Source organism: Ipomoea nil, unplaced genomic scaffold (assembly GCF_001879475.1).
Source record: "Ipomoea nil cultivar Tokyo-kokei standard unplaced genomic scaffold, Asagao_1.1 scaffold1361, whole genome shotgun sequence".
Lineage (NCBI taxonomy): Eukaryota > Viridiplantae > Streptophyta > Magnoliopsida > Solanales > Convolvulaceae > Ipomoea > Ipomoea nil.
Genome location: NW_017617789.1, coordinates 225,217 through 297,305, shown reverse-complemented (window position 1 = coordinate 297,305; position 72,089 = coordinate 225,217). Strand labels below are relative to the sequence as shown.

Sequence of the window (72,089 nt, the reverse complement as noted above, 5' to 3'; positions counted from 1 at the left end):
ATAGTAAAAGAAGAGGAAGAGAAGAATATAAAAGGAGAGGTGGGTGAACATTGAGGACTTAAAAAGGGTCGGCTGGCTAAATATGCCACATTCGCCCGCTGGGTGAGTGCTGTATGGCTATCAAGACATATGGCCGACATAATTTGTGGAACCTTATAGGATTGGCTCCTTGGCCGATCCTCTTATAATCTTCAAATTTTTCTTACTGGAAAAACGGACTAATTCTGTTTATTTGAACGGACTAATTTTAGCCCGAGTTGGGTGTGATTTTTTTTTTTTATATGTAGAATTTATATATAAGCTCGAGTAATTTTTAATAAATTTATAAATTAAATTAAATAATTGTTATGGAAAATAATACATTTTTTGTTTTGAAGTTATTTTTAATTTAATTTTTTATAATATTAAATTTATTATTTGTATACAAAATTTATATATTTATAAATTATACTAAAAGTATTATTAAACACAAAAAATTAAATTTAAAAATAAATAAAAAATACTAAAGAAAATTAACAAAGAAGAGTTGGTTTGACTACCAGTATTACCACAACACTACAATAATAATAATAATAATATACTACAACATAATAATAATAATAATAATAATAATAATAATAATAATAATAATATTATTATTATTATTATTATAACATGTTCACTTTTAGGAAAATAAACCAAATATAAAAAAAAAAATACAATTTTTTAACTTTGAATCAAACAGGAAAAAAAAAAAAAGAGTTAACACCCAAAATCGTCCTCGACTATAGTGGTTTTTCTCAATTTCGTCCTAAACGACTTTGGTGACCTAATATCGTCCTAGACTTTTGTGTTTCGCTCAATTTACTCCTCCATTTGTTATTCCGTCAAATTGGTGTTAAATAAAGAGACAATTCAGTAATGTCAATATTGACCTCTCTTTACTTTCAACTTGTGAAGTGCGAAATTCCTCTTTCTTGTACGAATTACACCCAGAATTACTCCCGGACCTGCAAATCAAATTTTATATTCGCAGTTTTAGGAGTAATTCTGGGAGTAATTCGTAAAAAAAAAAAAGGATTTCGCAATTCACATGTCTATGAGTAAAGAGATGCCAATATTAAAATTACTGAATTGTCTATTTATTTAACACCAAATGGACAGAATAACAAATGAGGGACTAAATTGAGCAAAAACACTAAAGTCTGAGACTAAATTGAGCGAAACGCAAAAGTCTGGGACGATATTAGGTCACCAAAGTCGTTTAGGACGAAATTGAGAAAAACCACTCTAGTCCAGGAAGATTTTGGGTATTAACTCAAAAAAAAAAAATAGTATTCTCACATTCAGTCAAACACCAAAAAATCTATAAATTATTTTTCGAAAAATATTTTTCCAAATTTCTAAAAGAGCCCTAAAACGCCAAAAAATCTGAAAATTATTTTTCAAAAAATTCAAATTTTTAGACAGACCCTAAAAGAAAGACTCGTGTGAAGGCTGTCAAGATCCAAGGCATTCTGAGTCGCTTTGAACCAAATGATACATTCCGATATCTCAGTATATTTTGTACACCAATGCTCTTCATACTCAAATTTCATCCATTTAGGCCTTGTTTGGTAAAAAAATTGGCCTATAAGTCAATTTTGATTTATTTGACCACTATTAATTGTTTAATTTAGTTAAAATATCAACATAAATGTTTGATTAATTAGTTTTTTGCAACTCTAAAAGGCTAAAATTAAAAAAGCTACTCCTAGCAACTTTTTCAATTAGCTTTTTGAGAAAAGAAATTATACCAAACAGCTATCAGGTAACAGCTAATTTACCAAACACTTTTCTACAATCAGCTAATGTTATCAACTATTTATACCCTCTAATTAATACAATCAGCTAACGGCAATTTTACCAAACAGGACCTTAATATTAAAAAGAACAGTGGTTATATTCCTTGGTTTGTGTAGTATTGCTCTTAGGAAAAGGCAACAATGAAAAACCTCTAAGATGACAGGAATGAATGCAAGTTTTAGATAACAGGAGAAAATCTAAAACACCATTAATTCATAGTTTTAACAAGTCCCAACATTAACCTGGAATAGAATGTGCAGAAGAATAGGATAATCAAGAAGAGGAAGAAAAATATGGGATTGAGATTCCAGAATGCCTAACATAAATTTTACTACCAAAAAAAAAAAATTAATAATTTGTGTAAATCAGTCTCCAAAACACGTCCCCGACCACCGGAAATACACAAAACGCTAATGAGTCTTTCATCGACGCTACACATCTAAGCTGCCTTCGACTTAGGCGCTTTCTTCTTGAGTTTCCTCCTCGAGATCGAGCCCTTCATTCCCAGGAAATAGAGCAGTGCACCAAAAAGCGCCACATTCTGCCAATGAACACAGACACGATAAACATCGGTGCTAAACAAACGCGTTTCAGAAACTAAGAACGGATTAGAGTAATCACGACATACCTGCAGGAAGTCTTGGAGGAGAGTGAAAAACTGCGGCTCTCCAAATTTGTAGTTGTAGAAATCGAAGAGAACGGGAGTGATGTAGAGCAAGTAAAACATCTGCACATAAAAAGGAATGAAATATTCATCCGATCGAGAGATAATTGACCAGTGTTGAATAACTTCAGAACAAAGTTTATTACCAGAAGATAAGCGCCGAAAGGGCTGCCAAATACGAATATGAGACCTCCCGCTCCTTTTAGCACCAACGAGGCCGCAACAACATGCTTAACCTGCAAAACATCATGGAAGGAAATAAAATCAAATCAAATCAATATAACGCGTTAACAACTTAACACTCGTTAGATTTGTCGAATCAAATTGGAAATAAAATCGAGGCAGCGCATACATCAAGATTTGCCGACCCTTCCCCGAGCTTGGAAGCAAGAAATCTGTTGACAACAACCAGCTTGGGATCCAATTCTTTTGCAGCAGGCCCGCCATCCACTCCAAAGTCGTTATACCTTCAATATTAAGTTAGGAGTTGGAGTATAAATCACTGATAGCGTAAAAAGTTCAAATTTTGGATTTTGAGGAGACGAGAATTAGCACATTAATCAATTTTTACTGACAACATAAGTGGCATTACAATATGTCAATATTAATCTATGTATCTAACCCCTCCCATATTGAGCTCAGGACATTAATGCTTGGGACTATGACATCTATCTCATTCATAATATTGGAAACGTAGAACAATCAAAGGATTTTGAAATTGACTAATTCCTGGAAATTAGGAGGTGTTGAAAACAAAGAAGTTGCTAAGGTGATTCTAACACCTGATGAACACAATGCAAAGGAGAGGCAGACATATTACTAGACGAGATTACAAAAATGGAAATGGCATGTCATCAAGATTCAAGAATGCTAAATTATTTTAAAATGGAAAAAGACTCATCTGACAACATAATTAAGATCTGATGCAGATTGTCCATTCCCAGCCAGAGTCGAAAAATATCAGCCTTGGTTTAACCATTGGTTATGCTAAAAACACGACCTCCACAACCATGGTTTAGGAGAATTCAGCCAAAACACCATGTATTCAGGCATTTCGAAAAAGGTGAACTCAAGTGTACCGGGGGGAGGAGGGGGGGGGGTGAAGTGATGGAAAAGGCACTGTATAGGAGACACTAATGAATTGACCATTTGGTGGACAGCATCAAGTGATAAAGCTAAAGCCGGGGCATGTATAGAAGCCCGTGGTTATAAGGTTATTAGGTATGTGGAAAACTGAGAAAGACGAAACACAAATAAGACCTCAATAGAGAAAGCCAAGAAGCAACCTAATTGAGTATCCTGCTATACTTGCTGCCATACCACTCCCAAACAAATGTAAGGTGTGTTTGGTTTGCACATGGGAATCGAAACCAGAATGGGTATCAAATACTTGGTAATGGTAATGGGTTTTAGTGAAAGTATTTTGCATGTTTGGTAGTAGGGTGTAATGGGAATGATTATCAATAATGTTGTTTGGTTATGTATGATCCAATAATGGGAATAAAGATTTTAAAAATACAAGAACACAAAATTAAGACAATTGATTTTAATATAAAGATATCCAAAACACCAATATGAACAAAAAAATAAAAACAAAAATCTAAAAGCACTAATCAAAGGGGATGAGAAGGAATAAGGGAATGAAAGGGGATGATACCCTTATTTTATTTGGGTATGGGTTTTTCAATTAAGGGGGTATTTGAAACCCATAGTAGTGTTCTGAAAACCTATCAACCAAACAATACCAATCACTTTGATACCCATTCCTTAGAGCTAAACCTGTCAACCAAACACACCCTAAGTGTTGTACATTTAGTAGCCTCACCTCTTCTATCAGTTTACACCTTCTTTAACTTTTTTGGGAAAAAAAAAAGGCTCAAAGCATATCATACATAACAATACTTTTCTTTTTCATAGTTGAAGTTCACTTTTACTTTTAGGTTAGAGCTACATCTGTGCCAATTTTCCTGACTAGAAATTTGAACCTCTAACAGCTACAGATACGAAGTAAATAACAACATACAAATTTGTTAAATCTTTATCCACAAAGGTGCAAAGGTATAACAGAAATGCAGAATGTGTGTGTCCGAAATTTCAACACCTCTTTTCCACTTACAAATGAAAAATAAATAAAGGAAGTCGACATGATAGCAAACGTGTATACGACGACTGGAATTCATACAATCGAACATAGGCAAACTCTCCAAGCATATCAATCAATCCACAAAGCAGGACTCTAAAGAAGCAAAACTATCATGTATCTTGTCATACTATACCCCCATATAAACATCAAAGTTATAAATATTTGTTACCTTCACATTTGCTTTAAAAAGTAGAGCTAATAACATACCAAATATAGAAAACAAATTTAAACAGTTAAGGTTCCCTTATTTGCAGAAGCTCAAGATATTTTATAGCTTAGACAAATTTCATTTCCTAAAAAGGCTACAGATAAGTAATACAAACAGATCACCGGAACAGGGCATATAATTCGAAAAGATTTAAACTTTTCTCATCTATCAAAACAAGCCGACAAAACCACCAGTACCCAGTAGCCACAATATACACACATATCTATCTATCCAGTGTATTACAGGATTTACAGCAACGAAATGGCTAAAAGAGCTGGATCTAACAGTACCCGTACGGTTTCACGAAGCATATACCCATAAGGAAAGAACGCCATATTGATGCAAAAACACATACAAAAAAAAAGGGTATAGCGGCCAGATCTAGAAAGAGGGAGAGAGAGCGTACATTTGCCAGGCGGAGAGGATGAAGATGGAGGCGAAGAGAACTCTCCCCAAGAAGGAAAAAAACCCCATTTTTTTTTGGGCTTCTCTAGGGTTTCTGCTTCAGATGCTACGGATCTTGGTTTGTTTAGAATCGGAAGAGTTGAGGGGTGATAGTGAGCTTCTCGCTCCCTGAGCTGTGGAGCTGAAGAGAAAAAGGAAAAATTGAATTGGGATTTCGAAGCTGCGTTGGTGGCTCCGTATTGGTGTTTTATTGAGAGCGGCAATTCATTTAAGGCTCTGTTTGGTATCTCATTGTATTCTTTTCTTTTTAAATTTTAAATGATAAATCAATTATAATTATTCTAATTGATTAATAATCATTCCAAATATATAAATGGACGAAATTTATTGAAATTTTTGTCATAACAAAAAAAAAAAAAACATTTGAAAAAAATTAATTAATAATTTTTTTGTTAACTACTATTTTGGCATGGGTTATTCTCTTGAAATTAAATACCTATTATTGGGTAGAAATTTATGTATCCAAAAAATATGACTACTAGTGAATTAGGAGATTCTATTATAAATTAATAAGAAATTTATATATTCAATCAAATAATGACAGGTCAATTAGTGGTTAATAAAGAGTATTTTATGTAAAGGTATCTAAGTATGGCTTTAAAATTAAATCAAAGTCATATTACCATAAATATTAATGCCACTAGGCAGCTTCTTCAAGGGGTTAATTGATTGTTAAGCAAACTCAAATAATTGAAGAGATTACAGGCATGACAAATTAAATATTTGTACATAATAATGGCTTTGGTGAAGTAGTGTATTGCAAGTTGAGGATATAAATAATAATTAAATATACTAACTATTAATGATTTATCTTGTTTGATTATTTCTTTTTTCAAAAGGTTGAATCTCCGATCCAATAGAACATGTGGGAAGAGATAAATCACGGTAACTCAGTGACTCAACAGACAGGATCAAATATCAGTGCACACAAGAAATCTGCTCAAAAAGTTTCAAACCTTGCTCTTTTCTCTTAAATACTTCCTACTAAATCACTGAGTTAAGTCTATGCAGGCTTGTTTGATTAGTTTTGATTATAGCATTTGAATAACAAACTGAATGAAATTACACCAAAAGGACCTTAAGGAAATTAATGTTGTGTTTGATTGGGTACTTTTTGTATCCTACGATGAGATTTGATTCTTATTATTATATTCGTTTGTCTACTTTTACTATCTTATTATTGGATTCAAATTTTTTACGGAGTAGTAATTATAACTCATTACACTTTTTTTTTTTTTGCCACACTTTTGAATAATAGAATAAAAAATGAAGATTTGAATGCGTTAAATTATGGTTGAAAAAATCGCTAGACGCTCAGGGAGTGCCTAGCGTTTAGGGCGCCTAGGCTGGGGTTAATCGGCGCCTAGGTGCCTGTGTATTTTTTATTTTTAAAAAAATTGTTTAATTTTTTTTTAATTTTTCAAGACTTGATACGTATAAACTATTTAATACTTTAATAGTTAATACTAAAATATTAAATATTAACTTAAAAAACATCTAGAGTTTGAATAATTTAAAATTTTTTCGCTCAAAACGATGTCATTTTGAATTAAATAACTCATTTAAAAAAGAATGGAATAATAGTTAATTGGCCGACTAGGCGACCTAGTCGGTGTCTAGGTGGCCTAGTCGGCCTAGACGGCACTTAGGCGGCCTAGTCGGCCGCCTAGCCGGCCAGGCACCTAGACCACCGATTATGGTGATACGCTAGGCGGTCGGCCAGTGCCTAGGCGGGATTTTTGCAACATTGCGTTAAATATGGTCATTGTCAATGCGTTAAATATGGAACTTTAATTGTGTGTGTGTGTGTGTGTGTGTGTATATATATATATATATATATATATATATATATATATATATATATATATATATATATATAATGCTACTGACTCTATTACATTATAGTATCTGTTCAAACATACTTTCTCAACCTAATGAAGCACGATCTCATGACCTTCCACATGGGAGAAACTACTACATGCCATCTGAGCACAAGGTTCTTGGCTAATTTTTTTTTTTTTTTTAATTCTATTCAAACTCATTATCATTATTAATTACCAAAGATTTAATTCCAATTACCATTCTAATTTCAATGTTTGAACCAACCACCCCTAAACTTTTTTCACTTGGATCACCTATCAACCTTCTTTGTTTATTATTATTATTATTATTATTATTATTATTATTAGTCTTTCATACATGCGACTTGCAAAAGTAATGAACTCAATATTACTACCAATACAAAAATTAAGATTATATTTAAATAATTTAACAAATAATAATTCTAAATGAATAAAGACTACGAATCGTTGAATTCATATTATATTGAAATGATTAAATTATTATTAAATATTTCTATTTATATTAAAAAAAAATGGAAGTTATGTCTGCATGAGCAGTTTAGTTATTACTAAGTGATAGATTATGAGCAAGAATTATGGACGGATAATCGAGATCTAACAATTCTAGTGTGTGAGTTACAATCATTGTGATGGGCTCTTTGTGAGTACCAAATACTAGTGCTCTCACCAATAGGCTGTTGAGTCATCGTGATATACCAATTCACCATCATGTTAGGTTAGGGTGTGATCCCCTTGGGGTGAAGGATTTTTCTTGTTAGAGTTCATTAAATAGTAATAGAGTTATAATGGTGTAAGTGTAATTTTGTCCAAAAAATACAATATGAGTTATCCAATAAAATGGTGTGTACAACTAACATCTAAAATCTTGGCCGGACTATATCCCCCATAAACTCATGAAGAGGTAAATCGAATCAATCTAACTGCGAGACTCAATATCAAGCTATATACTTCTGTACACATGGAGCTCAACCCAAACCCAAATTCTCAATATTCGTGATAAGAATCGAATCCTTGTGAAATTTCTTATCAACTAGACTAATGTCATAGGGCAAATATTTACATTTATATATTAGCACACAAAAGGGACAAATTATTATTATTATTATTATTATTATTATTATTATTATTATTATTATTTGCCTGTTTTGCGATAAAGAATAAATAGATATATTGGTGATGAATGGTAGTGGGAAGGTGGCAAATTGGTGATCCTGTTACAGCCATATTATATGTATTTTTAAAATCAATAAATATATAATATTATTAGGCACGAGGCAGGCAGCTTTAATTTGAATGATGAGATCGAATTAACGTGCATTTGATTTGATTTAGATGTGTTCTCCACGTTATATGATTCCTAAACTTTGGCAAATCAAAAAGTGGAAATTGCATTTTGGATCACCGCAGTGCAGTGTATGACTATAAATTAATTAATAAATTTGTATTATAAATATATAATAATTTAAATTTTTATTTAAATGAATAATATTCCTTAAGCAAAATTCAGTTTTTGCTTTATTGCATTTTTATTATTAAAACATTTTTAGTATTTGATCTAACAAATTTTATTCTGTCTACACACAGAAGTACGTTGAAGGCAAATGTAAAATAATAATTTTTTTTTAAATGTTTAAGTGCTTTACTCTTGATTCAAAGTCATATTACCCATCTATGCCATTTTCTTTGCAAGTGTGTAAGCTTTTTCTCCATATTATGCACTATTACTTTCAGTTATATGGTTATGATGACCTAGTCATCTCTAACAAAGTTGTACCAATATATACTATGATGCACATAAAAAATTTTAAGGGTAAACGTTTCTCATTTCTGTGTTATCTAGATTAATCGGTAATATAATAGTGAAAAAAAAGTCATTTTTAGACGTGGAAAAAAGTTCAACTTGACTCACTAAGTCAACTGAATAGTACAATTGAATCCACTAAGTAAAAAAAGTTTCATTCAAGTCTCCAAAATCGATAAAATTGTTCAGTGAAGTATAAATTAACTTGTTTAACAGATTAAATCTTTACAGTGTTGACACATGTTATTTTATTTTATTTTTTTAAACAATTTATTTATTTATTTATTGAAAATTTAAAAAACATTATTAAAAAAAGCCATCAGCTGTTCGCGTGGTGCTGTGTACAATTTGTGTGGTATAAATACAAATTCTATCAAGAGTTCTATTATATGTACTCTCAATTCTTATCCTTTCATATTTATTCATTGATATGGAGGCACAGGTAAATTATTTTATTCATGTGGATTCTGTCCAATAAAAGTGTTTACATCAAGATTTTAAATGTGAAATCAGAGTAAAGAATGAAATCTAATTGACAACATGTTTTTTTTTTTTTTTTTATCAAAATATTATTTGGATGGCCGGGTCCATGATCACTAGGATGCCCTCTTCAAATTCCGCATACAACTAAAAATGTCAGTCTCAACTCTCAACCACCAAAGTACAATAATTATCTCATCTCAAAAGATATATATGCGGGTATGTGGTCTAATGGTATCCGGGTTGGATTTCCATTTGGAAGGTTGTGAGTTCAAGCCTCAGTGGAGGTGTTATTGGTTCTTTGTGTTTCAGTAGGTTGAGAAAGTATATGAACAGATACTACAATGTAATAGGGCCAGTAACATTCAAAAAAAAAAAAAAGATATATATGCTATAACATCTCAGCCAGCCATCATTCTTATATAGCTTCTTTTTTATTATTATTATTATTTTGAAAATATCATTCTTCTTTCAAGTTCAACAAAAACAGAAGAAAAGAGGTACAGCTAGCAGTAATCTAACACATTATATTCAACATTAATTAGTCCAACGCAATATATATATATATATATATATATATATATATATATATATATATATATATATATAAAATCCAACGCTATAGTCCAGCGTTAATGATTAAACATTTTGACCATCCAGCTTAAAATGTAACAAACCTGAGGTACCATCCAACCCTTTCTTGTAGTAATGTGTAAATAGTATATATATATATATATATATATATATATATATATATATATATAAAATCCAACGCTATAGTCCAGCGTTAATGATTAAACATTTTGATCATCCAGCTTAAAATGTAACAAACTAACCTGAGGTACCATCCAACCCTTTCTTGTAGTAATGTGTAACATACTCCTTCACAGTGACCTCTTTATAGATTGCTGGATTCTTATCTGACAATAACTCTTTCAATGGACCATATACTTTTGATGCATTTGCTTCTCCAAAATGTGTCCTAAAAATACTTGCCAATGAAGTCCTGGGTCCTATCTTCTGTGCCAGCACTCTGTGCTGGGAACTTTTGAACTTGTCATTTGTGATTAGCTGAAACACAATCAAGTAATAAACTTATGCATTATTACTATTTTTGTTTTCGTAAAACATATATATGGCCCTGTTTGATAACATACTTAGCTTATCATCTAATTTTGACTCATTTGACCACTATTAGCTGTTTGACTTGGTTAAACAATCAATATGTGTGTTTGTTTAATTAGCTTTTTCGATCAACTTTTTGAGAGAGTCAATTTACATGTAATCAGCTATTGGCTAAGAGTTACTTTACCAAACACTTTTCTACTATCGGCTAATGCTATCAACTAGTCAACCCTGCTAATCCAATCAGCTAACAACTATTTACCAAACACCCCATAAACTAGCTAGCACATGAATGTAGAAGCTAAGAGACTTGCCTGTAGCAAATCACCAATGTTCACCACCACAGCGCCGGGTAGTGGAGGGATATCAACCCACTGGTTTTCATGGAGGACTTGAAGACCACCGATTTGGTCCTGAATCAGTAGAGTAATGAAGCCACTGTCAGAATGGCTGCTAGTTGCAAATGTGAGTTGAGGTTGAGGGCAAGCAGGATAGTAATGGCCAACTAGGAAAAGCCCCTCTCCACAACCCATTTTTTGTAGGTGGTTTTTGGGGAGCCCCAATGCTTCAGACATTAACTCTAGTAGACTTAGCCCCAGTCTCCTTACATACTTTGAGTATTCCATCAAAACATCCCTGCAAACTTGTGGCAATTCTTCAGGTTTTGGAGGATCAGGAGCCATAGTACAGTACATAGTGTCTCTCCAGTTTGTAGATGGTGCAGTGTAAAAGTCAAAATTCGTGTTGTATACAAACGGTTTGGTCATATCTCGTGAGTAAAACTGTTTCTTGACCTCTGTATCTTGCTCATGAAATCTGCACACCCCATCAATCATCTCATCAATAAGTCCTGTGGGAATTCCATGATTGATTGCCTGAAAAAATCCCCAGGTTTCACAGGCTTCTTTGATTTCCTTGATGATTTCGTCTCGACGAAAACTGTGTTCCTCCATCCCCTCTAAGCTTATGCTTGGAATCATACATGGAGTTGATGATTTCCCATCCATCTGATCTTGAAGATGATGATGAATGAATATTGGTGGGATTTTTGTAATCCCAGAATCCACAAGCCCCTTCACTCCCGCCTTCGCTTCATCAAACGCCTCCAATTCACTTTTTCTGTCAAAAGTTGCAGGAATTTCTTTAGCTTCACTTGTCATCACCATTATCGCTAGCTGTAGCCAAGAGCAAAGAGAAAGGGAACTCAGATCAACTTAAACAATATAATCAAAGAAGAAGATGCTTCATTCTATATATAGAAGTAATTGCTATGCCTTTTTTCTTTTTCTTTCTTTCTTTCTTTCTGTTGAACTTCAAATTATTGATTTGTGGATAATCTTATGAATGGTTGAGAAGTTATAGGACAAAGGTGTGTCTGCTTTCATATGACTTTATTACCATTGTTGTGATAATGTCCTTTGGTCGGCATCCTACTATGCGTGGCATGTTGATATTTGTTATTTTAGTGGACCCATTTTTAAACACAAGACTTTGTCCAAGAACTCTCTAAAAATATTTATTGTGTTTGGAAATCCGTAAAATAATTTTTGAACTTCGAAACTGACTTCCTTAAAAAAAAAATGTGACACTCGAGAGATTACCAAAGAGCGTGTAAGTGCACAGAGGCATAGAAGAATCTGTTGCATAGTAATTTCAATACAAACTACTGGCAATTTGACCATCATTAGCGAAGTATATAAATATCTCTAGGGAAGATTCATACAAAATCTGGGTAAATTGAATGTTAATTAATCAAGATATGATCTCTTTGTTATAGCTTGAATTACACCCCTAGCTTGTTTTGATGAATCTGTTTCTGGCTAATGTAAAGTGATCATCAATGTGTGTATATATATATATATATATATATATATATATATATATATATATATATATATATATTGTGAACAATCCTGAAAACTAGCAGAAGAATTCAGGTTCCAGAGAATCAATCAAATTAAATTGCAATAAACATCCACAAAGAAATTCACAATAATCCTCAAAAATCTAAAATAATTGATATAAATTCACAAAAGTTAGAATAACACAAGCAAAATAAAAAAGCTAATACCTCATTAGATTTGGAAAGCGACAAATGGCCAATGAACAACGAGCAACGGATAACATATGATATTAGCCCCTCAATTATTCTAAAAGTGGTGGTTTTCTCCCTGATATATTAAATTGATATTTTTATCCTTAAAGTAAATATTTTATTTATTTTTCTTCTCTAACAAATTATTGCGTATACGTAGGGATAACCATGGTTCGATTCGAACTGAACTGACACTATAGCAATCGAATTAAAAGTTTCCGGTTATGATTCAGATCCAAAACCCAATAATTGGATTTCAATTTATTCAAAATATGAATCGAAAAAACTGGATCTTGGACCGTGAACCCGCGGTTCCGGATCTGGTTCACGATTTTGAACCGTTTTTATTTTAAAATTTTATTTTTATTTTAAAATAGTCTAAATTCAACAATAAATGTATTTATTTATTTTTTTAGTTTGGAACATGAACCGGCCGTTTCGGTTCGAGATTTTAATAAACTCTAAATAGCGGGTTTCGATTCTAATTGTAATTGGAATATTTTGGTTTGGTTGCTATAGTGTCTATTTGGTTTGAACCAAATTGTAGTCATAATTCGTTGGAGAAGAAAAATAAATGAAATATTTGTTTTAAATATTTATTTAAGGGTAAATATGTCCATTTAACATTTCAGGGGGGAAAAACAGTCACTTGAATATGGGAGACATTTATAAAAAGGTTATAGTTGTCGACAACACAATTGTCATTACAAATTGCTCGTTATATGATAATCTGGATCCAGAGTTAGGCACCGAAAGTGTCATGACTATTTAACATATAAAGGAGCAATTAATGCATAGCTCGACTCGCTAAAATGAATAAATTCTCTTTACAACATTACACCGTTGAGCGTTAACCATGAAGGTTACAAATGGGTGTGTGCATGAAAGAGAAATAAGAATAACGAGGTGATAAGATATGAAGCGAGTTTGTAGCCTATGGGTTCACGCAGAGACTCTTAATTGATTTTAATCAAATATACTCTCCCACGGTAAATGGCATTAAGTTCCGCTACATAATACAATTGGGAGAATAATAAATTTAGATATGCAATTAAATTTATTTTGAGAAATCCCAGATGGATTTATAATTTCCGAAATGAGGATTTATTTAGTATTATTATATGCCATTATTTACTCTTTAAAGAGTTACGAATGGGGTTATTATCCTCATGTAGAAGGAATAATATGTACCGTTATGTGCTCAATAAAGAGTTGATAAATAGACTTATTTAAAATTAAACTAATTTAAAATTTTGACTAAGAATTGACCGGGGACGGATAATCCTGTCCCCGCCGGAACGAGAATGTGAACTATTTTCAATTCTCCACCGGAGATAAGAACAAAGATGAGATCAAGATTTCGAAAATGGAAACGGGAACGGGAACATGGACGAAAAGTATACTCTCCGCCCCACCCATTACCATCCCTAATTTGGATGGCCAGGTCCATGATCACTAGGATGCCCTCTTCAAATTCCGCATACAACTAAAAATGTCAGTCTCAACTCTCAACCACCAAAGTACAATAATTATCTCATCTCAAAACATATATATGCTATAACATCTTAGCCAGCCATCATTCTTCTTTCAAGTTCAACAAAAACAGAAGAAAAGAGGTACAACTAGCAGTAATCTAACACATTATATTCAACATTAATTAACATTATTCTAACATTTTATAACCCAATACAATATAATCCAACATAACATAATCTAACACATTATTATTCAACATTAATTAGTCCAACACAATATATATATATATATATATATATATATATATATATATATATATATATATATATATATATATATATATATATATATATAATCCAACGCTTTAGTCCAGCGTTAATGATTAAACATTTTTATCATCCAGCTTAAAATTTATCAAACCTGAGGTACCATCCAACCCTTTCTTGTAGTAATGTGTAACATACTCCTTCACAGTGACGTCTTTATAGATTGCTGGATTCTTATCCGACAATAACTCTTTCAATGGACCATATACTCTTGATGCATTTGTTTCTCCAAAATGTGTCCTAAAAAACCATGCACATGAAGTCCTGGGTCCTATCTTCTATGCCAGCACTCTGTGCTGGGAACTTCTGAACTTGTCATTTGTGATCAGCTGAAACACAATCAAGTAATAAACTCCTGCATTGTTACTACTTTTGTTTTCGCAAAACATATATAAGCCCTGTTTGGTAACATAGTTAGCTTATCAGCTAATTTTGACTTATTTAACTATTATTAATTGTTCAACTTTAAAAAAGAGTTAATACCCAAAATGGTCCCTCGACTATGCCATAATTACCAATTTGGTCCTCAACTACCATTCTTACCCAATTAAGTCCTCAACTATGTAACTTTTACTCAATTAAGTCCTCAACTATACAATTCTTACCCAATTTAGTCCTCAACTATACAATTCTTACCCAATTTAGTCCTCTGTATTAATTTGACTGTTTGTTGACTGTCAAAAGTCGGGATAAAATTATAATTTTACAAGATTTCTCCTTCCTCTCCATTTAGCAGCGCCAAACTATACAGCAATACACTCCGATCAGATTTCGATCGTCAAAAAATCGTTGAAAATCAAATTCATGGGCTATCCGATGCATAACCACTACTTCGATACTGACAGATTTAGAACCCAACCAGAGCTTATTGCTACATGGTTTGGCGCTGCTAAATGAGGAGGAAGGAGAAAACTTGTAAAATTACAACTTTATTTCCACTTTTGACAGTCAACAAACAGTCAAATTGACAAAGGACTAAATTGGGTAAAAATTGTATAGTTGAGGACTTAATTGGGTAAGAATGATAGTCGAAGACCAAATTGGTAATTACGACATAGTCGAGGGACTATTTTGGGTATTAACTCTTTAAAAAATCAACTCCAAAATACTAAAATTCAAAAAGCCTGCTCAAAGTAGCCTTTTCAATTAACTCTTTGAGAAAAGAAATTATACCAAACAACTATCAGTTAATAGCTAATTTACCAAACACTTTTCTACAACCAGCTAATGTTATCAACTAATTAACTCAATCAGCTAACAGCTAACAACATTTACGAAACATAACCTGTGTGTTTGTTTAATTAGCTTTTTGTAACAACTTATTGCTCCAAAATGCTAAAATTCAAAAAGTTGCTCAAAACAATTTTTTCGATCAGCTTAGAACCCTCCACCAACGGTTTCTCCCTCGTGAAATCGCATACGACCGTCCGCCGCCGCCAGCCTTGCTTCGCACAAACACACCATTAAGGGGGTGTTTGGTTGGATGTAATTTAGTTGTAATTGATTTATAATTCAATGCTTCAATTACAGTGTTTGGTTGAAGGGAATTGCAATTCATGAGGTTACATGGGTAACCCCATTGGTAGGGAATATCCCGACCGACATAAGCTCCACCACGACCGGATTGCCTTTGTCTTTGTCTTTATGTCTTTGCAGGTAACAGGTCGGGCTTTTATGAAGAACCCGGTCGGGAAGCGACCGGGAATGGCCCGAGCATCGGTGTCGACCGCCGAGCGGTAGCCCTTTGGCGAGAGAGCTGACAAAAGGACACGTGGCGGCTCTTTACGACGACAGACAGGGCACCCGGGAGGATGACACGTGGTGGCTACGTGGAGGACATGCCGAACGGCTGGAATCCTGTCCCCGACATAGCGGCTATAAATACTCACAGTAGCTACAGTGTAAGGGACTTTTGGACGATCGATAGGTTGTTATTAGAGAATCCCGACCGCAGTCAGTCGGTACTCAGAGCAACCAAGTAGATTGTACTCAGGGCCTTTACCGTGATCAATAAAATCTTTTATTTGCTTTAATTGGTCTTGGGTTTATTTTATATTGCTTGCATAGAATTAGCAGTATCATTTTGGCGCCGTCTGTGGGGACCCGTGCAACAAAGCTACGTCTTGACGAGCACTCGGTCTCTTTGCAACAATGTATCCGTGGGCTCAAAACAACTTCGCCGACGACCAGGCGGATGCAGCTAGCTCATCTGGGCACCATGCAACCCAACAGCAGGGTCAAACGGTAGAGCTGAATCTCAATCTCTCACCACCGCACCCATCTAACACATACCCGGTCGCCCAACAACCGGTGAACTACATACAACCGGGATTTCAGATGCCCGGTCAGCAATACCCGCAACCGATGATGTATCCCGGTCAATATCCATACCCGGCCCCACCTCCGCCGTACGGGTATTGGCCAGGCCAACCGATGTACTACACTCCCCCGGTTGGTTATCCACCATATACGCCTGCTTACGCAGCTCCAGCCGCCGCCCCTCCAGTACAGCCGACCGCACAGGTAGAGCCGCAGCGTCGACCAGCCTCTCGGGCTCGACGCTCGGCTCATTCGCGGTTGGGGTCGGGGGGTGCTGATGCGATGGAGGCACCGGGGCAGGCCCAGCAAGCGGTCGAGGTTCCCGTCCAAGCGGAGGACCCCGAAGAAACTGCCCGAGCGGCAGCCTTTGATCGCCTTCGACCGGAGATGCGCCAGCGTTTGGGACCCCAGGACCCGAACCGCGGGCAAGAAGATGTGCAGATGCAGGAGGCTAGCCAGGAGGCCTCATCTGGGTATAGCGGGTCGAGATCTCACCGACGACGACGCGCTCGGGATACAGCCCAAGCCGCTGAGCTCAATGAGACCCGAGGATTACTCTATAACCTCCAGGCGGAATTTGCGCAATTCAGAAATGCGCACCCTGCAGCAACCCCGGTTGGACAACCGACCCTGCACCAGACGCCTTTCACAGCAGCGGTAATGGCCCAGCCTTACCCGCTCGATTTAAAGGTCTCTGGGGAGAAAAGTTACGATGGTCGGACGGACCCTGAGGCTCACGTCAATGATTTCTACAGCAATATGACGCTGAAGGGTGTGTCGGATGCCGTGATGTGCAGGGCTTTCTATTCCACGCTTACCGGTCGAGCGGCGGAGTGGTTCCGAACTCTACAGCCGGGTTCGATCGACAGGTTTGACACCCTGGCGGTCAAGTTTGTGAGGAAGTTCATCACTTCTAAAGTGGTGAGGAAGCCTTATATGTATCTGGAGAAGGCCAAGCAACTTGAAGGCGAGAGCTTGACCGACTTCCTCACCAAATGGAAGGCGGCGGTCGGGGAGGTAGAGCCCATGGACGATGCCACCGCCACCCACATGTTACACATCTCTCTCCGAGCGGGGCATTTATATCAGGACTTCATTTTACACCCCCCGGCCACGTATGAAGAGGCCCTTCGAAGGATCACAGATTATGCCAACGCTGGCGAGGCGAACGCCGTAAAGCGCTCGCAGGAGGTCGGGTCTTCATCTCGTAAACCGGCCGGCCGGGCGGAACACTGATCGGGTGATGACCACCCCCGATCCCGCACCAGGACTGGTGAGTTTACGGCCTTGAACCGATCCGCAGCGGAGGCCATGCAGTATGCCCAGTCATGCAACCTCATCAAGCTTCCCCATCCCGATCGAGATGGCCCTGACAAGAGTAAGCATTGCGCTTACCATCGATGTGCTGGGCATGACACTGAAGAGTGCACCCACTTGCTCCAACTGTTGGAAGACTTGCTCAATCTAGGGAAGTTGGACAAGTGTGTGGGGAGGAGAGAGGACCCCAAGAGGAATATCGACCGAAGAGAACAGCGGCGCTCTCATCACCGCTCCGATCGGTCAGGTCAGGACCGAAGAGACGATCGTCGCGATGACCGACGGGACCCTGACCCTCTGTCTAGCAGCCGACCAGCAGGAAAGCCGACCATCCACGTCATTTTCGGTGGATTGGAAGACGCTTCCCGACCGCGAAGTAATTGCCCGGTCGCTATAGTAGATTCTCGGGAAACCGGGAAGAGGCAAAAGATGGAACCCATAACCTTCACCCTTGAAGACCAACCTACCAGCAGTGACCACGGCATGGAGGCGCTCGTGGTCACGATTGACGTTAAGGGGACGAACGTCCAGAGGGTTATGGTTGATACGGGCAACAGTGTGAACGTCCTATACTTGGACGTCTTTGAGAAGCTTGGCCTCGACAGGAAGGAGCTGACTCCGGTCGGTGTACCACTGTCAGGATTTACGGGCTCTTATTTACCCCGAGGGAAAAATAACGCTCCCGGTCGAGATCGGCGCACCCCCAAAGTCGATCAAAACGGAGCTGGAACTTGTTGTGGTGAACCTCCATTGCGTCCACAACATTATCTTGGGCCGACCCGCCATTATGAAGATCGGTGGGATAATTTCTATGCCCCACCTGTGCATGAAATTCCCCACCCCCAATGGGGTCGGTGTGGTCCGTGGCGATGTCCAATCCGCCCGGAAATGTTACACCCGAGCGGTTAATAGACGTGACTCAGGTCCATCTTCCCGGGTGAATACCATAGCCAAAGAGGAGGCTAAGGATCGGAAGGAACAACCTGAGCCTTCCGAAGAAATAGAAGAAGTTCCCCTATCCGAGGACCGCCCGGATAGGAAGATCAAGATTGGCCGAGCCCTCACCCCCGAGCTTCGAGCGGAAGTTTTGGCCATACTCCGGGAGTACGCCGATATCTTTGCGTGGGGGCCCGAAGATATGCCCGGGATCGATCGATCGGTCATCTGTCACAAATTGGCCGTCGATCCCGCAGCCACGCCGATCGTGCAGAAAACACGACACCTGTCATTCGATCGCCGCGAGTTTGTGAGAGAAGAAGTCAAAAAGATGGCGGCTATCGAGCACATCCGTCCGGTAGTGTACCCCGAGTGGGTGGCAAACATCGTTCTTGTTCCTAAGCCCCCAGCTTGGAGGATGTGCATCGATTTTACCGACCTCAACAAGGCCTGTCCGCTCGACCCGTATCCTCTACCGAGCATTCACCAGATGGTCGACGAGACGGCCGGGGCCGAGTTAATGAGCTTCATGGATGCCTTCAAGGGGTATCATCAGATCATGATGCACCATGAAGACGAGAGCAAGACAGCCTTCGTGACCCCGGACGGGCTGTATTGCTACCGAGTGATGCCGTTCGGCCTCCGGAACGCAGGAGCGACTTACCAGAGGATGGTCAATATGCTCTTTGCCGACCTATTGGGCCGAACGATGGAAGCTTACATTGATGACATGCTGGTCAAGAGTCGGGACCGTTCCGACCACACTCGGGACCTCCGGGAGTGTTTCCAGATCATGAGGAAGTACCAGTTGCGGCTGAACCCGACTAAGTGCACATTTGCAGTTCAGACCGGCAAGTTCCTCGGCTATATGATGACCAAGAGAGGAATCGAGCCCAACCCGGCGAAAGTGAAGGCGATTCTGGATATGCAACCACCCTCTACCGTTCGGGAAGTCCAGCAATTGACCGGTCGGTTGGCAGCCCTCAGCCGATTCCTCTCCAAGTTAGCCGAGCGCTCCTTACCTTTCTTCAAGGTATTGCGAAAGGTCAATGGATTCATCTGGGACGAAGAATGCCGAGCGGCTTTTGATGAGCTGAAGGAATATCTCATGTCGCCGATCGTGCTCTCAAAGCCCGAGCTCGGAGAAGAGCTAGACGTGTACCTCGCCGTATCCGATCGTGCAGTAAGCGCAGTTTTGTGCCGAACCGATTCGGAAGGGGTCCAGCGACCAGTGTACTATGTAAGCCACGCGCTACATGGTCCCGAGCTCCGGTACTCCCGGCTAGAGAAGGTCGTCTACGCCTTGTACATTGCTGCGAAGAAGTTGGCTCCCTATTTCCAAGGTCGAGCAATCCGCGTGTTGACCGATCAGCCGATCGGGCCAGTCCTCCGAACTGCTTCATCATCCGGACGTTTAGTCAAATGGGCGTTAATGCTGACCCAGTACGCGATCGAATACCGACCGAGACTAGCTATCAAAGGTCAGGCCCTTGCCGATTTCTTGGTCGAGTGCACCGCCCGGGATACCCGACCTCCCGAGGTTGCGGATCCCGAGGCTGAGTGGTGGTCGTTGGCTACTGACGGGTCGAGTAGCAAGAAAGGAGCAGGAGGAGGAGTGGTGGTCACGAGCCCGGAAGGATTCAAGGTTTACTTTGCACTCATGTATCAGTTCCACCCAACCAATAATGAAGCCGAGTACGAAGCATTCGTTAATGGCTTACAGTGCACTCGGGATTTGGGGGCTGAGTACATCCGAGCTCAAACAGATTCCGCGCTCGTGGTCGGGCAAGTTCTCGGGGATTATGAGGTTAACGGCGAACGTTTGCAACTATACCGGGACCTTGCCATGGAGAAGCTTGCTCAGTTCCGGGGGTATACCGTCCGACACATACCCCGATTGGATAATGCCGACGCAGATATCTTATCTAAATTGGCTCAAGACGCCCCGGAACACATGTCGAAGATAGCACGGATTTTGGTGATCCCGAGACACAGTATCCATCGTCTACCGGTCAATCCAATCCAACCGGTAGAAGACAACTGGATCACCAATCTGAAGGAATTCCTTGAGCACGGTCGACTTCCAGACGACCCCCAGCGTGCTCGAAAAGCCAAACTGAGAGCCCCGAGGTTCCAAGTTTTGGACGGCCGCCTCTATAGGCGATCGTATGGAGGCCCTCTTATGCGTTGCTTGATCGCATTTGAGGCCGATTTAGTCATGAAGGAACTGCACTCGGGAATTTGCTCTTCACATCAAGGAAGCCGATCCCTGGCCCGTCGTATCATGCTGATCGGGTACTATTGGCCGTCCCTCCAGCTGGACTGTGAAAAGTTAGCTCGGGAATGTGAGACGTGCCAGCTGTTCGCCCGGATGCCTGGACGACCGGCAACCTTCTACCAGCCAGTCACGACCGCCATTCCTTTCGCTAGGTGGGGGGTAGACATCTTGGGCCCCTTCCCTCAGCTCTCCGGTCGGAGAAAATTCGTGATTGTCGCCATTGATTACTTCTCCAAGTGGATAGAAGCCGAGCCCTTAGCCACGATCACCTCTCAGCAATGTGCTCGTTTTCTTTGGCGCAATGTGGTTTCCCGCTTTGGCGTGCCCGTGCATCTCATCAGCGACAACGGTCGCCAATTCGTAAGCCAATATTTCCAGAATTTCTTGGCCACGATCGGGACGACTCACGTCCGATCGTCGGTGGCTTACCCGCAGGGAAACGGTCAAGTGGAAAATGCAAACCGGACGATTTTGGAAGGTCTGAAAAAGAAGCTACATTCGGCTGGTCGTAGTTGGGCCGATGAGTTGCCATATGTGTTGTGGACTTATCGGACGACCCCGAGGGAAGCTACTTTGGAGACCCCTTTCGCCCTGGTTTATGGAGCAGAAGCCTGACTCCCGATCGAGAAAGAACCTACAACGCGGAGGAAAATGAACATGCGATGGTCGTGGATCTCGACGGAGTCGAAGAAAGAAGAGAGCTAGCCGCTCGGCGTATGGCCGAGTACCAGAAGCGTGTTAAGAGTTCGAAAGACGTTCGGGTCAACCCTCGTTACTTCCAAGTTGGAGATTACGTTCTACGACGAAGGGAGGCCAGTCAACCTTTAGAGGGCGGAAAGCTAGCTCAAAACTGGGAAGGGCCGTACATCATCAACGCGATCATACGGCCGGGTACATACCGACTGGAGACGACAACTGGTCGGGTAATCGAGGGGACTTGGAATTCCGAACACCTCGTTATGTTTAGGCATTAAGCCTATTTTTTGTAATCTTTGGACGAAGTGGGGGCTTGACCTGCGTGTAGGTCCCAGTCGTTGTTTGTAATTAAAATTTCAATGTTTGTAAATATTTACTAAACCGCCTGCGAGCGGGAAGAAGTAATGTATGTACGATCGGTGATTGCTCGACCGCTTGCATGCGGCGACCCGATCGGTTATTCTCTATACATCCAGTGCATGCAGATCCATTTATCTTCAAGCTATACCGACCAGGCGAATCTATCGACCGGTCAGATGCGCTCCACATCGGCGGACATCCGAGTCACGCCACTGATCGGGAAGCCAGGAGCTCTCAGCATAATTCCCCGATCCGTCCAACTTCTTTCCACGATTGCACCCACTCGTGCCTCGAGCGCACAATAGTGTGGGGGCTGGGATGAAGGAAGTATTTACAGGCCCGTCGTTCGGAAGTATCCCGACCGTAGAGGCTTACTTATTTTCAAAAATTTTGACAAGGCCTGGAGATCGGGTAAACCCGATCAGGTTGGCCAGTTGGACGTCGAAATCTCGGACGCACGACCGGGCCATAAGGTCATAAGGTCGGGCGTCGAGCGGGTCGAGTAGTGCAGGACCGGGCCAAAAGGCCATGAGGTCGAGCATTAAGGGTCGGCATGTGCATGACTAAAAATAAAGATACGGAAAGGGGGACGAACGACGCAAGTTTAACAAAAAACGAGTTTCATTGATTGAAAAGAGTGCCCGGTACAAATTCGGGACCGGGCTCCCGATTGATGTCACTTACAAAAGAAGCAGAATTAAAATTTATCTTACTTCTTCGCCTCGGCATCGCCCTTCCTCGGCGCTTCCTCCCCGCTCGGGGCAGCTTTAGCTCCGCTCGCCGTAGCCCGATCCTTCGGATCAAAAGGTGCTGGCCCCGGGTCGGCTACGTCGTCGGGGAGTGTGGTCAAGACCAGCTGAAGATCATCCCCTTCAAGGGCCTGCTCCATGATCTTCTTGGTTTGATCGCGCATTTTTCGTTGACCGGCTTTGTACGCCCACCGGCCAAACGTCCATATCAGTTTTTCCCCGACCTCTGTGCCCCGAACGGACTAGAGAAAGCGAGCGCCCGATTTGGTATCTTGGAAGAGATGTTGGGCGAGCTTATCCGGGTCGTTTTGACGAGCCTTGAGCTCGGCTGCCTCCCCGATCGCCTGTTGGGCGACTTGCTCGGAGAGATCCCGTTCAGCTTTGACCTTCTTCAGCTGAGCCTCCAGGTCCCGGATCTCCTGTAGTCGCCGGTTGGCGACTTTCTTCAAGGCCTCAGCTTCGTTGGCCTGGAGGGCTCGTTGTTGAAGAAACTGGGCCGCTCGGGAGATCTGCATACGCGAACAATCAAGTTAGCCGAACGGCAATACTTCAAAAAATTCAAGAAAGGAAAATACGCTTACCTCAGCCAAGTCATGGCCGATTTTCTCGGCTACCTGGCTCGGGGTCAGCTTGGAGAGGTCCTCCTTGGCCGACCCGGCATTCCCGATCCGGGCGAGGATCGAGGATCCGCCTTTGTGGCCCCCGCCCGAGGGTGTCGGGCTGTGCTGTTCCCGGCGCCGTTTCAAGGCCCCGGTCTCTGAGGCGGTCTTCTCCGCCACCTTCTCTTTCCCCTTCCCGACCGCCACTCGGGCGACCAGGACCTCCGAGGCGTCCACCACGAAGCCTTCGGTCGTAGTGACGGTCGACGCCCCTATGGGTCGGGCAACCGGGATCTCTTTCTCCCCGGTCGGCTTAGCTTGGCCCTTCTTCTTGCCAAGAGAGATCTTGGCCACTGGGCGCAGAGGGACGTCCTCGTCTCCGAAACCGGCCATTTCTGCAAACAAAACAAAGTAGGTTAATGTCACACCTTTGCCCTTTCGTTTGCCCCGGGCGGGCATCTTTGCGATCGTAACGCCCCGGGGCTCGGGTTTGTACTTATGAGGTATATCATATACGGGATCGGGCAAGTCAGCCGCTTCGAGGGACTCGGGCGTCTTGAAGATTTGGTACTCGTAGATCTCGCCCGAGATTTTGGTGACGGCGTCTATAAGGGCCTGGGTCTCGATTGGGATGACTTGTCTTCGGAAACGCTGACTCCAGACCCTCTCGACCGGGAGGATCCACGGATCGTACTTCACTGAGAAGATCCGGTTTTTCCACCCCCGGTTGTTCCCGGGCAGCCCTTCGACCGAGCATTTGTCCGCTCGGGATTGTATCATCAGAAATCCACCCCCGTACGCAGCCGCCAGCACCTTCACTTGGTAGACGAAGTTGAAGAGCTCCATCGTGCAGGCTACGTCGTGCCGACTGCAGATTTGGGGAAAGCACGCGATGATCCGATGCGCATTCGGGCAAATCTGCCCGGGCATAACCTGGTAGTAGCCCAGGAATGCAGTGAGGAGGCTGGAAAAGGGGAACGTGATCGGGGCCATTAGCGAATCGTAATGCATCCCAATCCACTTCCCCTGGTGCCGCTCGATGATATTTCCGAGCTGCCTGCTGGTGTCGAACTCGACCCGACCAGCGAGAGTTGCCGCGATCCTGCTTGCTTCTCCCTTTGTCAGCAAGCTCCTCTGGCCTTCGACGTTCTCGCTGTTAAGGAACTCAAACCCGTCCCCGCCCGGCGGCGCCGGCCCGGTCGGGTCCTCTTCATCCGCTTCGGCTTCGTTGGCCCGGTCTCCGCCCTCAGGCTCGACTCGAGGGTAATCCCCTATTACCCTCATAGGCGTTTCCCTAACGCCTTCGTCCGGGAGGTCTCGTCCGCTCGTGGACGTTGCCTCGCTCCCCGACCCTCTGGAGCTCGACCCCGAGGTCCCTGACGAGCTTGATGACCCTGCTGGCTCGGGGGCTTGGTCGGGAATAGGCTGTGGTCGTTGTTCGACCTCCGGGGAATAGGACATGATGTCCACCTCCTCGCTGCTGTGCTCGATTGCGCTGTCGTAGTCTGCGATCGAGGCGTTCTGGCTATCCGAATCCGACATGTTTTCTACCTAGAGGTCGGTCGGGGTTAGTACAGGGTCGGGAGGTTAGTTCAAAGTTAGTCCTATCCTACTCCTGCGCAAAGCTAAAAACAAAGTAAAAAGCTAAGGGATCAAGAGCTTACCGATTGCTGGTACTTTGAAGAGAACTTGAAGCTTGGCTTTGCTCGACTGGTTCGCTGAATTGCTGCTCGGGACTATCTGAGGGTACCGACTGCTTCAGTGGATTGAGGAAAGTTCAAATGGAGGCCTCAAGGGCCTATTTATAGGAGAGCATTTAGGCGGGAAACCAATCCACTTGCGTGACACGACCCGCACTGATTCCGAGGCAGCCGTTGCAGTCGTCGAGGCCAGCAGTGGCCGACACGTGGCGAGGGAGGGAATGACAGCTGGCCGGTCGGTTTGGTGGCTGACGGTTGGGCTTTTTCATCCCGTCCCATTTTTTCCCGGATGATCAAAAAGGCCCGGGCTGGGGGGCTTTTGGTAGGGAATATCCCGACCGACATAAGCTCCACCACGACCGGATTGCCTTTGTCTTTGTCTTTATGTCTTTGCAGGTAACAGGTCGGGCTTTTATGAAGAACCCGATCGGGAAGCGACCGGGAATGGCCCGAGCATCGGTGTCGACCGCCGAGCGGTAGCCCTTTGGCGAGAGAGCTGACAAAAGGACACGTGGCGGCTCTTTACGACGACAGACAGGGCACCCGGGAGGATGACACGTGGTGGCTACGTGGAGGACATGCCGAACGGCTGGAATCCTGTCCCCGGCATAGCGGCTATAAATACCCACAGTAGCTACAGTGTAAGGGACTTTTGGACGATCGATAGGTTGTTATTAGAGAATCCCGACCGCAGTCAGTCGGTACTCAGAGCAACCAAGTAGATTGTACTCAGGGCATTTACCGTGATCAATAAAATCTTTTATTTGCTTTAATTGGTCTTGGGTTTATTTTATATTGCTTGCGTAGAATTAGCAGTATCACCCATGAATTGCAATTCAATGCTTTTGGAAAAAGAAAAGTGTAAGAAATGACAAAAATACCATTGTTGATTGTTATTATTATTATTACAAGGACATTTTAGTCTTTATACTACATTTTCCTTCTCATCCCTAATAATTCTATTCTTCCATACCAAACAATATAATTTTAATTCCTACATTATTCATTCCTTATTCTTTTCCCACCGAATTATAATTCCTTTCCTTTCTAATTCCTTCCTCCCAACCAAACACCCCGTAAATTGCAGCGGATCGAGTGAAAATTTTAGCAAATTAGCTCCGCAAATTGCGAGGTATCAATTGATGAATTCTCTCAAAAGATAAAGCCTGATGAAGATTGATGATTTCTCTCCAACCCCTAATAGGGTTGGCCATTTTTCATTGTGCATCACCCACCCTAGTTTCAGAGCTTGAGAAAAGAGTGAGAATGGTCTTGGAAGAAGGAGGTTTGATAAAAAGACGCAAATATCCCCTCTCAAATGGGGCATTTAACAGGAAGAGTGATGAAGGATCAAAATTGTCCTCGTCACAATAAGAGTGTCCACAAATTGTCTGATTATTTTATGAAGGACTAAAATTGTCCATGTCACTATAAGTCTAGGACCAAAAATATCTTTTACTCTCTGTTGGGTAGAGAACAAACGGACAAACCTAGTGGAGTGGGGTGAATTAACAATTATTACTGAAAAATAAAAAAATCTACTATACTAATAAGAGCCCAAGAGAGTTAGGCCTATAATGGGTAGAAAAAATCGCGGTTAAATTTTTTAATCAAATGAATGGCTCAGATTGATCAGATTTTAATTTTTCCTTAAGATTTCCTAATTTATCCATGAATATGATTATCCGTTAACTTTTTCGTTAAATATTATCTTTTCCGTTAATTTCTGTTACTTCACGTTAACTTACTCATTGATTTCAATAAGAAAGGTCTTAGGTTCGAACCTCATCCCAATCAAAATTGGCATAATTAGTACTCTATTTTACTCTTATTAAATTAAAAATAATAATTCAGTAGCTACAACAAAAAAATAATACATATGCATTTCTTTAATTTAAAATTATGTGTCTACAATTTCTTTATTCAAAAAAAATATTCATTATCAATAAATTAAATAAGATAAATAATTTTATTAGTTATATTGTCTTTATTTTTCTCCAATGTAAAAATTCTTTACATTTAAATTCATCAATTGATTATATTCACTACATTGTCTATTTTTTTTTTGTTTACTATTTTTTTTAATTAAATATCAAAGTTATAATACAAAATAATGCTATATATTTATTTACCAAGTATTGTATTAATACCATGAAAAAATTAAAAAATATATAATTAATAAAGTCAATCATATTAATTCTTCCAAAAGGCTGAACCCCAACCCTAAGGACCAGTCAATCATATTAATTACTTGAGGGATTTGTTGACAAAGAGAGTATTCAAATCACACAACAAATTGAAGTGAGAACTATCTCGCAATGTCTTTGTTTGACAATCAACAGTTAGCGGATTTGACCAGCAAATTATATCAACGGTAGGTAAAAAGATATTTGAAAAAATTAGCTGTTTAGATTAACATGTAAAATGACCTAAGGGTATACATATATTTAATAATAATAATAATAATAATAATAATAATAATAATAATAATAATAATAATAATAATAATAATAATAATAATAATTGTTTTAAAAAATAAAAAATAAAAAATATAATTAAGCCAATCATATTAACTACTTGGGGAACTTATTGACAAAAATAGTATTCAAATCACACAACAAATTGAAGTGGAAAACTCACTCGCAATGTCCTTGTTTGGCAATCAGCAGTTAGCTCTTCAATATTAGTATATATTTAATATTTTATGCCCTAATTTTTATTTGCTTTCCCCTATTTCCCGTATTTTGTTTCAACCATACCTATACAATTATTTTATTGACAATTATAATCAATTTTGACTATATTATCTTGCATTTGTAAACTTAGAATTGCCTACTTAAATACACAAATTCAACATTCAATTATCTATGCATGAACAATTCCAATATAATATTGTCTTGATATACTTTAAAGTACTTATTTAAAAAAAAAAAAAACATTGGGCATTATCTCAATCACGCAATGCGCGTAAAAAACTAGTATATTATGATATATGTGATATTCAATTATTCATTACAAGCATGGTGTATGTTGTCTTGGTCCTCTTGGACATATCTCAATCATTTTCGAAAATGGGTCGATGATGACTAGGATCAATCGTTATACCTTGCACCATGGTACATATAGCACTGTGCATCCCGTGCTTTTCAAAACAGCGTTGTTTTGTTAAGTTATGTGGGGAGTCGACGCGACAGAGTGTATGTGTATTATGTTATATAATTATGTACATTTTGGTATACAATTATGTACATTATTTTATACAATTATGTACATTTTTTATACAATTAGTACATTCGAACACACTATTTTTTTAAATAGTTAAAAGTTTATGTGTATTCTGTTATACAATTATGTACATTCTCATATACAATTATGTACATTTTAGTATACAATTATGTACATTTTCAAAATATGAATTTTTTTTTAACAAGTTAACAGCAAACACGGAAAAACGAAATTTTTTTAAAAGTACAAAACGACGTCGTGTTGCACCAGGGCGCACTATATAAATTGCCGACTAGGATGCCCAGCGTAGTTTTCAAATTCCAATCACTATGTTGTAGATCAGGGTCCACTGTGGGCAAATTATACCGTGCACCAGGGTGCACAATGCATTGTGCTCCCTGGCCCAAAACGACGTCATTTTGGACCTTTTCGCGCGTCTGCTGTTAACTCCTTAAAAAAAATTATGTTTTGAATGTACAAAATTGTATAATAGACAGAATTTTATACCTGAAAACACAGAATTTTATACCTGAAAACACAGAATTTTATAACTGAAAGTTTTCATGTTTCGAATGTACAGAATTAATAATAGAATGCACAGAATTTTATACCTGAAAATACAAAATTTTATAACTGAAAATTCCCATGTTTCGAATGTACAAATTATATAATAAAAGGCACGGAATTTTATACCTTAAAACACAGAATTTTATAACTGAATACACATAATCTTTTTTAAAAGGATAAAAATTCCATGTTTCGAATGTACGAATTGTATAACAGAATGCACATAATTTTATAACAGAATACAAAACGACGTCTTTTGGAAACTGGTGCACGGTATAACGATTGTCCACAGTGCATTATGAAAATTGGTCCAATACACAGAATTTAACTTCATAAAGTATACAATTTATGTTCGTAATACACATATACACAAATACGATATAATGAACATAAATTATGTGCATCATAAACATGAATTCTGTATATTACGTTATGTGTTTATGTGTCCTCAGCTATATAATTCTGTGCATTACGAACATGAATTTGGTACTTTATGAAGTCAAATTCTGTATATTGCACAATATAAATTGCCTTCAAATTCCGCATATATACAATTAATTAAAATTGTTAGTGTTAGGAATATAGCGGAATAATGCGGAAACGAAGAATCGAAAATTGAGAATTATAGAAGTTAAATAATAGGGAAAGTATATAGAATGACAAAAGAATTAATAATGTGGGAAAATATATAAAATATATATATTAACTCTAAATATAGAGTACAAAAGCAAATATATATATATATATATATATATATATATATATATATATATATATATATATATATGTTATGTACGTGAGAAAAAGACAAGAAAGAAGGAATGAATGAATTGATCTTGATGATTATTACAAATGTAAAACTAGCTATTTATACAATCAAATGAATAGAAAATTGCGCCACTATGTAAAGCTTTGTGGGAGAGGATTATGGCAGCAGCGACATATGTGAGAGATGGAGAAAATAACGCTGCATGTTGAGTGGACTACTTAATGCATTAATTTGAGCCACAAAAAATATTATCCTAACAATCTCCACCTTGGATCAAATTCACTGTGAAAATTAATAATTGGAACAACCGACTAAACTCAAGCACTACTTGAACCAACAGGAAGAGCCTCAGAATAGCAGGATGGATCACCATCAACCTCCTGTGTGACTGAAAGAGCATAAGCAACTATGTTGGTTCCATCATCACTAGCATACCTAGCAGGTTTTTTAATTGTCCTCCTAGGACGATCCATAGCAATGGAATACTCTCGTTGTGGCTCGACGAGAGGTGCGGTGCTAGTAGATGCATCATCTTTAGTATTACCATCAGCAGTAGTAACACTATCAATAGGCCTGAACTCAAACTCCACCTTATCACCAGTACTCTTTGTCTCACCTGTACTGGGAACTTTTCCAGAAGATAGTAGTGCATTTTCGTCAAAAGTGATATCTCGACTCAGAATGATTTTCTGAGAATCAGGAGACCATAGACGATACCCTTTTGACTCAGAGGCATAACCAAGGAAAATGCATTTGACAGCTCGAGGGTTTAATTTACCCTTACTGGAATGAGCATAAGCAGGACATCCAAAAACTCTTAAGGTAGAGTAGTCAACAGGATTACCTGACCAAACTTCCTCTGGAATTTTGAAATCAAGGGATGAATGTGGAGATCTATTTACCAAATAGCAAGCAGTAGAAACGGCCTCGGCCCAAAAATCACGCCGTTTCCATAACCCAGCATTAGAGAGCATACAACGAGCTCTTTCTAATAGAGTCCTGTTCAAACGTTCGGCAACACCATTTTGCTGGGGTTTACTAGGCAAGGTCTTGTGCCTGGCGATTCCATTTGCCGCACAGAAGTCATTGAAATCTGACTCACAGAACTCCAAGTCATTGTCTGTCCTGAGCTTCTTGACTTTTTTTCCTGTCTGAGTCTCAACAAGTATTTTCCACTTCTTGAAAATAGAAAATGCCTGATTTTTGTGTTTCAGGAAATAGACCCAGACTTTACGAGAAAAGTCATCAATAATAGACATAAAATATCTACAGCCTCCCATAGACTGGAATTTAGTTGGTCCCCATAAATCAGAATGTATGTATTCCAATACATCTTTGGTACGGTGTGTAGCAGTAGAGAAACTAAACCTCTTTTGTTTCTCAAAAACACAATGCTCACAAAACTGTAATTTACCCGTACCTGAACCACCAAGGAGACCTTTCTTGCTCAGGAGATGCATGCCTTTCTCACTCATATGCCCCAGACGCATATGCCATAATTGAGTGAGATCCGCATCAGACATCGATGAGGATACCGCTACTGAACCTGTCACAGTATTGCCATGCAACACGTACAAGCTTCCAGAACGAGAAGCTTTCATGAGAACAAGAGAGCCTTTTATGACTTTCAGAACTCCACCTTCAGCTATGTACTTGCACCCCAGAGATTCCAAGGTGCCCAAGGATATCAGATTGCGTTTCAAATCAGGAATATACCGAACATTGGTAAGAGTCCTGACAACATTATCATGAGTTTTAATCTGAACACTTCCAATTCCACTAACCTTGCATTGGGTATCATTACCCATCAAGACAAATCCACCATCAACTGGTTCCAGAGAGACGAACCAGTCTTTGTGAGGACACATGTGGAACGTACAACCAGAGTCCAAAATCCACTCAGTCTTGCTCCGTTTGTCACCGGAGCTAACAGATAACATAACATCGCCTTTTGAATCACTTTCAACAACACTAGCTTCAGCAGACTTCTTTTCTCTCTCTTGCTTGTTTTTCAACTTGAAGCATTCAGTCACATCGTGACCCTGCTTCTTGCAGTACTTACAGGATTTGTTGGACTTACGTCCATTGGACTTGGATCTAGAATTTTTATTGCTACTCCCTGATTCAAGTGAACGACCCCTTACGGTCAAGCTTTCACCTTTGTCCTCAGACTTAATTTCAAAGTCAAACTTTTCTTTGGACAATAGGTTTGACTTAACATTGTCGAAAGTAAGGGTATCACTACTATTACCATATAGCATAATTTCTTTGAAATGCTTGTATGATTTAGGGAGAGAGACAAGCAATAAAACAGCGCGATCCTCATCGTCGATTATGACATCAATATTTTCCAAGTCCAATAAAATAGAATTGAATTCATCCAAGTGAGATTTAATAGAAGTACCTTCCGTCATACGGATTGTGTACAGACGCTCCTTCAGGCGTAGCGTATTTGCCAGAGTTTTGGCCATGTAAAGCATATCCAGCTTGGACCATAAATCTGACGCAGTCGTCTCACTTACTACCTCACGTAGAACCTCTTTAGACAAGCACAAAAGAATGGTTGAACGTGCCTTGTCATCCAAATCTTCCCAATTTTCATCTGTCATTGTAGCCGGTTTCTTCTTCTTCCTAGCTAGCGCTTTCTTCAAACCGTTCTGGGTTAGAACGACTTCCATCTGAACCTTCCAGATAGAAAAGCTAATTTTCCCGTCGAACTTCTCGATATCGAACTTAGTGACAGTCGACATCTTTGAAAATAATTCTCAAATAAACCGCTCTGATACCACTTGTTAGGAATATAGCGGAATAATGCGGAAACGAAGAATCGAAAATTGAGAATTATAGAAGTTAAATAATAGGGAAAGTATATAGAATGACAAAAGAATTAATAATGTGGGAAAATATATAAAATATATATATATTAACTCTAAATATAGAGTACAAAAGCAAATATATATATGTTATGTACGTGAGAAAAAGACAAGAAAGAAGGAATGAATGAATTGATCTTGATGATTATTACAAATGTAAAACTAGCTATTTATACAATCAAATGAATAGAAAATTGCGCCACTATGTAAAGCTTTGTGGGAGAGGATTATGGCAACAGCGACATATGTGAGAGATGGAGAAAATAACGCTGCATGTTGAGTGGACTACTTAATGCATTAATTTGAGCCACAAAAAATATTATCCTAACATTTAGTATCAACCACCAAAGCACAATATGCTAATAATTAATCTCAAAACATTGTGGTTTAATTTGATCTTAATTCGTGCAGATCATTTTATTTGAGCTTTATCTTTTATGTTGGCTACTGCTGGGGATAATAATGGTGGGTAAAGAAATTCCTGCACTTGTTTAATCTGTTGGAGAGTACAACCTAAATCCTTAACACTGGGAGATAGCTTATCAAAAGAAGAAAATAGAGATGAAAGCTAGTGTGTTCAATGTGCAATGGGGAATTGAAGAAGACTGGTTAAAATTTCACATATTTATTAGGAATGTAACAATTGGAAATTTAACAACAATTTGATAATGTTAGTGAGGCCACATACATGGTACACAATCAAATGACTCGCGCTTCATTCTTCAACTTGTCAACAAGCTCGTCCACAGACGAGAGTATAACGCCTGCTTTTCTCTTGGGAGGCTCGGTAACTTGTACAATCTCCATATCAGATTTGATCTCCACGTTCAGCTCCTGCGGAGTCATCTTCTTTATTGGCTTCGACTTTGCTTTCATTATGTTAGGGAGCGTTGCGTACCTTGGCTGGTTCAGTCTCAAGTCAGTGCTGTAGAAAAGGAAGCATAGAATCATACTTATTTAACACTCGAGAGATTAACAAAGAGCGTAAGTGCTACTGGCAATACGTATAAATTTGACCATCATTAGCGAAGTATATAGATATCTCAAGGGAACATTCATACAAAATCTGGGCAAATTGAATGTTAAATCAAGAATTAGAACAATCTGACAAGGGAACAGTTGAAAGACTCATTAAAGCAAGAATGAATGCCAACGAGGATGGAATGAGAAAAAAAAATTGATGGTTTCTTACGTGATTACTGCAGGTAGGTCCAAAGACAATGTTTCGATACCACCATCAACCTCTCTATCCACAGTTGCCACTTGTTTTTCTTTGTCCAGAACAACCTAAGTGAAAGCATCATTAGAAACAAAAGCATACTCTTGATCATTCACATAGGAGAAAAAAATGAGAATAGGAAAAAAACGATGGACTTAATTGCAACTGAAATAGCAACCATAAACGATGTATTAAAGTGCTTAAGGACTTCAAGTGGAAGCTTTCGAATTTGGAACACTATTACGCTAAATTATTAGAAAGAACATGAGAACATCCGCAAGTTTTCTTTAAGTATTTTGATTAAATTGGTCATAAAGATACTCGAGAAAACTTCCCACTTTGCTACTAAATATGGTCTTCCGATAACTCGAAGTGACGATTTCAAAGTCAAGGAGTAATCTTGTGCCTCTAGGCGAAAACTAGAGCAGACATTCAAGAAAGCAAAATCAGCCCAACCAGAGTAAAGTATTAGCAACTCAGAACCATAAAAGCTCACGAGGCGAACACTATTATTTACCTAAGAACAACGATTCTATCACTACAGGGTGCAAAATGGAAGCCTTTTCTAAAAGTGTTAACAGCAAGAAGATGCTAACCTTTGAAGCAAAGGTCCCTTGTGGCCATTGAAGAAGCCCCGCAACCATTTGACCAGTCTGGTTGCAATCATCATCAATTGCCTAGAGAGAAAATAAGCAGTGTGATCAGATGTAGTTCATAGGCAAAGTATCTAACTATCTACACCTTATTTGAACTGATAAACATTCAAGCTACTAACTTTATCAAACCAATCTTAAAATACAGAACCCTACTAGAGAAAACAGTAAAGTTGGCTCCATGTTCTCCCTAATTCATATCTGTCCACAATACAATAGTACATTTCATCAAAGCATTATGAATTCATAAAATTGATATCAAATCAAAATCAATAACATGAACCCCATTTCTAATATTCACCATTAAACTGGCAAATCAAGATAGGAAAATACACAAACAGATAAAAGGCAAGATTGGAAGAACCTGTTTGCCAAGGAGAAGAAGCCCAGGCTTCTCAATTTCAACAAGAGCTCTCAGGATCTTTGCAATCGAAAGCGGGTACAGAGACCCGGGCGCTTCAACATGAATCGCCCGGTCCGCGCCCATGGCTAACCCAGTCCGCAAAGTATCCACAGACTGGGTGGGGCCAACACTCACCGCCACCACCTCCGTAGCCAGGCCCGCTTCCCTAATTCGGAGCGCTTCTTCCAAAGCGATTTCGCAAAATGGGTTCATCGACATCTTCACATTGCTGGTCTCTACACCGCTCTTAGACCAAAATCAATTGAATCAAAACCGGGTACGCATCATACAAAAAAAAAGTTCAGATTTTTTTCTTTGTATCAGAATTATTTTCCGAGAAAGTTGCGATTACCTTATCTGGTTTGACTCGAATTTTGACGGCATAGTCAATGACCCGTTTGATGGCTACCATGATCTTCATGGTTGTACAGTGATTGTTGCAGAAATGGAGAAGACTGCCGTGCTGGTTCTGCTCAGAGCCTGAGCGTTTTGCTCTGGCACGTTACTGTTAAAGATTACAACGTTTGTTATTGTCGTGGGCCTGAACAGTCCAATGTTAAATTTAGGTAATGTTTTCATGGACTTTCAAAAAGTTAATAAACGAAAGAAATTCTTGGCCCAACACTCATGTAGTCTAATTATTATATCATGGACAATGGTCCACTTTGTAGAATTTTGAGAGTCTATGTATTAAAACTTCTTTGTAAAATGAATTGCTGAAATAAAATTTATTTATAGTATTTTAAAAAAAATGGAATTGAAATTTCATAAAAAAATAAATTTCAAGAAAAATGGATTCTATTGTTTGGTTGGTGAAAAAGAAATTACTGGTAATATGAATTTCATTGTTTGGTTGGGTTTGGAATGGTAATGAATTATAAATATAAATATTAATGTACCTTTAACAATAATAATGATAATAAATTATATTATTATATAGCTATGTAATTAAGAAATTTTTATGAGGCCAAGTATCTTGTGCTCAGATGGCACCCGGGTTGGACTTTCATATAGGAGGTTGTGATTTTGAGCCCCTCAGCGGTGCTTCAGTAGATTGAGAAAGTAGCTATGAACAGATACTACATTGTCCATCCATGTTATATTTTTCCCCAAGTTATACGGAAAACAAAATACCACCGTTTTCTTCCAAATTTGTTTTCTTCAACTTTCAGGAACTCCACTCACAATATAAAATGTTGGAATAAGGTTCAAATTGGTCACTGAATGTAACATGAAAATGCAATTACGCCATTGAACGAACAAAAAGTGCAATTAGGTCACTGAACACTCCAAATGTATGCAATTTCACCTGATAGCAGGTTACCTGCTTACGTGGTAGCTGAGTTGGCATTTTTGATAATTTAAAAAAATAATTTGTAATAAATTTTAATAATAATTAAAAAAAAAAACAAAAAACAAAAAACAACACCGGTCACCCCGTTGTGATATGTCATGCTGCACCCTGACTTTTTATATATGCTATTTTGATGCAAAAACCATAAAATTTTATTCGTTTAGACATTTTAGTAGGTTGCCATCAAGCTACCCATTATAATGTGCTGACGTGGAGGTGTTTTTTTTATTGACTTATTTAAATATGTATTAAAAATATGACATGGCATCTTTTTTACTTTCTCAGCATTTTTTCTCGATCTCTCTCTCTTCTCCGCCGGCTAATCTGTCCTCAGAAGAACAACATAATCCAGCCAACCGGGGCAACTTCGTTCAGCACCTGGAGGATCGTTTTCTTCATTCCGGGATGGCTTCACGTCGTGGTGGGGATTCTGGTCCTCACTCTCGGCCAAGACTTGCCGACAGATACGCGAAGGCAGTGGACTTGAGGGAACATCTGATTCACAGTCCAGAAAAGGTTTGGTCTTTAGTTTAGTTACAAATTCACACCCTAATGTTTAGAGTTGTCTTCCTTACCTACCTGCCTGTTAGTTGTTTAGTATGCGTAACATGCTTTTGTCTCCTTCCACTTCCTCTTTCCCAGCTCTCTCACATTTTTCTCATTCTCACAGATCCAATCTACAACCTCGCCGGAGACTCGGGCTTCCCGGTCCGTTCGGCTCACTAGCCGAGCCTCACAAATTCTTCTATTACTCATAATGCTGGAGTGATTACCGCCACTGATTGATGCGAGATGAATCGGAGCTTTAGGGACTCTATGATCGGAAGGGGGAAGAGTTTTCTGGTAGCACCGCAGCTCCGGCGTGGCCTTAGCGTCAATGGAGCCTCCAACAAAGACCCCTCCGATGACTCCTTGGATCTATTCTCCAGAACTCGCCACAGCGTCTCCGTTGTCAACTTCGACGAGTCCGACGGTACCTTTCTTTGCTCAATAATCTTGTATATATTTATCGCGTTTGTTACTGTGTACGGAGTATGTATTAGCTTCAGCTGATTGAACTACATCGTGATACCGTATTCATGGTTTCTGATTTACATCGTGCTAATAGTGTGGAGTGTGGAGTGTGGAGTCCGGTGTTATTGACCGCCATTATCTCTTCCTCTTTTTATCTTACTGCCGGCTGGAAACAATTTAGTGAATGGGGTGGCTGCTGGTTTGGCCGGGATGAACAGAACAAGGGTGGTTGTCAGGTCGCCGGAATCTTGGTTGGTCAGCACTGTGTGCCGTAGTGGTCAGTCGTTGCTATGGCTGCTGGTGCTGGCTCCGACGATTTACAGAAAGAGCTCAGTCCATGGCGTTGAAGATCATCGGATGGCCTTCAGTCCATGCCACATCAGCACATAGTCTTTGAAATGGGTGTTGAATCTTAAAAATAAGTCAACATCAACACATAAAAGTTGCCATGTCATCAAGGTAACCTGGAAACCTGCTAAAAAGTCTACATGAATAAAAATTTATAGTTTATAGATCAAAACAGCATATATAAAAGTTCAGGGTGCGGTATGACATATGGCAATTGGTTCATGGTGCGTTTTGACACTTGAGCCTTTTAAAAAAAAAAAAATTATTATCACAATTTATTAAAAATTATTAAAAATGTCAACTCAGCTGCTATGTAAGAAGGTAACCTGCTAAAATTAATGGTAATCTGCTATCCGGTGAAATTGCATGCATTTGGAGTGTTCAGTGACCTAATTGCACTTTTTGGAGTGTTCAGTGACCTAATTACACTTTTTTCCGTTCAGTGACCTAATTCTATTTTCAGGTTACGTTCAGTGGTCAATTTGAACCTTATTCCTAAAATGTTTTCCATCTAACCAAACAACATAAAACAAAATTTCAGGAAAATATTTTCCACAGGGACCAAACACTCCATGAACTCATGAAGGTTCAATTTTAGTACATTGAAAGTAATTCTTTAAAAATTTATTTCTATTGTACTAAAATTTAATTTTTTTTGGTATATTGCTTAAAATGAACATTTAATGTATTAAAAATAAATATTTTAATATATAAAAAAATGAACCTTCATGCTATATAAAAAAAAAAAAATTATCCCCCTCCGTTTTGATATAAAAAAAAAAAAAAAAAATCTACATTGCAATCTATATTACAATGTGGATCATGGTCCATAGTATAATTTGTCTCATGTTGGAGTTTTTTTTACACTTTTGGTCTACGAGTATTGTGACACTAACAATTTTGATTCACAACTTTCAAAACTTGCATAATTGGTTTACGAGTATCAATTTCTTAGCGTAAATGGTCCTTTCAGTGAAATCTCCATCAATTTTTAACCTAAAATTTTATTTCCCCTTTATAGCAGGGGTATACTGATCTTTTTCTTTTTGTCAACTTTTAGTCCCACGAGTATTGCAACATTAACAATGTTGATCCACAACTTTTAAAACTTGCATAATTGGTCCAGGAATATCAATTTCTTAACACAAATTGTCATTCTGGTGAAATCTCTGTCATTCATCTGAAAATTATTTGCACTTTATAGTAGGGGTATAATGGTCTATAAAATTACTCTCCACTTGGACAAAGACTTCACCCTACCCTTACCTTAATAGGGCGTTTGGTTGGAGGGATTTTAAATTCCCTTCCCACTTAATTCCCACCTAATTCCAAAGGCCATTAAATTCCGTAGTTTGGTTGGAGGGAATTGCAATTCCATGGAATTGCAATTCCCCCATTTTCATGGAATTAAAATCCCATGTCCCCCCTAGGATTTTAATTCCTGGGAAAAAAAGATAGTGATGAGTCAAAATTAGCTCTTCCTTTTTAACCTAAAATTAATGTCTAACAACAATAATGGACATTTTTGACTTTATACTACTTATTCCCTTTCAATTCTCATGTATATCAAACATTGGAATTGAAATTCCCTGTCATTCTATTCCTGTCAACCAAACACTGAAATTTAAATTCCCACTTTATTCCCAGTAATTCAACTCCCATGGAATCACAATTCCTTTCCCACATAATTCCCCCCGACAACCAAACGCCCTGTAATGGTTTCCACCAAGAGCGCTCTCATGCACATCCTATAACCAAATCAACATAGTGAAATATTTGGCTTGGTTCAAACAAACTTGTATGGTTGAAAGTTCGTTTATTTCTGATCGTTCAAAAGTGTACGGATTTTAAAAACAATTATTGATAATATTTTTTTAAAAAAAAACTATTATTGATAATGGTGGTTGGAAAATTTACCTTAAATAGAAAAATCCAATTTTAGTTCACTTTGATAGTCAAATGTTTAGACCATTTTTTTGGGTGGTTAGAAACTTGTTGGTGACCAATTAAAATTTGATTTTTTAAAAAATAGAAAATGTTGGCTGAAAATCACTAGAGTTGAGCTGTGGATGTTATCCTGGAGCCCGGAGGAGGCGTGGAGCCGTGGATGTGGATGTGTGTGGAGTGGTGTAGTGGGCAAAAAACAGAACAAAAAAAAAATTATGATTTCTAAATATTTTTAATAAACAAATAAAAAATAACACATAGGATGCCAAATCATCTGTAAACAGACAAATCAACATATGACCTTTATGCAATTTACTAGTTTTTTACGCGCATTGCGCGATTGGGATAATGCCCAATATATATATATTTTTTTAATAAGTACTTTAAAGTATATCAAGACAGGATTATATTGAAATTGTTCGTCCATAGATAATTGAATGTTAAATTTACGTATTTAAATAGACAATTCTAAGTTTACAAATGAAAGATAATATAGTCAAAATTAATTATAATTGTCAATAAAATAATTGTATAGGTATGGTTGAAACCAAATATGGGACATAAGGGAAAGTAAATTAAAATTGGGGCATAAAATATTAAATATATACTAATATTGAAAAGTTAATTGCTAATTGCCAAACAAGGACATTGCGAGGTAGTTTCCTACTTCAATTTGTTATGTGATTTGAATACTCTTTTTGTCAATAAATCCCTCAAGTAGTTAATATGATTGGCTTAATTTTATTTTTTTATATTTATTTATTTTTTAAAACTATTATTATTATTATTATTATTATTATTATTATTATTATTATTATTATTATTATTATTATTATTAAATATATGTATACCCTTATGTCATTTTACATGTTAATCTAAAAAACAACTAATTTTTTTCAAATATCTTTTTATCACTGTTGATATAATTCCCTGGTCAAATTCGCTAATATAATTCGCTAACGATAACTGCTGATTGTCAAACAAGGACATTGCGAGGTAATTCTCACTTCAATTTGTTGTGTGATTTGAATACTCTCATTGTCAACAAATTAAATCCCTCAGATAGTTAATATGATTGGATTTATTAATTATATATTTTTAAAATTTTTCATTGTATTAATAAAATACTTGGTAAACAACTATATAGCATTATTTTGTATTATAATTTTGATATTTAATTATAAAATAGTGCACAAAAAAATAATAGACAATGTAGTTAATATTATCAATTGATGAATTTGAAATTTGAATCTAAAGAATTTTTACTTGGAGAAATATAACGACAATAGAACTAATAAAATTACGTCTCTTAATTAATTTATTGATAAATATGATAATGAATATTTTTTTTTTTTTTAGTAAAGACATTGTAGGGAACATATATAAAGAATTTATTGACAATGTAGCGAACATAATCAATTGATAACTTTGAATGTAAAGAATTTTTATATTGGAGAAAAATAAAGACAATATAACTAATGAAATTATTTCTCTTATTTTAATGAATAATTTTTTTTTTTTTGAATAACAACATTGTAGACACATAATTCTAAATTAAAGAAATGCATATGTATTATTTTTTGTTGTAGCTACTAAATTATTATTTAATTTAATAAGACTAAAATAGAGTACTAATTATGCCAACTTTTATTAGGATGAGGTTCGAACCTAAGATCTTTCTTATTGAAATCAATGAGTAAGTTAACGGTGAACTAACAAAAAGTAACGGAAAAGATAATATTTAACGGAAAAGTTAACGGATAATCATATTCATTAAGGATAAATTAGTAAATCTTAAGAAAAAAATTAAAATATGATCAATCTGAGCCATTCATTTGATTAAAAAATTTGACCGCCATTTTTTCTACCCATTATAGGCCTAACTCTCTTGGGCTCTTATTAGTATAGTAGATATCGTGAACGGGGTCCATATAGTATTGTGGACCTTGGATCAAAACGACGCCGTTTGATGTTTAAGCTTTAACATATTCCATAACTTCCAGTTTCTCATTTTTCAATATAAATTTTAATTTATTTTAAGTATAGAATTCCTACGCTTAATATACAGAATTGAGTAATGTGATGTACAGAAACACATAACACGAGATACATACACATGTTTTCTATTTTTACTTATTCTCAAATCTGATTTATGTAAATAATTTATTTCATATAGACACATAATTTCATAATACAGGACATAAATTCATAAAATAAGACACACAATATGTTTTGTGTTATACAACTACTAATCAATTTCATGTACAAAATCCTTACGCTTAATATATAAAATTGCATAACATGATGTACAAAAACGTATAACACGAGATACATACACATGTTTTCTATTTTACTACGAGATACATACACATGTTTTCTATTTTACTTATTCTCAGATCTGATTTATATAAATAATTTATGTCCTATAAGCACATAATTTCATAATTTATGTTCTATATGAAATTTTTTAAGTAATGGTGGTTGAAAATTTTATTACCTTAATAGAAAATCTAATTTCAGTTATCTTCAGTGGTCAAATTTTTAGACCATTTTTTCAAGTGGTTATAACTTGTTGGTAGGAGTGTTAGCAAATAAAGTTTACGGTAAATTACACTTATTCGTGATCGGTTAGTGTTCGTTTATATTTATTTATTAATTTAAATGAACATAAACCAACAAATTTTAGAGTCCATTTAATAAACAAACAAGTCTAAACATTTGTGTTTTCAAAAAAAAAAAAAAGTCTGAACATTTGTATGTCCATTTGCTAAGAGCTCGTGAACGTGTTTGTTAGTATTCGTTTAATAATATTCATGAACATGCTTATTTAATGTTCATTTAATAATGTTCACGAACATTCTTGTTTAGTGTTTGTTTGAGAATATTCACGAAAATGCTCATTTAAGTGCAATTTATTTTCATTTACTTTAGTTTAGCCTAATTTTTTATAGTCGTTATGTTGTTTGTTTGGTTATTGTTAGTGAACATAGATTATTTCTTTTTTTTTTTTTACAAACAAATTATGATCATGAACATGCACATGTATTTGTTTGTTTAGCGTTTGTGAATATTTTTCCTTTTATTTTGGTAAAAACAAATTCTTTTTATTGATGATGAGAATCTAACTTTCCACACATTTGATAATTTTTCTAATTATAAATAAATATCATCCTATAAGAAAAATGTAGAATGTTCTTTCTCAACTCTAACCTTAGTCTTCATCTCTTGTTGACTACGACTAGAACTAACCATGGTCAGGCCTAATTTGGTCCTAGAAAATTGTTATATCATGGGTCATTGTCTATTTTAAAATATAAACACCTTATACAAGGTCATTTTTAATATATTATATGTTCATTTTTAATGTATTATAGATTCATTTTAGTATGTAGTATACTAAAAATAAACATACAATATACTCAAATTAATAAACATATATTAAAATATAATGAACACTAGAACTGAATATGCATTACACTAAAATAAACCTGAAAATTAAATTTTAATTAAGGTCTACAATATTATTTGTTGGTCTTACTGTCTTAGGCCAAATTAAGTCTCGAAAATGTGACCTAGATTAGTGATCAATCACCTTTACCAACTTCAAAGATTTTATTGATATTTCTTTAAAGTTTTCTCAACACTAAAAACACATAATAAACACTTGAGAAATTAATTAAAATGCAACAGAATGTGTTGGTATCAAGACTGAAACCAACCACTTTTGTTCATTAGTTGTTTTGCTGATAAAATTTTGAAACATCTTACGGACTTCTGGTTTTTCATTGTCGTATTGCTATCTCCTCAGTCATGCATACACCCCATAGAAAGAAATTAATAAATGCACGACAGATTTCGGAACATAAAAATACTAAACACAACAAAATTATTACTTCCCCAAAAAATTTGAATTAGCATATTTTAATGTAAACAACTCATTTTCCCTAGATTGGGGCAAGTTGTCTGTCCTGTCACACTGCCCCCACACATTTCCGATGTTCCCGTTTACTAAATTAACCTAAGTTTGGATCAAACATGCATCTCTGCCCAGAAGACTGTCATAGGACCCAAAAAACACACATATGTGGTCAAAACTCAAAAACCATTTTACCCTTTTGATTCGTCTTGGGATTGGAGCAGTATAGGTTGTTTGTTGAATGTTGACTAGTGGGAGGTATGGGCAGCAAATGGCTGTGTGGGCAACACATTTCATGTCAAGTTTTCAACACTACAAATTGACCCACCCTTACTGGCAATCAATTTAATGGGGACACCCACTACTGAATTATGGACCAATTTTTCAACTCTTCTGGTCTACTTAGCCTGACTAAGGGGGCATTTACTCGTTCAAATTGAGTTACCTCAATTCCTGACCGGTATAATGGTATTGATTTTTGTCAAATTCAATAATTTTATAGTACGCATGGTTGCACCGGATTGTACCAAGTACAATAAGAACCAGTATTCAGTGCATGCTGTTAAGTATACTATGAGTCAGGAGCAACCATACCCACGTACGTTGCTTAAATTGTTAACTTAGTAATTATAATGTTACGAGTTCGAAGTGAGAGCGGTCTACTGGCCTTTTTTATTTCAACCGGTCAATTATGGGTAACAACATTGGCTGGTTTACGTCATTGTGGTCATTTGCTGGATAGGATCACAAGACAGAGTTTACTCAATGCATACCTCCGAATAGTTATTGCGAATATTCCTTGTTACTCTATACAAATTAGTATGGTGTCAATTAGGGCATCCCCGTCAATGGTTTTGAGGAGGTCATGCTGAAATGGAGGAGAGAGCGGAACCTTGGTTTTTGCTGAAGGAACAAAGTTTTTGTCCAGTTGTGTGGGCCCCACCAAGAAAGAAGACAAGGAGCTCTGCCATGCATGAGGCACAAATCTCAGCTCGCCAAGAGGCGGAATCTTTAATTTGTTTTTCAGATTTTGTTTTTTATTTTTTATTTTTTCCCTCCTTCCCATATTTTTTTTTCCTCAAAAACTAGAACTATTGGTGATGCTCTTAGTACCTTACAAATTCCTGAAATTTTAACACGGGGTAAAAGAATTATCAATTATGAATTTAATGTTAGTAGAGTGGAGGTCTAAATTATTGTTGTAAACAACCTATAATCTTCCAGCTGGAAAATGATCTGATGTATAATTAAGGCATATATAACTACTGAATCAAACATTTTCCTACCACCACCAACCCTAGAATTGAAAGGAGAAAGAATCTTAATTAGTTTGGTATATGGTAGGAGTGGCACACTGGCACCCACCCCACAAAATTCCCAGTTCTCCCAAATTCAATCTGTCCAGTTATGAGTTATCAACCTCTACTGTTGTTGTTTTAAGTTCTAAAAAGGAAAAGAAAAATTAAAAAACACAATGATTTAAAAGAGTTAATGATTGAAGATTTAAACACAAAATATGAAATGGGGAATTGATGGGAAAATATAAAGATAAAAGGTTGGTTAAAGAAATGATGACTATAATCATGGCAAAATGTCAAATTGGACCACTGGTCCTCCCTGCCCAGAGCTTAATAAAAAAGTTAAATAAAATCGATGCCCACAAACTAATCTTCTCTGTACTCTGCAAGCAAGCCTAAACTCACTACATGATCTACATCTAAAACTATACTAATAATAATAATAATACAGAAAATAAATAAATGAAGAAAATGGTTGTCCAGTCCGGCTAGCTCGAGTGATAGACCACCTGACTTAAAGTCACAATTCCAATAATAAAGTGACGATTTTCTTGTACACGACTTTATCGGGTGACTTGCGATTTACCTCTTTCAGCGACTCTATTGGGTTCCGGGGCCTAAGGCTCCTGGTGAATTGGCTGAACTGCATTTCTTGATCCCCATCCATGGCCAAATGAGAAAAATGATCTTTTAACTCTGCTGCTAGTGCCACCGTCGTTAAGATCATTAACCTCCGGAATGGAGCTTTGTTGTTGAACAATTTCTTGAACGGCGAGATAGAGCTGTCGGTCGGCGGCGGAATCCATGGAGAAAGATCGGCGAATGGGCTGAATTTTTGGGAAATGCTCGTCTTTGTGCCGGATGTCAATGCACTCGTCGCCGAGGGCGAAGTTCTTTGGCTTTTTCCGGGAGGTTTTTGGTCGCGGGGAGGGAGTGATTGAGATGGTTGATGATAATTCACCTGAGTGGATCACTAATGATTGATTATTGGTGTTATTATTGCGGCGGCGATCATGAGTGCTTATCTCGATGACAACGTAGTCATCGTCCTCGTCATTATCGGTACTAGGAATATTATTGTTCAAGATTGGATCTTGCGGGGTGGTGCTCGGAGCAATCATGAATGCGGCGGCGGCGGTGGCGGCGGAGGAAACGCTGTTTCTGCAGAGTGGGCAGTTGGCGTTGCTCTGAAGCCAAACGTCAATGCAATCAATGTGGAAGACATGGCCGCAGTTCGGAATCATCCTCAGCTTCTCCGTTTCTTGAAATTCGCTCAGGCAAACCGCGCATTCACACGCCGCCGCCGCCGTGGCGGCGGCGGCGGCGGTGGCAGCGTCTTTCTTGTACTGAAAAACCGGGATGGAACGGATCGCAGCCTCGTCGAGCCCGCGGTTCTCGACGGCCGGCGGGGAGAAAACTGGGAAGGGGTCGTCCACGCGCCGCCGCCGGGAAAACGAGAACCGCCGCAGGAGGTCAATTCTGTGCCAGTTTAAGCAGCACTTGATGACGAAGACGTAGTAGCTGACCAGCAACAAGCCCGTGGCGAGAATTCCGATAATGGCGACGGCTATTATCGGGAAACCGGCGTGATGGGAGTGCAGAGGCGCGGTGAATATCGAACCGGCCGGCGGAGCCGGCAGGGGAGAAAAGCTCCGATGACCCATATACGGCGGCTAATTAAGATCTTCAATTCGTTTATTTGGTGGCCTATAAAACACGTACTACAAAAGCGTAAATGGTTGGGTGTTGAATACGCATTAGCTTTTTAAGGAAAGAAAATTTTTGTCATTTTTTTAATGTTTCTGAAGATGAGGTGAGAAGTAGTGTGAAAGAAGTGCAAAAACTTTGGAGAGAGAGAGAGAGAAAGTTACGAGGTTTTGTACTATGGAAGAAGACTTTGAAACCTTATAGGAAATTAATTAACGTGTACATGTGGACTATGGTGGGTAGGGGACTACCTTTATGGTGAGAAAACAACATAGAAGCCTTTGAGGTTAGACCACCTAGTAGTAGTCTAATAGAGGTGACAAAACTTTGCCATCACTCCTTTGAAATTTTTTACACCTGCGAGGATGTAAATCAGTGAGACTCCGATCCCGAGTCATTATTTTCAGATTTCACCTTTGTAATCAGTTGAGTTATCTATGCGAGAATTTTTTTTTTGTTAGTGTTTATTGATGAAGACTTCTAATGTTGATTGGGTTTTAATGTTTTAACATAATGGTGTTCTGCCAGGGACCTTGTGGTCCAATTGTACCAAGTTGAACTTTTATATGAGAGGTTGTGGGTTTTAGTCTCAGTCAAGACTCGAGATGATATTGACTCTTTTAGATTGGTAAACAATAAAAGTGATTTTATTGGTACATTTGATTTGATGAGAATAAGTCAATAGTATGATAAGATTTGAACTCGAATCTATTGCTCATAAAGATACACGATTTATCATCATACTACACTAAATTTCATAAAAATGACAATTTTTTTTTACTGGAGTGAAATTATTCAATTAAAAAAAAATATTAAAGTGACACATTTAATACTTCATTCACTTTTTAACCCTGGATAAAATTTTCTCATGTGGAGAAAAATAGTAATTCAATGGTGTGAAAAGTAAAATTTGCAGGTATAAGATGTTCATAGGGAATATTGGTATGTGACAGGCTCCATAAAATCTGGTCGGCAAGAAAATATTTTTCTTACACCTGTATGTCTGCAGAACTGCTGATTACATATATGTCATCAGTATTATATATTGTAGACTTCAAAAATAAATTAAATAAATAAATAACAGTATGGCATGGGGTACAGACACTTTGTTTTTCTTTTTATTTTTCTTTTTTGGTGAGGGGAAAGGGGGAGGAGGGTGGCGGCGACACTCCACCGTCCACCGTCTATGACTTTTGCAGATCAGCAAATGTATTTTCTTTTAATTGCAAAAATAAAAAAGGAAAGATTCATTCAAACGTTAGCTTGACAATTTGTAATTTTGTTCCCACCAAGGTGGACTATGGTCTTTGAGTAAGATAATCAGAGATGTTTGTGAATGTATAACCGACAATTACTTTTGTATAATTTGGGTTCTTCACTAAATTTTATTTCAAAATTATTAGCAATAAACTGAAATCATTATTGTGCAGACTATACTATCAAATAATGTATATCCATTACACAAATGATGTACTGATAGGAATTATTCCCCGACCGTATCATATTCAACACTAGACCGTTATTGAATCCATTAGATATGTAGAGCACGGTTGGATTGCATCGACCCGATCTCGTGCCTCCCCGACCCGAATATCAAATCAAGAGGGCCTTGCTAATAATTTGGAGATCAGCACGGATGGCATTGCCCCGATCTTTAGGTCGGGGTCAAACCCTAGACCTCCGATACTTAGAACATCAGCTAAACACAACGACAGTGAATCCCACAGTGATAGGAATCTGCGAACACGTGGACGGACAGCCTGGACTGCCAGCCTTGACCTCTGCATATGTTCCACTTGTCGTGCATGCCGAGAGACAGATATCAATTCCTTGACGAATACCGCATTAATGCGAGGAAGGGGGACTTTTTGATAATTTCTATAGACTAACCTTTAGTTCGGGAACCTCTGACCCACGGTCAAGTCATTCGAGCTCAAAGACGTAAATCTACAAGCAAACTAGGTAAAGAGACAGTAGCCGGAACCGACCCTAGTACCGTATAGAGTAGTAGAAACCTCGTATTACCACATCATGTACTTTTAGCATATTAAAAATGTACATTATATTTAAGGAAAACAGATTATTTGAATATTGAAAATATATTATTTTATATAATGTATATTCACTACACGAATAATGTACTTTTTGTTATGGTCCATACATCATACCGACAAATTGGGATTAAGACATAGATAAACAACTCATTAGTTCATAACGACCATCCCAAATGATTGACGAGATTCAATTTGGTAGAATGTATGGAACCTATTACAACAAGGAATGAGAGTATATGCAGCCAGCCAGCCACCAAACAGATTATAACCTTAATTTTTCATTGAACAACCCTTTTTAATCATAAATTGTTAACTAATTGATTATTTTAACGTTGCATTGACCTTTAATTTTTAAATTCACCAATCATATATTTTACATTTATTTTGAACACTTAACAATGTTTTTTATTTGATATTGGACCAGAGGTCCCCTTATTATACACATTAACAAAATAAATATTAAATTCACCAATCATATTACATTTATTTTGAACAAACAAATTTTTTTATTTGATATTGGACCAGAGGTCCCCCTTATTATACACATTAACAAAATAAATACGTCCACTATAACTATAAAATTACAGGTTAATTAGTTATTTCTTTTATAAATTTCTCTTCCGCTATTGACTATTTGGTTTGTACAAGAAGGGTGAATTAGGTATATAAGTTGGATGATCTACTTGTACCATTTTTTTTTTTTCTTAAGAAAATTGTAATTTTAGTTTATGAGTTATAAGGTAGGTGTAATTTTCGTCCTTAATTAATATGGAATTGCAATAGTACCCCCTAATTAGTCACCGCACATATTTAGTCCTTATTTTGATGGATGTTGTTGGACAGAATGACCCACACATGTTTTTGACATTAGTTGTAATCAATAACAAATTAATAACTTTTGGATATCACAAGTATTTCTTTCAACTATTAATAATTATAGTTTTCACATTACGAGTACCATAAACCCAAACAAATACTCTATTCTCCATCTAGAAATAACTAAATCATCAATCAAGATCATCTCTAATGAACTTACTGAGGTTGCTTAGATTTTTGTCCCAAAAAATCAAATTGAAAATACAATTTTTCATGTTAGAGGACAAATTAAAATGACACATTTTAAAACTCCGGAGCTAAAACTACCATTATTATTCACCATATAATATTTATACAATTATTATAATCAATTAACATATCAATATACACAAATTACAATATTGTTGTAATTAGGAAAATGTTCGTTTTGTCTTTATCCACACACTAGCAATGGATGTGATTTGCAAATTGACATACCCATTTTCACATGGTTCTTTAATTTCTTTAACACCATTAGTTTCGTGGGGTCCAATTTTTTAAAAACTAAAGTTAAATGTTATTGATGTTGTTGTTATAATATTATATTATATTTTGAGTGAATTGAAATTGCAAAAATGTAATATATATGTGTGTGTGGCGGAGCCACAATGGAGTAGCTGGGTCAGCTGCCCCTACTCACCCACCCCATATATATTAAACTAGTTTTTTACGCTCATTGCGCGATTGGGATAATGCCCAATGTTTTTTTTTTTAAAATAAGTACTTTAAAGTATATTAAGGCAAGATTATATTGAAATTGTTCATGCATAGATAATTGTTGGTTGAATTTGCGTATTTAAATAGGTAATTCTTCTCCCAAAGGTTGAGTCCCCTACCCCAAGGGCCCCCCACACTCTGACCCGACAGAGCATTGTAGGAAGTTGTAAATCACGGTGACTCAATGGTTCAGCAGACAGGACCAAATGCCGGTGCGAACAAGGAATCTGCCCACTTTGGACATAATTCCCGCCGAGGTTCAAACCTTGGTCTCTTCTCCCAAATACTGCCCACTAAACCATCGAGCTAAGCCCGTGCGGGTTAAATAGGTAATTCTAAGTTTACAAATGCAAGATAATATAGTCAAGATTGATTATAATTGTCAATAAAATAATTGTATAGGTATGGTTGAAACCAAATACGGGACATAAGGGATAACAAATAAAAATTAGGGCATAAAATATTAAATATATACTAATATTGTTTGAGGAGATTTCGACATTAGGATTTGTGGTTAAGTTCTATTAAGACTTTAATATTAGAATTAGATTAATGGTATAATTATAATTCTATATTAGACGTTAATATTAGAATTAGACTAACGGTGAATTAACGGTATTTAACGGAAAAGTTAAATGGATAATCATATAATTAAGGATAAATTAGAAATTTTTTTAAAAAAATTAAAACCTGAACAATTTGAACCATTCATTTGATTTAATAATTTGGCGGTCATTTTTTCTACCCAATGTTAATAATTAAATAAATTCGTTGGTCAAATCCGCTAATATAATCCGCTAACTGCTGATGGTCAAACAAGGACATTGCAAGGTATTTCTCACTTCAATTTGTTGTGTGATTTGAATGTCCTCTTTGTCACAAAATCTCTCAAGGTAGTTAATATGGTTGGCATTATTAATTATATATTTTTTTAATTTTTTCATGGTATTAATAAAATACTTGGTAAATAAATATATAGCATTATTTTGTATTATAACTTTGATATTTAATTAGAAAAATAGTGCACAAAAAAGATAATAGACAATGTAGTGAATATAATCAATTGATGAATTTGAATGTAAAAATTTTTACATTTGAGAAAAATAAAGACAATATAACTAATGAAAATATTTCTCTTAATTAATTTATTGATAATGAATAATTTTTTTTCACTGAATTAAGACATTGTAAGGACAATGTAGCGAATATAATCAATTAATAAATTTGAATATAAAGAATTTTTATATTGTAGAAAAATAAAGACAATATAACTAATAAAATTATTTCTCTTATTTAATTTATTGATAATGAATAATTTTTTTTTGAATAAAGGCATTGTGGACACTTAATTCTGAATTAAAAAAATGCATATCTATAATTTTTTGTTGTAGCTACTAAATTATTATTTATATAATTTAATAAGAGTAAAATAGAGTACTAATTATGCCAACTTTGATTGGGATGAGGTTCGAACCTAAGACTTTTTTTTTTTATTGAAATCAATGAGTAAGTTAACGGTGAACTAACGGCAATTCTTAAAATTTTAACGGAATTAGTAACGGTGTGTGGGTATTTTAAGAAATTTTAGTGTAAAATTTAAATCTTATCAATCTTTTAATCAATCTGAGCCATTCATTTGATTAAAATCTGTGACCGCCATTTTTTCTATCCATTATAGGCCTAACTCTCTTGGGCTCTTATTAGTATATATATATATAGTAGATAGTAGATAGTAGATAGTAGATATACCAAAATATAATTAAAAGTTGGCTTGACTTTCAAAAAAAAAAAAAAAAGTTGGCTTGACTTAGATGGTAAACTCACTGTTTATATGTACGGTAGGTCTGTGGTTTAAATCCTAAAGCATTTAGTTTGATTTTTGAATTTTTAAATTCCAAATGTGAGAATACTAATTGAATTTTTTATTTGTAACATTGTGACTTAAAAAAAAAAAAAAGGGAGATGAGTTAACTTTTGTTTTTGACATTTTTTAATATTAATAGTGAGAATTCTAATTGAATTTTTTATTTCAACATTGTGACTTCTTTTCTTTTTTTTATTTCTTTTTTATTTCTTTTTTAATATTAATTGTGAGATGAGTGATTTATAATGTGTTTTTCTAATTAATTATGTTGTATATTTTGTTTTAAATATTTTTTATCTTGATGTATTTTGATTTTTCATCTATAATCAACAATATTTATGACTTGGTCTCTAAGTGTTTTATTTTTTAAAAAAATATCTGGTTAGTTTTAATTTTCGTTCTAAGAATATTTCTGAATCCACCCCAATATATATATATATATATATATATATATATATATATATATATATATATATATATATATATATATATATATATATATATATATATATATATTGTTGAATTGTAAATAAAATGATATTTGGTAGAACTTATCTTTAAAATTATGGGAGTATTTTAGAGGAACAAATAGCTTGTCCATAATTAAATTTTCTTCCATAATTAATATGGGACTTTTATCTATATGACCATATCCATAATAAAGGTTACATATTATATAGAGTGAATGCATTGAGATTTAGTAAGATATAATTAGGTAATCCATCCCCTAATCATAAGTACAAGCAAAAAGGTAATGTTAAGCACATGCATCCCACAATTGAATTTTCAATTTGTGGGACACTTTGGCTAAACAATTACAATTTACAACATCCCTGAATATCCCCCCTCCCCACCAAAAAAATATCACCAAATGATTATTAGATAATTAATCTATAAGCTTTGCATTCACATTAGTTTGGAGCTATTTTTAGATGGTTTTGAATTTTGTCCAAAATCTTTGACTCAACCTATTAATGTCTTGGTATTCTTTTGATCTAGCCTTGTATATAACTTTTTTTTTTTTAAATAGTATATTAGTATAGAACTTATTTATCATATCCATAATGATTTTTCATCTTTAAAGTAAAAGAATTTCAATGAATTTTAACATATTTATTTATCTCCAACTTAATTGAATCTACATCTTCAATCATTAATTGTTAATTTGACACTGTTTTTATTGTAAAAAATTATTTATAACCCACCTAAATTATAGAGAGGAAAAAAAAACTATTTATTTTATTCTCCTAATTATATACCACTAATTATTGTGGTCCACGCATTGTAAAAAACTAAAATAAAATAAAAATTACACCATCAACTTTACAAGATTATTGCAATTCTAATCGTAACAAAAGCAATTGTTATCCATGCAAAATATTTACCCCACATCCTGATCCGACCAAACATTTGAGAATAAAAAGTTTACCTAAAATTTAACCCTAGGCTTTCATTTCCAACAGTTTAGAAGCTAGAGATAGGCGAAGGATCTACAAGTAAGATCTTGCAAATAAATAATTGGGACCCGAATCCAGAAAGCTACGTAGTATTTCTCAAGAAAAAGGGAGAAATCAAATAACAAAAGTCAAATCTGTAATAAGGAAGATGGGAAGAATCCTAAAAAGTTAAATGTGAAAAGATGAGGAGATATAAAAAAGGACAGACAACCTATTCTACACTTATATATTTTGCCTGTTGACTCATTATAGAAAGACAATGCCTATTTGCTTATTTGGTTTACAAAAATCAACACTCTTTAATGTCACATTGTCAAAGGCTGAGCCTGCATGTGATCCAACCAAACTTCTTTTTAACAAAATTTTAAAATAAATAAATATATTTTCTAAAATTAAGAAACAGTGTAAAGCCAAAAATAATGCCTTTTTTAAATTTAATATTGGACATTTGAGCTCCGTTTAGCCTACCTAACTAAAAAATTGCTTAAAAACTGAAAGTGAGTTTTTTTTTTTTTTTTTTTTTTTTTTTTGGAAAATATTGAAAGTGAATTAAAAGTTAAAAAGTTGAAAGTTAGAAGCGAAAATCTGAAAGCTATTAAGTTTGATAATTGGGGGCTAAAAAGTATATATATTTGTTAAAAACATAAAATTAGTTGTTAATTAAATTGGTATATGTAAAGAGATACACAAGTGAATCATTATGAAGATATATAGGTGAAGTAGAAGCTCGTGGGTAATGATAATAATAATGATTGTAGGTAAGTAGAAAGCTAGATAGGAGTGATGTGTGTTCAGGTATGTATGTAGGTGATGGTAAAGAACTTGCATTGAGAAGAAAATTGATCTGGTAAAAAAGATGAAAGTAGGGGATTTGTTAAAATTTTGACAAATTCACCATTTACAAAATAAGGCTATGTTATTACATTTTAATAGTTAAGAATTGTTCAATCAATTACCTTATCGAAAACCAACTTTAACTAGCTTCTAATTTATAAGAATAGTTACAAGAGTAATTTACACTTTTGATCTCACGAGTACGTGACCATTTTTATATTTGGTCTTCGATTACTAAAATTTTAAGATTTGGTCTCATGACTTTTGAATTATTGTCACATTTGGTCTCCCGACTATTAAAATTTCTAGATTTAGTCCCACGATTTTTAAATCATTGTTACATTTGCCCATCCAACCTAAATTTTAGTTATCAGTGACAAAATTATCTTAACCGTAAATATTTTTTTTTTAATACTTTTTCTTGAACTTGTTTTTCTCCTCTCAAATCACTTTCTTTGTTTTTCCCTCCAATGAGACTAAATAAAGTTATAAACTATATATGTTATCAACTTTATAAGTTAATTAATATGATCTTGATCAATTAATGATATTATGATTACAGAAAACAAATATTATATACAAACTTTAATAATGTTAAAATATATGTTAAATAAATTAAATTATATTACAAATTTAAATTTACACACATTGAATATTTTATACAAAAAGTACAAATTATTTAATTAGAAGGGACCAAATGTGACAAGGATATAAAAGTCATGGGATTAAATTAAATTTGAAAATTTTAATAATTAAAAATTAAATATGAAAATAATTCAATATTCGTGGGATCAAAAGTGAATTCAAGAGCTTTCTCAATAAGTTTGTCAAATAAAACTTTGCTAGCAAGCTTTTCAAAGGGCATTCAAGAGCTTAAAACTTAATCAGCAGTATCTAATTAATTTTATAATCTAAAATCAGTTTACTAATGGCTGTAAAGATCTCGGAATTCTCCCACAGAAACATTGGATAAAGAAAACCTCAGAAAAGCAACTTTGAATGAGCAATTCAATTTGGAATTCATCAACTATTCACTATTTGACTATAACATAACACTCACATGCACCCGGCCATAGTTCACTACAAAAATTCCAAAAAGAAATATATATTAAAAAAAAAAAAAAAAAAAAAAAGAGAGAGAGAAAAACATCAGTATCAAATCCAATCAAAACAGTCATAATTATGCAACACTAATGGATTAATTAGACTGTTCTTTACTAAGATTTTGAAAATCTTGGATACAATTGCATCAGTATATTGGACAATCACAGCAACGGAATTTTGAAAAAGAATTGTAATATAGGACTTGTTTGAGCCATTTCAGGACCGAACCAACCCTAAACGGCTAAATCAGTCCGAAAAAGCAAGCATGAGTTTCATCGGGTCTAGGTCGAGCCTAGCCCGAATTAGGACCAGCTTGTATAGGGACGGGTTAGATTCTAATTTTTTTTTTTTTAGCCCAGGGCCTAGCTCGAAACCGGTCCAGGCTCAGGTCTAGGTACGAACTTTGTCTCGGATGAGTTTGAATTAAGAAATAAAGTGCTTCAATTTATTTAGATAATGTTTCTTGACTTTCTTCCAAAATTAGATGTATCTTTTTTTACTTTAAACCTTACATTTACATATTACAGGGTGTTTGGTTAGAGGGATTTTAAATTCCCTTCCCAGTTAATTCCCACCTAATTCCAAAGGTCATTAAATTCCGTAGTTTGGTTGGAGGAAATTGCAATCCCATGGAATTGCAATTCCCCCATTTTCATGGAATTAAAATCCCATGTCCCCCCCTAGGATTTTAATTCCTGGAAAAAAAAAAGATAGTGATGAGTCAAAATTATCCATTCCCTTTTTAACCTAAAATTAATGTCTAACAATAATAATGTACATTTTTGACTTTATATTATTTATTCCCTTTCAATTCCCATGTATACCAAACATTGGAATTGAAATTCCCAGTAATTCTATTCCTGTCAACCAAACACTGGAATTTAAATTTTCACTTTATTCCCAGTCATTCAACTCCCATGGAATTACAATTCCTTTCCCACATAATTCTCCCCCTCCAACCAAACGCCCTGTTAATGGTAAATTATTGCATATTAGATGTTGTGCCCATGTTCTAAATTTGTGTTCAATAAGGACTTCAAAGAAAACGTGGTAAATGGTTTAGATAAAATATAAACAAAAAAAATGATTTTAAAATATTGTGTGCATAACATGGTTATTTTAAAAGAAATTTTAATTTAGATACACCTATTCAATAGCATTCATGATCTATACATATATAAAAATTGTTATGTTGAACTGTTTTATATCATGAGATAATAACTACTTTGTATAATAGTAATCAAACTAATGATGCCAGTGTAATTTTAAGTACGTAGGTTTTGATTCCTCTAAATTATTGAAGGTACGTAAGCATCTTATTGTTTCTCAATATTAAGAGTAAACCCAATGGAAAATAAAGAGCAAATTCAAATTACAATTCCTTTGAAAACTTTTAATGTATCAATGTAACATAATTTAGTAACTAAAAATCATATATGCTTTATAATACATTTTATACTATTTATATGTTATCAATTTTTATAATGTAGTATTAAAAAACAAGTTCAAATTATAAGAATTACAATTATTTATAATTTTTTGAAGATACGTAAGCATCTTACATTGTATAATATAATTCCTAAAATTTATTCCTTCCGCGAACCAAATAATAGAATACAATTTCTATTCTGTTCCTTGCCTATTCCATTCCTTATAGAATAACATTCCTATTACCTCAAAATTCATTCCGTAAACCAAACGTGCTATTAGTGTTTCTCAATAATAAGATCAAACTCAATAAAAATAAAGAGTAAACCCAAATTATAATTTTTTTTTGAAAATCTTTAAATTTATCAATATAACATAATTTAGTGACTAAAAATCAAGTAAACGTTATAATACATTCTATAATATTTATATGTTATCAATTTTTACAATGTATTAATAAATTTATTAATATAACATAATGAGAAAAGGGTCAAATAAGCCCCTAAACTTTACCTCAAAGGTCAATTAGCCCCCTAAACTTTACAAAAGTGCAATTAAACCCTCAAACATGTTAAATTTGGTCAATAAAACCCAAAAATTGGTAAATGACATGTTATTACAGGTCATTTCAATTCCGGCGACCAACGAGGAATTCCGACCACCGACGACAAAATTTGGCCGTCCAGTCGTCTTCCGGAGAAGACGATCGCCTTCTCCAATGGAGAAGACGACCAGACAGCCGTTTTCTCCAATCTGGTCGTTCTTCTCCAATGGAGAAGCGTCTTCTCCATTGCGGAAGGCGGCCGTCCGGTCGTGTTCTTCAATGGAAGACGACCAGACGGCCGAATTTTGTCGCCGGTGACCGGATTTTTTCGCCGATCGCCGGAATTCGTCGTCAGTCGCCGGAATTGAAATGACCTGTAATAACAAGTCATTTACCGGTTTTTGGGGTTCATTGACCCAATTTGACATGTTTGGGGATTTAATTGTACTTTTGTAAAGTTTAGGGGGCTAATTGACCTTTGAGGTAAAGTTTAGGGGTCTATTTGACCATTTTCTCTAACATAATTTAGCAATTATATTATAAACATTAAAATTATCTTATAAATTTTTAATATTACAGGTCTTTTATAAATTTTAAATTTAGTAGAAAATATTAATTTTTAATTTTAAGATTAGTGCTTCAAATCTTATTTTAAACAGAAATATTAACTTTGTGTGTGTGTGTGTGAGATAATCGACATTATATATATATATATATATATATATATATATATATATATATATATATATATATGTATATATATATATATATATATATATATTTATTTATTTATTTAATTTGAAAATAAAAGACTAATTCATTAATCATAAGCAGAAATGTTTATAATACAGATCGTTAGAATGACAACGCATTCCCGTTACAGTTAGATAAAGAACCAAATTTCCTAGCAATGTTATAGAAAACTTGAATCGCAAATTGTTTTAAAAACTTGAAGCCGAAGTTGTTGGATGAACTCGGTGCTTCTTCATAGATCTGGTCAAACATAGCAAGCCTGATTCTGGTGAGACCATTTTATCATTCCACATTTATGAGGAGAACTCGCCAAAGAAACGAGAGGAAAACTTGCCAAAGAGACGAGAGGAAAACACTTGCCAGAGAGACGAGAGAAAACAAAGGGATAACGTAGAACCAAAAGAAAACAACATAAACGGAAAAGAGGATAGAAAACCTGTCAGATCTGTAGAGTCTCTGAAGCCTTCTCTGAAAAACAATCGGAGATGATCTGAGATCTAACACTTAATCCTAAAACAGCCCAATGATAAAGTCTACTAATGGCACCGCCGACTCAACCTTCCATCAGAGCGTTAGCCAGCAGCACCAAGTTGCCGGGTCTTTAATCAACATTATTATATTAAAAAGTTAAAGATGCTCAATTCGATATAACCAACCATATAATCCCTTTTTACTCAAATAAATAAAAGTAGAAATAGTCTAAACGTATTAATATTTAATACTAATCTAACTACGCAATATTACATTTATTTATAATTATCAGATAAATAGAATGTAAATGAAAATATAATTATTTTATAAAATTAAGCAGAAAAATATAATTAATTAATTAATAAAAATTATTAAGTCAAACATCATAAAATAAAGTATAAAAACAACACTCATCAATTATTGAGAACTTGTAATAGCATGTTTCATTTTATAATTATTGCAAATTTGAAAGTTTAGTAATGATAAGATTCTATCTTTTGATTTCTCAAGATGGATGGTGTGGATGTATCAATGCTTTTTATAAGGAGAGGTGTTCTCAGATCACTTGAATCCTCTCTTATATATTATACTAGTATGCTACCTATGCGATGCACAGACTAATTTTAAAAAACCACTATAGTAAAAGATAATATATTACTACTAATGAACATAAAATTGAATCCATAATGTGAAATTACTTACATTTATATCCTAATATATATTAAATATATAATTATAATTATGATATTTTAACTTGACAGGCATGTTTAATACTATATATTAAATATTAAATATATAATAATAGTTACACAATGAATGTCAAGTTGTTGCTTATTATAAAAGAAAAGTATATATTAAATTAAAACTAGTATGTAACTCGTGCATCACACGAAAAAAATGTTATAAATATATATATGTTATATTTTCATAGTACAAAATTACTTTGACTAAAAAATTTCATGTATAACTGTATAAGTATGATTTGTAAGACTTTTGAATTATAAAATTATGCCTGAAGTGTCATCACGCACCCTAAACTATAAGCGATTTTTTATGTCACATCCTAACCTTTCATAAATGTTATTTCAATTCATAAACTAATTTTTTTTTTTTTTTGTCATCTTTTAACTTTTTGTACATTCCCTTCAAGTTAGAGGTAATAAGATGCTGACAATGAATATGTGGGCCCAACTGTAATACGTGTGGCAGCCATTTCATCATTTCACTTGAATAAACAAAAGCCTTAATTTCCTTTTTTTTTTTTTTTTTTTTTTTTTTTTTTTTTTTTTTGAAGAAGCCTTAATTTCCTAAAATACCCAATTGTCCAAAATTCATACATTCATACAAGAATTTAAACATGAACATTCCGGTGCGGCTGAATCAGGTGGTGCCGCGGCGGTGCCGTCGTAGTAGCCGGCGTTAGGCAGCTTTCCGGCAGCCGGAGTGTCACCGGATTTTGGAAATTCCAGAAAATCTCCAGACAAATTTGGGGGAGTTAGGTATGTTGTCAGATTTTTTTATTTTTTATTTTTGATAATCTTTAATCAATATTGATATAAGTTTGACAGAAGGGGATTAAGATTTAAGAAGATGCAATTCATCGAAAAGAAGATGGGCAGAGCATTGCCTTATTGTTCGAAGCTGTTGGACCCACTGGCTCTCCTGGACCCGACCCGCCCAATCCGGAACTACACCGTCGAACGAGACACCACGCACGGCCTCCATGACTCTCATCGCGTTCTCCGCGTTAACGGAGAACAACTGCGGCTATCGTCGTCTCTGAACGCTCTCCGAATAGCTGAATCAGAAGCAGTTTGGATCTTCTTCCTCTTCATCATCCTTATCGCTCAGATCCAAACACGACACTCCGTTCTCAACATAACGCGCGTAGCCGTTCGGCAATCGATTGAAATTGCTACCGGACGGATCTCGATCTCCGTCACCGAGATCTGAATGTTGATCGGAGAATTCTTCGCCCTCGTCATCTCCGTCGGCCTTAGGAGAAACCCAATCCCACGCAAAACCAGTGGGAGGAGCCGGTGGATAAGAGAGTGGTGACTCAGAAGGAGCGGCGGCAGATGGATTCTGATCCGGAGAGGACGCTGGGGAAGAACGTGGTGTCGGCACTTGCGGCGGAGACGCGACCGGAGATGCAAATCTATTCGGTGAAGGAGTCAAGGAGGTGCGGCTCTTGGAGCCTGAGCAAGGGCGACCCAGTTTTTTTTTTTTTTTTTTTCAAAATATAAAAATAAAAATTGCTTACATGGCTTCCATCTCTCATTTTTATTTAAGATTATTAATGCCACATCATATACAACCGGCTCCATGTCATCAAATTTACAGGGAAACCTATAAAAAGTTCTAGATGGCAATTTTTTTTTTTAGTTTATGAATTGAAATAGCATTTATGAAAGGTTAAGGTGCGGCATGAATAATCACTTATGGTTTCGGGTGCGGGATGACACTTCACCCTAAAATTATTTATGGAAAAACTATATTATTTTCCATAACTGTAAATATAAAAAATATATGAAATTTAATACTATTAATGCCAATAAATTTGTTATTTCACTAGGTATTATTAAACATCTAAAAAAAAACTAAATTTGAATACAAATTTTTTAAAATTTATATTTATCTTGTATATGTCAATAATACACTATACAAATGCATCAATAGACATATAATAAAGAGAAAATTGTAATTTATGCCCCTTCAAAATATGCCAATTTTCAATGTCACCCCTGAATTATTAGTGATGTAAATGTTGTCCCTCAATTTTCAAAACGGTACATATATTGCCCCTCTTGTACCTTTCGGGAGAGGCAATATATGTACTTTTTGAAAATTGAGGGGTAAGATTTATACTACGGGAGGACACTATATATACCATTTTAAAAATTGATAAACAACATTTACACCACTAATAATTCAAGAATGATATTGATAATTGGTATATTATGAAAGACAATTTTTCATATAATAAATTATATCGACCACAAACTGGGCCATTTAAGTATACGAACATTACATTCAAATAGAATATAATAAAACTATTGGTCCTCAGCCCATCCCATCAAACAAATAATATAAACTCCATCAAAGCATTATATTAAAACGGCCCAACAACAGCATTGACAAGCATTATTGCGTGGGGGCAAATTATATTATGCACCGAGGTGCATAATCGATTATGCACCGCGCGTTTTTTTTTTTTAAATGAAAATTAACAGTGTTTATTTCTGCCGTTTCGCACCCTTTTGCAAAAAGTAACTCTGTTATTCAGTGTCATTTTGTATACACTGCAGTTTCAGTTGAACACAACTACAGTTTCATTTCGATATAACTATAGTTTCATTCGATATTTATAGACTCAAATATGTGAAAATGTTATTTAATTTTATTTTATATACACTATAGTTTTATTAAAACACAACTACATGATCATTTTGATATAATTACAGCTTCATTGTATAATATACACTCAAATATGTGAAATGTTATTCAGTTTCAGTTTATATACACTGCAGTTTCATTTCACTATAACTACAGTATCATTTTGATATAACTGCAGTGTCGGTTTGGATATACTGTAGTGTCAGTTGGTGTTTAATACACCAAACAAATAACTCTAACGGCGGGCCGTTTCTTTACTTAAAGAAACGGCGCCGTATATGGGCCGCGGTGCATAATCGATTATGCACCGCGGTCTATAATATAACAACTGTTGCGTTGGCAAATTATATCGTGCACCCTGGTGCACGCACAATGCATTGTGCACACTAAGAATTTATGAATATTATGTTAAGAGTTTATGTATATTATATTAAGAGTTTATATATTATTTTAAGAGTTTATGTGTATTACATTAAGAGTTTATATGTAATATGTATTACGTTAAGATTTGTGTATTGTGTTAGGAGTTTATGTGTATTCTACTATATAATTATTTACATACGAAACATGGGATTTTTAGGGCACATAATGCATTATGCGCTCTGGTGCACGGTATAACACTTGTATTGCGTGCAACAGTTATACCGTGGACCATGGTTCATAAAGCTTTGTGAACCATCTTAAAAAAACAATACCGTTTCTTTAAGTAAAGAAATTACTGTCGTTACATCTTAAAGGAGCCTGTATTTTTAGTGTGTTAGTTACAAAATGAAACTATAGTGTATTTAAAATGAAATTGTCTAACATATTGTTATATATATATATATATATATATATATATATATATATATATATATATATATATATATATATTTATTTATTTATTTATTTATTTATTTATTTATTATCAAATGAAAATGTAATTGAATTGAAATGAAATTGTAGTTGTGTTGAAATGAAACTGCAGTGTATATAAAATGAAACTCAATAACAGTTTCACATATTTGAGTGTATATTGTCCAATGAAACTGTAGTTATATCGAAATGATACTGTAGTTGTGTTGTAATGAAACTATAGTGTATATAAAATGAAATTGAATAACAATTTCACATATTTGCACTGTTGCAAAAATCGGTTTAGGTGCTAGGCGCCCCTAGACCGTGCCGATTTCCCCCTAGGCACCCGCCTAGGCGTCCGCCTAGCGCCTAATTCAGCCGACTTGGCCGCCTAGGGTCTAACTTAACCGAGTTAACTCGTCCATTTCAGTCGAGTTAATATGTGTGTGTGTGTGCACCCGTAAACTAGTTTGATACTTTGAATCTTTGGATGATTGAAGTATTTGAGTATTTCTAATTTTTAATATTGTTTTGATGTTATGACTTATCAATTATCATTATTTCATTTATTTGGATGTGTTATTTGATTGAATGTTGAAAACAATCTCATTAAAATTGTCAAACTACAAGTCTGCCACTGTTTTTTTGGCACCTGCCTAGCGCTGCCTAGATTCCGCCTAGGCGCTAGGCGCTGTCCGGGCGCCCGACTAACGCCTAGCGCCTACTGCAACCATGCATATTTGAGTGTACGATGTTGAATGAAACTGTAGTTATATCGAAATGAAACTGTAGTTATGTTAAAATGAAACTGCAGTGTATATAAAATGAAACTGAATATATTATACAAACAGAACTACCTTATGCGGTACGGGTGCAGTTTCTTTTCATTAAAAGAAATAGCGCCGTTTTGGACCATGGTCCACGATATAATTTACCTATTGCGTGGATTGTGGTCTACAGAGTTGTGTAGACCACAGTCCAAAACCAGATAAAATACATTATTTTAATTCGTAAAATACATTATTCTAACACATAATGTACATTATTCTAACTCATAAAATACATTTATCTTATCACAAAAATTTTATTATTTTAATACATATAAAGTACATTATTCTAACACATAAAATACATTATTCTAACTCAAAATATATTATCTTACCTCAGAAAATTTATTATTCTAACACGTGCGCGGAACAAAATATTTTTTAAACATCAAAACGACGTCGTTTTGTACCGTGATCCATATAATTGATCCATATAATTGTGTGGAACATAATTTGCCTGAACAAATTGAGTGCTAGGAAGGTAAAGACTACGATGCAAAAAGCCTGTGAGTGAGATCAGGATTTGTTAGCGCCACCTCTTCCTTAATTACAGGTTGTGGACTAATTAATGGTCATCTAGATTTAGGGGTGTATTCAATCATGACTTTTGTAGAGTTTTAAAGATTTTTTAAATGATAGATTTTAATAAACTTTGATTGACTTTTATAGAGTCGTTCAAAACTTTTTAAAACTTTATAAGACTCTATAAAAGTAGGAATGACAATGTGCTCCGTCCCCGTCGGGGATCCACGTTCCTGTAGGAGATAGGGACGGGGACGGGGGAAAATTTCAGAGAACGCGGATAGGTACGAGAAATTTTTTAAAATCCCCGCCGGGAACTTGGACGGGGACGGGGATACCCCTTCCCGCCCCGCTCCGTCCCCGAAAATTAAAAAATATATATATTATATATTATTATATATTATATATTATATATTATATATTATATTAGGAATTAGGAATTAGATTATTGTTATTTAGTTAATTATTTTTATTAGATTTTAAAATTAAAATTTAAAACACAGTAAATACTATTCTATTATTCAAACAATATGTATATATTGGATGAATTAAAATTTGGAATATATTGAATATTGATTACATTGCATGTACTGTGAATATTGAATGTGTATATATAGAATTAATTAGATTATTAGAATATATTGACTATGGATTTCAATTTTTTTGTTTTTATTTTTTAAAAATTATATTACTTTCACACATTAACTATGGATTGACCGGGGATGGGGATTCCCCCGTCCCCGTCAAATTTCCCGCGGGGACGGGGATGGGGAATTTTTTCAATTTCCGCCCAGGGATGGGGACGGGGACGGGGATGGGGATGGGGCTGGGGTCGCGGGGACGGGGACGCGGAGTATACTCCCCGCCCTCGCCCCACCCCGTTGCCATCCCTATATAAAAGTCTATAGAAAAAACATTCATAGACTTTTATCAACTTTTTATTTTTAAAAGTCTACAAAAATCATTGAAATTCTAAATTGAATACAACCTTACAACCTTTCAATGATTTTGATTCTTATCATTTACAATTTTCTTACAAAATATTTATAATATATCATAAAATAATTCTTATTATATAGTTCTTCACCTACATCAACATTCTCAACATTATTATTTTTATCCATAATATGCTGAGACTTATATGCTAATTACTTTTATATATATATATATATATATATATATATATATATATATATATATATATATATATATATATATATATATTATTATTATTATTATTATTATTAATAAACATCAACAAAAAAAAACTATTTCATTAGAAATTCATAACAATATTGAACAATAAAATTCATAATAAAAGACTTGATCAAATAAAATATTTAAAAATATAATTACAAGTTGCATAAAATAAAATAAAAATAAAAATAAAAATCTAATATTAATAATTAATAATATATAAAATTATACTTGATATATTGCTACGCATCACGCAAAAAACTATTATTTGCAATAGCAATTTGAGACTGCAAACAACAACAAGGTGCTACTGTTTACAATCCCAAATTGTTGTCGCGAACAGTAATTCACTATTCGTAGTTACCTGTTGTTAAAAAAAATGAAAAATATATATTACGAATATAAACATAAAAAGAATAAAAATTAAAATATATAAGTATTTAAATGAATATTATGAAACATATACTAAAATTTGACGATGAAAAATTTACTTTGTTCATGTAGAGTTTAAATAGAGAGAGAAAACATTCAAAGTTGTTAAAAAGAAAATTTGAAATCTTGGGGTGGATGGTTGGATTTCAACTATTTATATTTGAGAAGAAAAAGTTTACAAAAGTCTTAAAATTAAAAAATTTACAAAAGTTCATAACTTTTTGAATACCACATGACTTTTAAAGACTCATTAAAAGTCTTAATCGAATACCACACGACTTTTAAAGACTCTTTAAAAATCTTGATTTAATACCGCCTGACTTTTAAAGACTTTCTAAAAGTTTGAATTTAATACTTTCAAACTTTTAAAGTTCATAAAAGTCTTTAAAACTCTATGAAAGTAATGATTGAATACACCCCTTTACTGATGGTAACAATTTGTATAAAATCAAATATTTATTTATTTATTAAAATTAATCATCTGTTTAAATTTGTATTGTTTCACTTTTAATAAATTTGACTACTAACAATTTAACATGTTACTCCGTATTTTATTATTCAAGTCTTTTGCTCAACATGTTCTCTTCTTCTCTAGTAAACTTTTTAATTTTTTTTTTTTTTTGAGAATAGTAAACTTTTTTAATTCAACAGTGAAATTTTCTTTATTAAATGTGGTAACACTATAATAATTATGATTAAAAGTAAAATTTGCTCTATTAGCCTAGGCAATATTAATATTTCCAAAAATTACAATTCAATTTTAGTGGATTTTATATGGGATGAGAGTGATGAAATTTAATTCTAAATTTTACTATTTTTTTTAAAAATAATATTTTAATAAAATAACACTACACTTCTTAAATTTTCTGAGTGACAAGGGGAGTCCGCAACCAATACACAAAGCTATATATTGAGTAAATCACGCCTTGTGAACGATTACAAGGAAGTAAACTAACATAAGTTGTTCATAGCTGACTGACTCAAACATTTAATGAATATAAATAGTTTTATTTCGGAAGTTTTTTTTTTTTGTTTTTGTTTTTTTGGTTTTTTTTTTTTTTTTTTTTTTTTTTTTTTTTTTTTTGATAACGATGCACACATCCATTGTTTGTCTTTAACAACCAACAAATTCAAAAGCAAATCTTCGTGGGTTCAAATCAAGGATTTTCATACATAATTATTTGAAATGACACCCTTTCTGTTTTTGTTCTTTTTACTCTCTTTTCATGCTCCAAAAATAGTTGCAGTTATTCTTCTTTTATTTTAATTTTTTCTTTTTTTTTTTAATGGAAACAATAAATTTTATGCAAATATTTACACAGTTCATCATCCCAACAAGAATTCATTTTAAGAAAGGAAAATAACACTTTTTCACCTTGAATTATATACCTATAGCATTTTTCTCCCTTGAATTATTGAAGTGGATATTTTTCCCCTTAATATGTTAAATGGATATATTTAATCTTAAAATAAATATTTCATTTATTTTTCTTCTTCAACAAATTATGACTATAATTTGGTTCAAACCAAACAAACACTATAGCAACCAAACCGAAATATTCCAATTACAATTTAGAATTGAAACCCGATATTTAGAGTTTATTAAAATTGCAAACCGAACGGACGATTCATGTTCCGAACTAAAAAAATAAAGTACATTTATTATTGAATTTATACTATTTTAAAATAAAAAATAAAATTTAAAGACGGTTCAAAATCGCGAACCGGATCCGGAACCGCCGGTTCACGGTTCTAGATCCATTATTTTTTGATTCATAATTTTAATAAATTGAAATCCAAATATGGGATTCTAGATCTGAATCATAATCGAAATTAAACTTTTAATTCAATTGATTTAGTGTCCGGTTCAGTTCGAACCGAACCGTGGTCATCCCTACGTATACGCAATAATTTGTTGGAGAAGTAAAATAAATAAAATGTTTACTTTAAGGGTAGTCAATTTAATATATCATGGGGAAAAATCACCACTTTTAGAATAATTGAGGGGGCTAATGTGCTTACCTAAATAATTGAGGGGGAAAACTGCTATAAGTATATAACTCAGCGGGGAAAAGTGTCATTTTCCCTTTTAAGAATGGATACTTTGACTATTGATATTTACCAAGTTTTATTTCTGACTTTTAATTGGACCATAAATACTTACTTGACTATTGATCTTTATCAATTTTTATTTTCAACTTTCAATTTGACCCTAGATGGTCCATTGACTATTGATTTTGTTTTAGATTTGGCCATTCTATTAAATATTTAAATATTAATTTAGTAAGCGTTAAATTTAAGGGTAAAATATAAAACTTGACATGTTGATATGGATAAATTGGGTTCATAAACTTAATACATTGCTTTCATCATTAGTGGGAATATGAAAAATATATATATGTTGATGTATAAACCAATTTGGACCAGGCTATCAACAAGTTTGAGGTGATTATATTATTTGTTTCATTGCCTTTAAATATGCAAATCTAGAGATGCAATTATGCAAGCTAATTTTTACATTATTACATTTAAATTTAATGTTTATCAAATTGATATTTATTTAGAGAATCACATTTGAAACAAAATCAATAGTCAATGGATCATTTATGGTCAGAGGAAATTCTCAAATATGGTCATCCGACTATAACCCTTTCTCAAATTGGTCATATGACTTTTAATTGAACCAAAAATGGTCTTCCAAATATTAGATTTTAAGCCAAATCGATCCTCCGTTAGTTGGCTGTGAACTTGGTATCAAATTAGATGGCAAAATAGGAAATTTACATTGAATAATGTTTAGACTACCAACGCTGTTGAGTCCCGCCCATGAAGAGGTTCTGCATCATACTCTGCGGCAGCGGGGATGGCGACGAAGACGCTGGTGAGGACGAAGACGGTGGCGAAGAAGGAGACTCTGCCGTTATTCTGAATCGTCTTCGTGTTATTCCGCCCCCGTCTTCTCGTTTTCTTGCTGCCTGGGTTTGGGGTTTAGGGTTTAGGGTTTTTTTTTTTTCCTTTTAAATAATAAAATTATCATTTTATATGGTATCAAAGTTATGATCTAGTGGTATCAGAGCGATTCTATATATTTTTAAATATTAGGGAAGAAATTAAAAGCTGCATCAGTAGGTTTTGGATTTTTTTTTAGGCAATATCAACAATACCTGGACAAGTATCAATAACAATGTAGGTATTACATACAAACACAGATCATAGCAATGTAGGTTTTACATACAAAACAATCAATCGTTCAATTTTATTACAAGTACCTCATAAGCCCTCCAACATTGAATCTTCCACTCCTTCCTGTCCACAGTCCAAGCAATCACAATTTCATTCTTCTAGAAAACATCAGCCAAAAGTGTTAATCGCTCAAAAAAGGTAAAGAATCTGGCAGTCCATCTATCGATTCAAACTCTAAGTGCTTCACATTGATTACGCATGTAATCTAGGGTTGAAATAGCCCTGACCAGTGAGGGAAACGCAAGTTGCGCCCATGTGCGAAGCATAGCCCATCCGATCGCAATATTGGTGTTGACGCCCAATCGGAGATCGATTTTAGGGTTTAGGGGTTAGGGTTTGGTTTGTTTTTATTTTTTTTATATTTTTTTATAATCCATTTGAAACTTAATTGAGTCCTACAATTTTCCAAGTGGCTACAGTAATAAGTATGATCAATATGCAACATATTCTCCTCAGTAATATCATACTTACAGTTCAAATTCAACTGCACATATGGTTCTATAGCTACTGCACTTCATCTCAGATAGAAGTGCTCCAAAGTCGAGACTCATCCGTAACTATCGATCACGAATCCATGAAGGAACATACCATGGAGGAACATAATCGGCCTTGATATTACCAGCTGGTAGTGGGTCATGGTTATGCTCGCCTCTGTATGTAATTTCGAGTATCTCGTCATTAAAACTGTCAACATTCTTCTTCACTGGAGTGTAGCTTTTATCAGCACACATGAAATAAGTTCTTCTTATTTGAGTCCACTTCATTGTGTATTGTCCATACCCTTTCCAATCATATCCATCATCATCAACAAGCTGGGGTGCAAGCTGGGGTGGAGTCGAAGAAGAAGGATGGTCCTCGGTCGAATCCATTAGAATCTATGTGCTGAAGTCCTCAATGATTAGTAACGGTGTATCCGCCGAGGGTGTGCGAGTCCGCCAGAAACTAAAATTGGAATTTTCTTCTGCCTCCTCTTCCATTGTTTGAGAAGGTGCTGATTGTTATTCCAGAACAAGTCTGGAGGGAGAATCCCGCCCATGAAGAGATTCTACATCGTACTCTGCGGCAGCGGGTATGGCGACGAAAACGCTGGTGAGGACGAAGACAGTGGCGAAGAAGAAGACTCTGTCGTTATTCTGAATCGTCTTCGTGCTATTTCGCTTCCGTCTTCTCGTTTTCTTGCTTCCTGGGTTTGGGGTTTAGGGTTTAGGGTTTTTTTTTTCTTTTTAAATAATAAAATTATCATTTTATATGGTATCAGAGTTATGATCTAGTGGTATTAGAGCGATTCTATATATTTTTAAATATTAGCGAAGAAATTAAAAGCTGCCTCAGTAGGTTTTGGATTTTTTTAGGCAATATCAACCATACCTGGACAAGTATCAACAACAAAGTAGGTATTACATACAAACACAGATCATAGCAATGTAGGTTTTACATACAACACAATCAATCGTTCAATTTTCTAACAAGTACCTCATAAGCCCTCCAACATTGTATCTTCCACTCCTTCTAGTCCACTGTCCAAGTAATCACTATTTCATTTTTCTAGAAAACATCGGCCGAAAGTGATAATCACTCCAAAAAGGTAAGGAATCTGGCAGTCCACTTATCGGTACAAACTCTAAGTGCTTCACATTGATTACGCATGTACTGTAGGGCTGAAATAGCCCTGACCAATGAGGGAATCGCACGTTGCGCCCATGAGTGAAGCATAGCCCATCCGATCACAATATTGGTGTTAACGCCTTGTCGGAGATCAATTTCAGGGTTTAGGGTTTTTTTTCTTCTTCTTTAAATCCAATTGAAACTTAATTGAGTCATACAATTCTCCAAGTGACTACAGTAATCAGTACGATCAATATGCAACATATGGTTCTACAGCTACTGCACTCCATCTCAGACAGAAGTGCTCCAAAGTCAAAACTGATCCGTTACTATCGACCACGAATTCATGGGGGAACATACCATGAAGAACATAATTGGCCTTGATAGTACCAGCGGGTGGTGGCTCAGTCTTCTCGTTTTCAATTCTACATTCGTCTTCGTGTTATTCTGCCTCCGTCTTCTCGTTTTCTTGCTGCCTAGGTTTGGGGTTTAGGGTTTTTTTTTTCTTTTTAAATAATAAAATTATCATTTTATATGGTATCAGAGTTATGATCTAGTGGTATCAGAGCGATTCTATATATTTTTAAATATTAGGGATGAAATTAAAGGCCGCATCAGTAGGGTTTTGGGTTTTTTTTAGGCAATATCAACAATACCTGGACAAGTATCAACAACAATGTTGGTATTACATACAAACACAAATCATAGCAATGTAGGTTTTACAAACAAAACACAATCAATCGTTCAATTTTCTAACAAGTACCTTATAAGCTCTCCAACATTGAATCTTCCACTACTTCCAGTCCACAGTCGAAGCAATCACTATTTCATTCTTCTAGAAAATATTGGCCGAAAGTGATCATCGCTCCAAAAAAGGTAAGCAATCTGGCAGTCCACCTATCGGTCCAAACTCACAGTGATTACGGATGTACTCCAGGGCTGAAATAGCCCTGGCCAGTGAGGGAATCGCAAGTTGCGCCCATGAGTAAGCATAGCCCATCCGATCGCAATATTGGTGTTGACACCCCGTCAGATATCAATTTCAGGGTTTAGGGTTTAGGGTTTTTTTTTTCTTTAAATCCAATTGAAACTTAATTGAGTCCTACAATTCTCCAAGTTGCTACATTGCTACAGTAATCAGTACGCTCAATATGCAACATATGGTTCTACAACTACTGCACTCCATCTCAGACAGAAGTGCTCAAAAGTTAAGAGTCATCCGTTACTATCGAT

At 35.7% G+C, this 72,089-nt stretch overlaps 4 protein-coding genes across 6 annotated transcripts; all 4 read right to left on the bottom strand.

The window, feature by feature from the left end:
• Positions 1 to 1,981: 1,981 nt before the first annotated feature.
• Positions 1,982 to 5,489, bottom strand: LOC109185895. The gene is made up of 5 exons (XM_019335868.1): positions 5,246 to 5,489; positions 2,841 to 2,955; positions 2,635 to 2,724; positions 2,453 to 2,551; positions 1,982 to 2,365 (listed from the first exon to the last, which is right to left on the bottom strand). Exons 1-5 carry the CDS (start codon positions 5,311 to 5,313, stop codon positions 2,264 to 2,266), a joined length of 474 nt encoding a protein of 157 aa, XP_019191413.1. The 5' UTR covers positions 5,314 to 5,489; the 3' UTR covers positions 1,982 to 2,263.
• Positions 5,490 to 10,053: 4,564 nt separating this feature from the next.
• On the bottom strand, positions 10,054 to 11,858 carry LOC109185892 (deacetoxyvindoline 4-hydroxylase-like). 2 transcript variants are annotated; one of them, XM_019335864.1, is made up of 3 exons: positions 10,887 to 11,858; positions 10,317 to 10,518; positions 10,054 to 10,157 (listed from the first exon to the last, which is right to left on the bottom strand). In XM_019335864.1, the coding sequence occupies exons 1-3, from the start codon at positions 11,736 to 11,738 to the stop codon at positions 10,087 to 10,089; spliced, it is 1,125 nt and encodes a 374-aa protein (XP_019191409.1). In that variant the 5' UTR covers positions 11,739 to 11,858; the 3' UTR covers positions 10,054 to 10,086. The 2 variants fall into 2 exon arrangements, with proteins under 2 accessions (XP_019191409.1, XP_019191410.1); XM_019335865.1 differs by lacking the exon at positions 10,054 to 10,157 and having other exon boundaries at positions 10,264 to 10,518; positions 10,887 to 11,857.
• A 21,580-nt stretch (positions 11,859 to 33,438) lies between these two features.
• Positions 33,439 to 35,647, bottom strand: LOC109185894 (electron transfer flavoprotein subunit beta, mitochondrial). Of its 2 annotated transcripts, none has more exons than XM_019335866.1 (5): positions 35,485 to 35,647; positions 35,094 to 35,378; positions 34,673 to 34,753; positions 34,050 to 34,144; positions 33,439 to 33,782 (listed from the first exon to the last, which is right to left on the bottom strand). In XM_019335866.1, the coding sequence occupies exons 1-5, from the start codon at positions 35,551 to 35,553 to the stop codon at positions 33,557 to 33,559; spliced, it is 756 nt and encodes a 251-aa protein (XP_019191411.1). In that variant the 5' UTR covers positions 35,554 to 35,647; the 3' UTR covers positions 33,439 to 33,556. The 2 variants fall into 2 exon arrangements, with proteins under 2 accessions (XP_019191411.1, XP_019191412.1); XM_019335867.1 differs by having other exon boundaries at positions 35,094 to 35,368; positions 35,485 to 35,585.
• Positions 35,648 to 45,267: 9,620 nt separating this feature from the next.
• Positions 45,268 to 46,927, bottom strand: LOC109185752 (RING-H2 finger protein ATL1-like). Its single transcript, XM_019335706.1, has one exon. The coding sequence runs from the start codon at positions 46,671 to 46,673 to the stop codon at positions 45,627 to 45,629; it is 1,047 nt and encodes a 348-aa protein (XP_019191251.1). The 5' UTR covers positions 46,674 to 46,927; the 3' UTR covers positions 45,268 to 45,626.
• Positions 46,928 to 72,089: the final 25,162 nt, after the last annotated feature.

Coding starts and splice junctions, on each gene's coding strand:
- LOC109185895 (XM_019335868.1), bottom strand. CDS start 5,313: ATGGGGTTTTTTTCCTTCTTGGGGAGAGTTCTCTTCGCCTCCATCTTC. Junction 2,956..5,245: donor ATCCTCTCCGCCTGGCAAAT/GTACGCTCTCTC, acceptor TTAATATTGAAG/GTATAACGACTTTGGAGTGG. Junction 2,552..2,634: donor CTTTCGGCGCTTATCTTCTG/GTAATAAACTTT, acceptor TTTTATGTGCAG/ATGTTTTACTTGCTCTACAT.
- LOC109185892 (XM_019335864.1), bottom strand. CDS start 11,738: ATGGTGATGACAAGTGAAGCTAAAGAAATTCCTGCAACTTTTGACAGA. Junction 10,519..10,886: donor ACATTGGTGATTTGCTACAG/GCAAGTCTCTTA, acceptor ATTGTGTTTCAG/CTAATCACAAATGACAAGTT. Junction 10,158..10,316: donor TGTGAAGGAGTATGTTACAC/ATTACTACAAGA, acceptor TACTATTTACAC/ATTACTACAAGAAAGGGTTG.
- LOC109185894 (XM_019335866.1), bottom strand. CDS start 35,553: ATGAAGATCATGGTAGCCATCAAACGGGTCATTGACTATGCCGTCAAA. Junction 34,754..35,093: donor TTCTTCTCCTTGGCAAACAG/GTTCTTCCAATC, acceptor TTTTCTCTCTAG/GCAATTGATGATGATTGCAA. Junction 33,783..34,049: donor GACCTACCTGCAGTAATCAC/GTAAGAAACCAT, acceptor CCTTTTCTACAG/CACTGACTTGAGACTGAACC.
- LOC109185752 (XM_019335706.1), bottom strand. CDS start 46,673: ATGGGTCATCGGAGCTTTTCTCCCCTGCCGGCTCCGCCGGCCGGTTCG.